The sequence below is a fragment of the Echiichthys vipera genome (assembly GCF_963691815.1).
Source record: "Echiichthys vipera genome assembly, chromosome: 14".
NCBI lineage: Eukaryota > Metazoa > Chordata > Actinopteri > Perciformes > Trachinidae > Echiichthys > Echiichthys vipera.
In genome coordinates, this window is record NC_139839.1 from 9,700,584 (window position 1) to 9,772,672 (window position 72,089).

The 72,089-nt window shown below is 38.5% G+C and overlaps 1 protein-coding gene across 1 annotated transcript; it reads left to right on the forward strand.

Annotated features, from left to right (window-relative positions):
- The first annotated feature begins 3,062 nt into the window (after nt 1–3,062).
- On the forward strand, nt 3,063–48,196 carry gabrg2 (gamma-aminobutyric acid type A receptor subunit gamma2). Its single transcript, XM_083926673.1, has 10 exons — nt 3,063–3,197; nt 12,260–12,399; nt 17,744–17,811; nt 20,943–21,163; nt 22,646–22,728; nt 24,644–24,781; nt 41,141–41,293; nt 43,320–43,525; nt 45,080–45,103; nt 47,699–48,196. The coding sequence occupies exons 1-10, from the start codon at nt 3,082–3,084 to the stop codon at nt 47,975–47,977; spliced, it is 1,428 nt and encodes a 475-aa protein (XP_083782799.1). The 5' UTR covers nt 3,063–3,081; the 3' UTR covers nt 47,978–48,196.
- The last annotated feature ends 23,893 nt before the right edge of the window (nt 48,197–72,089 follow it).

Here is a 72,089-nt window from a genome sequence, read left to right on the forward strand (position 1 = left end):
GGGCAGAGAGAGATATCTGGCCCTGGGGACCGAGTGATATAGGACATGTATTGTATGTGTGTGTGCGTGTGTGTGTGTGTGTGCGGGTGTGTGTGTGTGTGTGTGTGTGTGTGTGTGTGTGCCTCTACTTAGGCCAGTTTAATTTACAGCATATGACGAGCAAGCCCTGCATTTCCATTTACAAAGCTATAGATGTGTAGAATACCTATACAGGGATATAATGTTGTAAAATTGTTTAAGGGCAATGGACCTTACACTATACCTATAAATTATGGCTCTTCATAAACCTATGGATGACTTTATGGAAGTTATGTCCGTATTTTATGCAGTCTTTGAACTCAGCTCAACGTAGTAGTGTTTTAAATGCATCAAAATATTACCACAAATAGTTAAATGCAACTGTGCTTTGTGAGTATTATAGCCATATTTATTAAACATAAAAATAATGTCCCTGTTTGTCTTGTTAAACCTATATCTACAGTAAAATAACTTTTGAAGTACAGTATGGCCAGGGAATGTGCATCAAAAAGTGGTTATTAGAAAATAAATGGCGTATTATGAGACTTCCTCTCTTTATTTATACTGTATCAGGGAGCGGCTGCTGCTTTACTCTGCTTTGACGAGTACTACATGCCTGATGAAGCCTCTATCAATTTCCTTAAGATGATTAACCTACGCTGAGCCTCACTTGCCACAAATGAACACATGATGGTTTTTTCAAATCAGACACAGCTCATCTCCCATGCATGTCACACTTAGGAACAACAAGCAACAGCTACAATCAACTTTGATTGCCTCAGTCAAATTTTAATAACTAGTGTTTGAAAAACAAGAACCACACAATGGCTGGTTTGAGGCCACAGACATGGGTAAAAGACCAGTTTACCATGGCTTTCCCCTCATGGGACCATACAAGTGATAATGCAGCTTGTTTACTGCATGTATGCCTGTCGAATAAATGTTCAGAGGGGAATTTGGGCTAATGCACCGTGACAATACGACAACTTTGCAAGCACCTGCTTGTTTCCACTGCACCTGCCACTCTCCTTGGTGCTCATTTTTCCCCCTTCAGCATTCACACGTGTAGGTTTTTATTTAGAATGAGATCAATTGTTTGTATTTTCTTTTTGTCTGTTTAAACAAATAAATCTTTACTGGATAGGGAAATTACGCTATATATGTGGAAGTTACGTCCATATTATATATATAAAAAACATGTCCACAGTAAAAATACTGATGTCACCTACATGGTGTTTTAGTAAATGTACACTGTTTTAATCATATGTAAGATGATATGATATGGTTACATATATGAAGTCAATTGTTCTTCCCATCTTTCAGTGAAGATAACAATAAATGCTGCTCAGATAAAGCTAGCTTCAGCATATACTGTACACACTTGCAAATGGAAACTTGTCGGATATATCCCTGGGTCAGTAAAAACAGAAGACAGAACAATGCTGCTGAGCGCATGTGACCTACTTTGCTCTTGCCATTTACATCATACACAGTTCTGCCAAGCACCAATTTAAATCTATTCATTTTTGTGTTATTTCTTCATCTTGATTAATATACCTGCTCTCTTTAGAGGTGGCATTAAAATAAATTTTGTTACATGCCATTCAAGCAATGTCAGGGTCTAAATAGGTCGAGTGATAAAAAGGAGAGGGGAGAACAATCAGGAGATAATGCAAGCAGCAGTATCAAAGTTATTTGTCAGACAGTGTGGGATAGACAATCATTTTTTTATTTAACATTCCAAATACATATTGTTTTCTCAAACAATCCCCCAAAAGTCACTGGAAAGAAGTTACACCCAACTTAAGCAGGAGCATTAGCATACTTATATAAGGATAGTGAAATAGGTACTATAGAGTTCTTTACAAAGGACAATGCAAAGCTCAGGATTCTCTTTCTGGCTTTGTTTCAAAATATGTCAAAAGACGCAGAAAGCACATATATCATAGAAGAAGTGTGTATGCTGCCAAAATATAAATCCTCTGGCACAGGCTATTTAACCTCATTCAGTCAAACAATCAATTAGAGTACAAAATTATCAGCAAAGCTAACTAATCAGCTTTTTTGTATGTGTGTGTGTGTATATGTGTGTGTGTGTGTGTGGGGGGGGGGGTATTTACCTATTCTTAAATTAACTGGGCTGTGAGAGCCAATTTCTCTGATTTAAGCAGCAACAAACTGACGGGAGCTGTCCTTGGTGCTGATTGGTGGTTTGTTATGCAGATGAAACTAATAGAGCTGTCCAAGGTGCTCACAGCATGAGTGATTTTACTCAGGCCTGCAGCTTATTGAGTATTCTCAATGGATTGATTGTATTATCAATCCCCACAGTTGGTATAAAAAGTGCATATTTAACAAACCAACAACTTTCAGTCTCATTGCATTGGTCACTGCATAAGATTATGTATTGTAATTTGTGCTCCCCAATAGTCTATTAGGGACCCCAGGATACAGCTGGATCACAGCTCTCTCTGCCACATTAAATTATTTTAACTGCTGCATCTTAAAATACGATGATATATATATATATACGTATGAGTCATCACGTGGTATACACCAATTGTGTGCTGGCAGTGAAAAATAAAACCACCATTTTTCCTGTAGCACCAAGCTAAGGCTTTTTCCCCCTATTCAGTGCAGCCCTTCTTCCGCTTGGTGAAACCACGCATGTGTTGATCCGTGGTGCAGCAACGTGCATCAGTTCCTCTCTGACCCCAGCATTAATCTGCATTCAGACCGAGGCTCCACTGTTTTTTTTTCCAGCTGCTCGATGCTAGAGTAGCATATTACGGGGGGCTTCGCCGTCTGTGGTAGTTTTAGGGCCCTGTTAGGCTGACGATTCGGCAACAGACAGGCAAAAAAAAAAAAAAAAAAAAAAAGGCAAGCGACGCGAAATCAAGCTTTCGACTCGCATCGATTTTGTTTTGGCTGATTTCACTCCTCCGCACGTCCGCCTCGGGTCTAGATTTTCAGACCCGCTACTGCTAACGTGCGTAATGTATCGTAGAGAGGAAACACAGTAAATAGACGGACACGTCCATCTGCAATAAAGAGGAAACGAAGATGGTGATGATGGCTTCGCCAAATTTAGCCTCCAAATGCTCGACAGCAATGGCGAAGCCTTCCCTCCCCCTGAAGATGTTGATCTGGGTGTTCATCGCCGTTACTCTCCCTACAAGGTAAGATAACAATGCGTGAGAATTCATTTTACGATCATGATTCTATTTCGGGTAGCGCGTGTCTTGTTTTAATAAGACATTTTTTGTTGCGGTGTCTCCTGTCTAATGCCAACACTAGCCTGTTTTAGTGAGATCCTGGGCGATTAGGTTACTGAGGGGATCGAGTCTCATCAGAAATCCAAGCATGTAGGGAATATATATTGTATATCACACGTTGAATTGTGGTTTGACATGGGAGTGTGATGCTATTTTTTCAGATAGCCATAGCGACACATGCACCGCATCACTGAGATTTCGTGCATCAAAATGCTTTTTTTTTTCCTCCTCACCGAAAACCAAAGCGACAAACAACTACAGACTGCAAAAATATTCGGCTGTGGGAATGAAATGACTTAATACCGGGCGTTTTTGTAGACAAACATTTCAACGAAGAGACCAGTGTATCACACAATCTGTCCAGCGTTAGAAATAGCATAGTGGCAGGCTAATTTGCTTGAAGCTAAGGCTACATATAGTCTCTGCTAAGCTGCCTTTAAGGATCAAGTCTATTCTAAGAGCCAAAGCTTCATTATTAACTGCAGTTGTCAGATGTAGCCGAACTCCAGTAGCTATATGCAAACAGTCGTTCGCAATAAGGACAACTTGAGCATAAGGGGTACGTTTCACCCCATGTATTTCAAATTAAAAAAGCATTTCAAAATGGCAGACAATCACACAGATAATGTGTAAAGACACAATAAGGACAAGGATAACACATATGGATGCATCCTTGTCTTGTACGCACACACACACACACACACACACAAATGACCATTTAAGCTCTAACTGAGGTGCAGATTTGAGTTTGTTAAGAGAAGCTGTTTGGCTCCCTCGCCAAGACATTATTCTTGTGTACTAAGATCAGAGAAGTCTAGAGGAAGGATGGCTAGGCTCCTCGCTTCGCTTTCGCCTTGTGCTGCTGGAGGGTGAAAAATGGAGGCAGATAAATCAGGCAACGTTCAATCGGCTTCATGCTGATCACAAACTCGGGGATCCCTGCCCAGCCTTAATTGTCAGGCCTGTGTATTTCTAATTGTATGCACAAGTAGTGTTCACAGTAAGCTTGAGTAAACACTACACTTTGTCCCACTGAATTGCATCCAAGATTGAGATATATGTGCAGTTTATGGATTGTATAAGTTGTACATAAGTGATTGGAACATAATAAACTGAGATGTGACATTTGGGTGCTTCTTAAATATCAGAACAAAGCCAGGTGTATTTAAACACTTGTGCAAATGTAATACTTGTGGCACAAACCTAGTTATCCTCCAATGACAACGAGATATATATTTTTTTCAAATAGTTTATATGCAAGTTATAACAGCTATTGCTCCATAAGTTGCATCGGATGTCACTTGTGATTCATGTATGATATCTTACATAAGGCATCTCTCAAGGCCTTGGGCATGCTTTTGGTAATCTACGCTACTTTGTGACTCATTGGCAGCTACAATGTGTAGTGATGTCTGCTTGCATCCCCATACATTAACCACATTGTACAGTTTATTACTGTTTTTTTTAAGGTAGAAGTCAAATGTTGTAAAGGTTTTGGCATAAACTGTAGTTCCGTCGGTCACTACATAGGCTTTAGAATTACGTCCAGGGTCCGCTAGTAGAGTTTGTAAACCATGGTAATATGGCCATGACAGAAGGAAGTGATGTCAGAGTGAGGAAGTACTCTACTCAGGTTTTCTATTTTACCAAGAAATGGTAACTGTTCAGCAAATTACCATCAAGTATATAAGGTGGCAGATGAATTTAATTATTTAATCACAATTAGGGACCCACTACAAATTTTTATTTTATTTTCTGTTTTGACTTTTCCAACCACTAATGTATCAGATCACTTTTTAATACTGATTTATATAACTCACTGATTAAAAAGAGCATATATTGTTTGGGCACAAGGTATACAGTACGTACACAGGACATAACAGTAAATCAGATTTCAGGACGGTCTCAAAGTGTAAGTTTCCCTTGAGTTATGCCAGTTTTTATTTAAGTCACCAAAAACGGCTGCCAAATAATAAACATGCAGTTCTTATGATCTCATATGAAAATACAAAACTTTTAGTAGGTCTATCAGGATAGTACTGGTCTTTAACAATATATTTTGGTCATAGGCAGAAGTGAGTAATCCGCGGTATGCCATATTTTCTCTAAATCTTCCAGGGTTTTACGACATTACACCTAGATATTTTTTCTGATGTGACTCATCAACTAACATTTCAATGTAAAACATATAGTCCATGCCAAGTATCAATGTCACCAATGCAGGACTTAAATAAAATAACAACAGCAATGCAATGCTACATGTAGTCTTGGCTTAAGAGAAACATCCCACGACAACCTAACAAAACGTCCTCTTGCTAATCAAATAAACAAGTAACAAACAGCTTGCCAACAACATATACACCCACACAGATATCTGTTGGCACTTGAGTGGCTTAATCTTGTAGCAACAACATGCTATGGGCATAATACAATACATGACATGAATATGGTACATAACAATATTCAAAATCGATAAAAACAAGTACATATGTGTAGTATTATACTGAGCTAGGTGTGGATAAAGTGACGACAAATTTCAGATTCAATTTTATGAACTCAATCCTGAGTCCAGCATGCCACTTGTTGCATTCCAGTTACAACCAACCAAGACTGTTTATTAGTAAATGCAGTTTAAAAAAAATTATATGCATTTAAAAGGGAAACCTACGGTGAATTGGACTCAATCAAACCGTCATTCACTATCTGCCTCTTGTCATCACTAGGAAAGGGTTGGGATGTGAAGTTTTGACAAACTGTCAGTCTGTCATGTATCCCATAATGACTATCATATGTATTTGTCTAAAAATTCCTTCCTGTAGTTGATAGCACACATATGTCAATCATCTTTTTTTCCCTATGTCAGTTCAAGACAGTTTGACAGGACAGTGGAAGATGACAGTCAAAACTCATAGCTGCCTCTTTGCTTACAGTCTACAGATAGTCTGTCATATTCATCACTCAGGAGGTATTAAGGTCGGAGTAATTTCAGATTTCTGGGTCAGAGTGCCCTGAGTTAACAGTTGTGATTACTCCCATTAACTCAGGCCAATAAATAGGGTCATGGATATTGGCACATGACATGCCTTGCTATTTCACAGTGTTCTATCTAAAGTCCTTTCACTATGGCATTCACTAGTTCTGTCTTTATTCTAAGAGATCCTGTGGATAAATATAGATCTACTACCCTTAATCCAAATGGGTTTGTCCATTTCTGTTTTAGTGACACAGGTACACAGCAGGTGAATGATGATACTAGAGTAGAGAGACGATACTTACATAGTTACATAGTCCACTGATGTTTTATTTTTGTAATACAGTATATATATATATATATATATATATATATATATATATATATATATATATATATGGCCTGATTTTACATGGATGGAATAATTTAATACTAAACACTCAATGTTGGATTAAAAGAAAAATGATTAAGGCAGACTGAATAGGATTTCTCCGTTGCAGTGTGTATACAACATTTATACATTCATTTATTCAGACACCCAGAAACGCCCTGAATAAAAATAAAAGACAAAATACATGCAGGGTACAGATACAGACACCACCACACACACTTATAGGGGGTCATAGAGGGTTGAGAGGCATGCTGTCTGTATGAGTCTAGACTGTATATTGTTATGTTGTTTCGAAAAATCCTATCCATTGGGCCTTTTTTAAAAGTATTGTGATTTAAAATGCAAAATATGAAGCTCACACCACCCAGAACTGGACCCTGCTATCACTCTCTCAATGTTTGACAAGTTCTTTAATTTACCAATCTTGGGCAGCATCTAAATTACTTATTGATATTTTATGTTGCGGCTGCCAAGGGTTTGTTTATATCACCATGAAGACAAACCCCATATTTGAAAGGTACAATAAATTACTGAAAGGCCATTTTTCTGGATACACAACATTGGCAACATTTCAAATGGCCTAATCTGCTTTATTGTACTTGATCGCAGACAAGTCAACACTGCATGTTGATATCAGCTAATCTATCTGATCGGATTCAGACTGGACTGAGTGATGCCTGTAAATGCACTGGTTCACACTACCAAAGGTCAGTTAAGTAGAGCAGGCTGACAGTCCATGTGATTGGCTGTTAACAGTCCTGTATGTGAGTACCATAACTGCAGAAGCAAATTGGCAACCTGTTTGATGAAGCAAAACAATTTGCATACACCTTACATGACTACAGTTTGTTTATTAAATAGGGTTCAATCGTATTGCGTTATTTGTTTTAATGATGGTAGAGCTTGTGAGAGGAGGGTTGTAGTAACAATGTGACTAGCAAGAGGGGTTTGTTGTGTCGTTGGCATAGGTGCAGGAGCTATTTGATGCTGGTTGATAATAATCATCAGAGTTCATTAGATTTGGTCCCTTTCTTAGCTACAATTTAAAACATGCAAAGATGATAGCTCAAGGGAACTTAATGTGGATGCTAATGACTGTTTCCATAGCTGGCATTGCTATCATTACCCTACATAGACCATCTCATGAATGTGTAAAACTGCAGAGGATAGGGCAGTTCTCTGCTGCCTTACATGACATCTGAGGGGATATTTTAATTGATCTGTTTAGTAGTAGGAGCATGTTTGGACCACTGCATATCGAGCAGATGAGAGTGTTTCTTGATTATGGCGCTAAATGTGAAGGGGTAGAATGTATGAAAATATCAGATTGTCCTTGATGAGAGTAGATGTGAACACCGACACTTAACTCTAGTACTCTCCATCATTACATACACAGCAGTGAACATACATATGCATGGAAAACAAACTCTAATACACATAAACACACACAAACACGCACACACGCACACGCACACACACACACACACACACACACACACACACACGCACACACACACACACACACACACACACACACACACGCACACGCACACGCACACACACAGATGTAAATCTCTCTGTGGATCTTCAGGTACTGAATTAGTAGGCAAAACCTCAGATCTGCCTGCATTGAAGAACACATGGCTCTTCCTTTGATCTGCTTGGAGCATTTCCATATACAGATACTGTAGATAAATATACAGTAGATGATAAAACTGCAGCAATGTAACAGAGCAGCCTTGCTTAACCTATCCATCTATCTATCTATAGTATCCATCTTTGCATCTATACATCTATCTATTCATCCATCTCTAAATGTTAACATCTATCTATACGTCTAACTCTACATCTAAACAACTATCTCTTAGGGGTGGTAACTTGTACTTTTTTTTCTGACCCATACCTTATTAACCGATCATTGATTGTTAACAGACAAGCAGGAAACTGAGTCCCAGTTCACACGTCTGGGAGGCTTGGATATACTCATCGCATTCTGCCGACAGCTGCAGACTTGTAATGGACGTGCAAGCACAATGTTGCGTGTTCCTTATTTTTCTGCTAAGTTCATCGTTCTCATAACGGGCTGCTGGACAGCACTCACAGCAACCAGCTACGGAGCACCCGGGCAACATAGAGTACGACAGCAGACACAGAAACACAGCTAAAACACTGTTTGCAAGTGCATAAGCTTTCCGATATGCTACTCCTACAGTATAAAAGGCACATGTGGTTGCATGTGTTGCCCCCATGAGTTAAATTTACTTTTTTACACACACACACATATATATATATATATATATATATATATATATATATATATATATATATATACAGGTATACATACACACATACACAGTATAAATAAATATACATATATTTATATAGCCTCCTCCCATCTATATATATATATATATATATATATATATATATATATATAGTTCCTTTGATCTGAATTTCCATATACAAATACTGTAGATGATAAAACTGCAGCAACGTAAAAAACACTAGAGCAGCCTTGCTTTATCTATCTGTCTATCTATCTATCTATCTATCTATCTATCAACCAACGTATATATACCATATATGTTCTATAAATACACACACGTACACAGTATGTATGTTATATATATGGAGTCTGTTTGTGATAGAGGCATATCTAAAAGGGTCCACCTTAGTGAAATTATTAAGATTTAATGTTTTAGGCAGTAGTGTTGTGGTAGAGATGGATGGCACTTAATGGCACTTAATGCAGTCCAAGGAAGAGTGCTGGTCAAAACATTATTCCAGCCTAAGAACATGAGAAAGCTATCAGGACCTCCATGGTACGGTCTCTTTTTTCCCCTGATTATTACTGACTCTTTATTATTTCATTCAGAAGTCTCTTTTCTTCTCATTGCTCTAAAGCTTTGCTGAAAGCTCCCAACTGTTTCACTGTTGCTCTTTTTTATACTGTTGCACAATCTCTCTCTCTCTCTCTCTCTCTCTCTCTCTCTCTAATCTATAGTTGTATTTAGTTCCATGTAATTAGTAAAATAGGCCTAACTTGTAGATGCATATATGCATGCAAGTAAGATCGCAAAAATAGCAGTAGATATGAGGCGTAGTTGATTGCAGCTTCAATTGGCTATTACCCAGGTTTGCATGGGAAATTAGCTCCTTCCAAAGAATGTGTGCCTTTTTGCACTGGTGTATTACACGAGGAATAAAAACATTTTTTGAAAGAAAACTATAGAAAATAAAGAACAATACATTGTAATAATTGTGAATTTTCTAAAACTAAACAGGGGATTGTGGCTTTGTTATTAACAAAGTTGACATTCACTGAGTTGCTGCAGTACGATGATTCTGATTGCACTCCGGACAAGGCAAGGCAAGTTGAACTGCCTTATTGTAGAATGGTGCTCTTTAATCAAAGCTATTTATGTTAAAAAGCATTATTATAAAGATTACACTAAAAACACTGATCAAAAGGGTGCAATAAAATAGTGAAACAGATTAAAGAGCAAAATAAAAGTCACATTACTGTAACACTGAAGTAGATTTATATAAATAAGTAGGCCCAGATTTGTTTAAGCAAGATAGTTTTATAAAAGAAAATGTCTATCATCGTTCTATATTTCATCGTTTTTTTTTCAGCTTCCGAGAGAGTAGTGTGACTCTACTGCAGTACTTCTTAAAACCTCTTTAAGTTAATATCTTGAAGTCAAAGTATTTTTAGAATATTGCTACTACTTCATGTAAGATTATTTTGTGACTTTTTTTCATTCTCTTTCAGGGTTGCTAATCTCAGGAAAAATCAACCATTAAACAACACTATTGACAAACCCCTCATACACAAAACACGTCTAGAAGGCAGTCCCAAACACTGATAACATATTGAACTGCTGTCTTAGTAAATCATACACTAATTACACCCGGCCTTGCCTCTTTCTTGCAGACATTATTATATAGTACTAAGTCTCCTATAGGCTCTTTAATGGCAGCCTGTTGTTGTCAGAATATTAATCTGCCCTAATGCATTGTCATACAGATACTAAACCTCCATCCCAGACATATAATTTACCAAGATCCTTTTGCAGGAAAAACATTAACAGTTTTGTCCTCGTTTTATTTGTGGTCTTGGGCACTTGAGACATGATTATCTTTTCAGTTTAAAACGTCTGAGTTGAAGAAGTACACTCTGGAAAATTGGCTTGTTTTTTCAGCTCTTTTCTATTTATGATTTAACTATCAATTCAGCCATCAAGTCCCTCAACTTTGCTTTCTTGGAATTTGTTAATTGAGATGAAAATTAAAGCTTTGACTGTTATTGGAGGTGATTGTGGAGGTTATCATTCAAACTTTAGGCCTCAAAGTTATAGTATATGTAATTCTTACATTTATTTAAATTTATTTTGTAACATTTATGCAATGGAGGCCATTTTGAGAAGCAGCAGGAAGACTTAAACATGTCAGCAGATTTTGTGGGGCTTTTAAACAGCTAAACTCAAAATTGTACTCATAAACTTGAAAGAGGAAACAGAACTAAACATTAAGCTTCTGAAATAACCTATGAGGTTACTGTTCCTTGTGTATAAATGTGCACAGGGGAGCAGCAGCAGAGAGCTGCTTTTGTCCTATTAGAGAATTAAAATATAACAAATTTAGTATTTCCCTCACTAATAATGTATTTTGCCCATGCACTTTTAACCAGAATGTTTATTTTTATGATCGATCCGTGGATTAACCACGGAGCCACGGATATAACTGCAGTTCGTGAATACCTAATCTTTCAATGACTAATTCACCCTGTAAATAACAGGACAAAACTGCAACTATGGCTTGAGACCAGGTTCTTGTTGGTCAATGAAACAGTTGCTTTCTGCTTCCTCAAGATAATAATGTGCCAATTAAGCGCCTGACTACACCTCATTTCAAGACCATAGGTGCCAGATGGGTTCAAGTTCATTTGCTACCATCACAATGCGGGTGCTGGGTGTAAACATGACAACTGAGTTGGTCTGAAACTATCAATGACTGTTGAGCTTTGCTGTGTACCGTTTTGTCCTGGAAGATAGAGCCACTAGTCACTAAGAATGTGTGTGTTTGTAGATGCTGGGACAAAAGAGAGATGAGATTAACAGAAATTTTGACATTGATATTAGAAAAATCAACAGATTCAGTTTTTTAGCATAACTAAAACAAAATCCTGGTGTGCCCGTTCTTACAATATGAAACTGGTCGTTTTGTCAAAGACCAAATTCTATCAAGTAAAACTTAAAAATTGAAATTGCCTCACTTTAGAAGCTTTATCAGGGAGAGCTAGCCACTGGAACTGAAGCCAACAAAAAGCAGAACATCAGAGTGAAGATTCATCATATATTTTAGTTTGTAAAATATAGTAGCAATGTAGCAATAAAGTAGCGATGGTGTGGTGATGAAAAGCCCTGAAAATATCCCATCCCAAGTCCATCTCCTGACCTTGGATTGAGATATTCAAAAGACTTTGTGCCTTGTTGTATGTCTTTATAAAGAGAGCAGAGCATGCTATGAAAATCACTCTTGCTTTCCTTTCAAAAAAAAAATCATTGATTGCATGCGTTTATTTTTCTCTCCTCACCACAGCTCCTTCCAGACTGATGACGACGATGAGGTGGCCAACAAGACGTGGGTGCTGACTCCCAAAGTGTATGAGAGTGACGTCACACACATCCTAAACAGCCTACTAGACGGATATGACAACAAACTCAGACCTGACATTGGAGGTGGGTGCTGATTTTTCACAGATGATCGGTTTAGTCACAGAATAACATAGAAATACACCCACGTCTATAGCCAAATGTGTAATCTAAAGTGTATATGCACTCTGACAAACATGCTTGCACCCAATCACTTTACACATTAGCTGTAGAAAATAGGGTTGTAGCATGTCAACCACTGATTTCTAGAAGCAGTCTACCATAATGTCACTTGTTGAAGACAATCCATGATTCTGCAGCTTTGGTAAGCCTGAAACACAAGCAAACTAGCCCTAAAATACACCCCCTTTTCATCTTTAATATGATTCTAAAACTTGTCACTTAGAAATACCTTAAATTCAGGGAATAATTCAAAGCCTTTTCCCTTCTTTAGAGAATCAAGCAGCACTTAGAGGAATTGCATCTTAAGGCACTTGTGCAAACTGAGAGGAGACACTTAAGATACTTTAAAAAAAACCCATCCAGTGACATTTATACTTTATGTGCACATACTTACAGCCACCAGTTTTTTAAATATGAAAAACACATCTGCTTTTAAGGAGCTGAGAAAACAGGTCAATATTCAGGGACGTAACACAATAACAGCGCTTGGGTCAGGAAAAAAAAACACTTGCATTTTGACATTAACACTAGTGACACTTTACTTGGACTGTAGCTTGATGGCTTGGAATAGCTTGATATAATCCCAAAGCTCAAAGATTAAAAATCATGTTATACAGCGTAAATTTCTTTCCATCCTACAGTTTGGCAGACATCTCATTTTTAGCCCCCTCTGACTGTCTTTAGACGGTTTAAAAGGCTGTAGCTAAAGATGTAGAGCGGGTCATCCACTAATTGGAAGATCCGCTGTTCTTTCCCCGGCTCCTCCAGTCCACATGTCAAAGTGTCTTTGGGCAAGATACTGAACCCCAAATTGTTCCCAAAGCCATCAGTGCATGGATGATTATATTAGATAAGCAAGTTGGCACCTCGCCTCTGCCATCAGTATATGAATGTGTGTGTGAATGTGGCATGTAGTATAAAGTGCTTTGGGTAGTTGGAAGGCTAGAAAGGCACTATATAAATGCAAGTTCATTCATTCATTCATCTTCAACCGCTTGTCCCTGGAGCCGATCCTAGCTGACATCGGGCGTGAGGCGGGGTACACCCTGGACAGGACGCCAGTCTATCACAGGGCACATAGAGATGAACAGAGACAGACAACCATTCACACCTATGGGCAATTTTAGAGTCATCAATTAACCCAACACATGCATGCAAGTCCATTATCTAGTTAGCAATAATGCTGTTATTAATACTGCTTGCCAAAAAGCCAAAGTTAAGCAACATGGATTTGAAATTGGATTCAGATTTAATAAAATGCTACAGTGTTAAACACCAACCCTACTCACATGCCAAGGCAAACCTCATCAGCTTGCTCTTAAAGGTTATTAAGTTTATTTGAAATAAACACTGAAAGCATACATTATTTCTTTAAGTCTACTCTATGTTTTAAATTCTAAATGTCATTAATTTCGAAGGGACTGATTACTTGTTGAAGAGTCAACACAAAGTTTAGGACTTGGACTCAACTCAGGACTTCGTAGCCACGACTTCTTACCTACTTGTGACTTGCCTCACCTCTGGTGGTAGTGAGTAATAAACTTGGTTATGCCACTGGATACATATTTGAATATCTCTTCTGCAAACTTTGAAAATTATAAGGAATAACAACTTAATAATGACAGGGGATGAAAATGGTAGGCCAGCTGCACTTGGTGGGATATACACTCGCTGTAGTAATTGAACACGGAGTGTTTAATATGTACAGCATACAGTTCATTATTACCCCATGATGGGTAACACAAGGTATCCTTGTGTGTTTACTTGTGTCCATTTTATGTGTGTGTTTTGTGTGTTGACAGTCTGCCAGGCTGACTATAAGTAATGTGTTCCTGTATTTATGTACACACATATGTTATGGTCGGTATAGCAGTCTGTCAAGGTCCTGCAAGCCCTGTGTTGTTGATGTGAAGTAGACAAGTAGCTTACCCCCTTCAATTTGACAGACAGCTGGGCAGGGCTCCCTTGTCTGCACAAGTGCACATATATCCTAAAGCCTGTCACGTCCATCTGCAAGAGCAGAATAGGGAGATATTCGGTACCCTTGAATACTTGATTCATGGGTCAGTATTACTGGGAAAATTGGTTCAAGTCAGAAACCGTCACATACTTCTACAGAATGATAAAGATATACCACTCCATATGCTAGCAGCAAATTACTTCTCTGGCCACTGTAGAGGCACAGGGTAGTGCTGTATGAAAGCGAGAAATGTCAAGAATAGTTTGGAAAAATGGCCAAGTCTCATCAGTCTATGTCACAGAGTTACATCTGATACATTTCTTCACACATGCCACTGAGAGGTTCTTTATATCCCCCCAGATACCACCCCCTATCGTTGACGGTGCACTGGTCAATCAGTAGGCCTCTTGGGGCGGCTGTGGCTTGGTGGCAGAGTGGGTCGTCCTCTGAGAGATTGGTGGTTCGACCCCTATCTCCCCCCGGTCCACATGTCAAAGTGTCCTTGAGCAAGACACTGAACCCCAAATTGCTCCCCGTGCTGCGCATGGGTGTGTGAATGTGGTGTGAATGGTTAGATCAGATTAGATGGTATGTAGATGTCCACTGCCATCAGCGTGAATGTCTGTGTGAATGGGTGAATGTGACAAACACTGTGAAGCACCTTGAGTAGTCAGATGACTAGAAAGGCGCTATATAAGTACAAGTCCATTTACCATCCACTCTCTTGTGCAACAAAAAGTGTATAGTACCTCACTGCCTTTCCACATAAAATATAGCCAATTATTTTAGGTGGAAAAAAACATCTAAACCAGAGGTACCAGTGCCAAGAATTGACCTGATTTAGCTTCAAAGCATGACTATTGAATTGACTGAAATGATGGTACAAGGTGAAAACATCTGAGTAACACGCATGTAAGTAGTAAAGTATATTCTTTACACTGCTCCTGTGGTTTTCCCACATACTGTGCAATACTGTATGTGCAATGCTGCATACAATGTGTCACATTTCATGAAGTGCACCATCTTTATTCTTTAGACTTTAGAAGTGGGCTTGTGCTATAAATTGAAGAGCAGCTCCGATCTGCTTTGAGGTACAGCTTCAACCCAGAGAGCCGCTGCTTAGCTGGGCGGCTGGCTGCCACTGTCTTAACCATCATCTTCAAACGCACTATCATTTCGCTCATTGAGTGGTGGTATTCCAGCTGCTGCCAAGTTACACAGCTACAGAAGGGTTATAATTAGCCGTCTATACTGTCATCTGATCCACCAACCATCAACCGTCCAACCAAACCAAGGCAAAGCGAAGATTCTCCTCCACTTCTCAGAGCGCAGATTTAGATCCACCACTGATTGTGCCACAGCCTCCCTTTGAAGTCCATTGTGATGCTCATTTAATTTTAATGCCCCTGGATGAAAACTGATGCACTAGGACAGAGACAATGATAGAAAAAGAGAGACAGAGAGAGATAGAGGCTCAATTCTTAACATTTAATTCTTAAATTATAATACATTCATGACTTTGATCAAGTTTGTTGTCTTCTCGAATAATAAAAATATAGTTTCTTAGAATTCACAAATATGGAGAGCAACGACAAGGACATAAAGTTATTGTACAACAAGTTTAATTAATAATTCTAAATGACTGCTCATGCATGGTGCTGTATTTGTTCAGTCTATGAGCTAATTGGATGAGCCTTTTCCAGGACGCTTGTGGTGGGTGTGTTGGCATGTATTATGTCGTCTCATCATCAAGTTAGAAATCTTGATGAGCACAGCCACTTTATGTTCACTGGCATCTTGGAATAATGTTTCCTTGGCATCTGTTTGAAATACATCTTCTATCCAGTTGGCTGAATAAAATAAGACACATTTGTTATTTATTTATTAATATTCTATTTATGCCATGGGTATAACTTTATATATGATTTTACTAGGGTAACATATTTTCTGCATGACATACATAAATTATAATTATGCCAACGCAATATAACATGCACTAATATTTATAGCCACTCACTGATGTATTCGTCCAAAAGCAACGCTTAATTGTTGAGAATATAATGTGAGACTAAGTAGAGCAATTTGTATGTGTATATGAGGATGTTCATGTTTGTATGAGGGGTGGGGGCGCAATGCACTTTCATGTATGCCTGTGAGGGACATGAAAAATGGATGCAAAACCTGCACTCACTCCCGCTGTCTATCTCTCACACTCACCATAGCTTCCACATCAAGTTAACCTGACGCTCCTCTCAGACACAGCGTCCAGTCATCCATAAACATACGCATTACATAGCAAAGTGTAGTGATCCAGGCTGACTTAGATGAGCTGACAGGATGAGGCATCCATTTGACACCAAGCTTTCCCAGTAGCCTCAGCCATACTTTTTCTGCCGCCTGTCTGACATCTCATTTAGTGTAGGCAGCAAACACCAAGAGGTGTAATGCATGGCGGAGGGCAGATGGACACATGCAGGTTCACAGGCAGAGATATTTAATTTAAACATGAGAGGATGCACATGCAACATTTAATAGTTTCCAATGTAACTGGAGGAATGTAACTTCTAAAAGTGTGTTTCTGTGGGAATGCTGGGCATCAGCAGGTCGTTGAGGAAAGACAGTAACTGATTGGCTATAGAGAAGCTTGCAGGCCTAAAGCATAGAAAGGTAAAAAAAGGGATTGATGGAATGTTGCAGAGGGCACAAAAGTATTGAGGTAAATGGGACATGAGTTAGGCCGTAAATACAGACAAAGTGTGTGGTTCCCTTGACATTGGCAGGAAGCCTGTTTGAAGATGAAGTTGGCCCTGTAGGCTTTGATGTACTGTAGTCTCCTTGCAATGCACACAAGGGTTTCTATCAGCACAATCTGATGTATCTCAGACCTGGTAAAATCCTTATAATATAATACAGTGTCATAAAAGTAAATGGGATGATTTAAATTAAGTGAATTACTGTATATTCTCGAACAAACTGAATGTCATTGGTGTTTACACTGGACCCTAAAATGAATCAAGCCAGAAATTATAAAATATAGGAAATCTCAAACATCTTTTTTACAACCATTTGAAAAATCAAACAGTCAATCACCTGAGACAGTAACAACATCAATAATTGATTAAAAAAAAACAATTTACCTCAAAATGTCAAGATTGTTTTTTTACATTTGTCTTTATTAGAAGTGCATTGAAATATTGGCCTGATATGTTATGAAATATTAGACTATTTGCTTGGACGCATGGTAAATCAATAATCATCCCTAACATGGATTTTCCTTCTTCTTTGCAGTCAAACCGACAGTGATCCACACAGACATGTTTGTCAACAGCATCGGTCCAGTAAATGCCATCAATATGGTGAGTTATACTGGAATATGTTAATCTGTCATCCTGATCAACTAAATAACTTACAAAAGGAGAATATTTGTTTAGAAAATGTGTGTTCAACCTGCCTCTATCCTCAAGAAGCAGGACACTGAAGCCCAGCCACTTCCAGAGAAGAGAGCTACTCTGGAGCTGGCAGGCATTCAGGGTCCTGCTCAAGCACACTTCAGCAAGGCAGATGCTTGCTGTCATGGCGGATAGGCTGGTCCATCTAATCACTATGTTGCCCCACTGCCCTAGTAGTGTTGCAACACAATGCAGCTGTCAATCAGCTATTTAACTACTGCACTGGCCTTTGCACCACAGTGGAGATATGTGGCCCATTTATTGCATCTACGTTACATTGAACAACTCTTATTTCAAGTTATAAACACTGATTCATAGTTCACCAATTGTGTTGCTCAACACAGAGGCCAGATCTCAAAGCAGCATATTTGTAAATGGCTGGCAAATCCTAAGATGTTAGCGCTTTGCAGTTGCCAAGAACTGCTTCAGCGACAATATGAAGTATCACCTGTTCTAGCTCTTTGTGTGTTAAATAAATATAAATATATAATAATATATAATAATATAAATGAATATAGCAGTTTTCCATTTGATCTGGTTTGAAAACAAGGTGTTTTTTTAAGCTTTTGGCCACGTCTGTCTGTTGTTATGAGTGACATATTAAAATTGTGTTCTGGTTGCTGTAAATGGATTTGTGTTCACCAGTTATTTTTCAATTTTAAACATTTCTTAGATACGTATGTGCATTTAAAATGTGTTTGAACGCTATTAAAGTAATTTATATATGAATAATTGAATAACCTTTCACCCAGGTGATATAAAGGTTACCCCTTTCTGTGAACATGTTTGTATCAGTATTCTTCTTCTAGTGTCTGCATATAACTTTATTATATTATTAGCAGTAGCAATAGAATAAACCTAATAAAATCAGGTTATGTATTTACCACGTTATTATTTTAAGATGTAAGAAGCTTGTTAAGTCTGCAAAGCCAAGTCTGTGTAGCATTTGTTTTATTGTTCTTACAGCAATGCACATCCATTTCAGCCAATATGAGTGGGAGAAATGCTTATTTGTACTGTACCAGCCTCCAAAAAGACATCAGTGTATTCCTATTTATAAAAATAAAAAATTGATGAGTTGGGAGTGTTGAAAAACAGTTTCAAATAGGAAGACTCTCCTCCATGTTGGTTTTGCCTCTTGTAATGTTGTTACAGTGCACAGTAACTCACTCTACAGTATATTCAAAAAAATGAGGAATAGTAATACAATATATAGCTGCCATTCTGCAGTGACGGACAAAAGAGCAGTTCACCTGATGGTGGAGAGGAAAATTTTAATTTGAGAGAAAGAAGGATTGGAAAATGAGAGTCTCTTGCACATCCCACATCAGTGTTGTTTGATGTGTCATTGTTTTCTGTGGCATGTCCCCGCTGAGAACCCACTTCTATTGTAATTCTACAAAGCAGTCTGCTCTACATGGTGGTGGCGTTTCATTCCACTTAGTCTTAGCTAAAACACCCACTCTCAATAACTGCAGCCACAGTGAAGTTGGAAGAGAAGTATCATTTGGATCAGTTAGATAGATAAATATGTCTTTCTGCTCACATAAGGGACTGTGTGTGTGTGTGTGTGTGTGTGTGTGTGTGTGTGTGTGTGTGTGTGTGTGTGTGTGTGTGTGTGTGTGTGTGTGTGTGTGTGTGTGTGTGTGTGTGTGTGTGTGTGTGTGTGTGTGTGTGTGTGTGTGTGTGTGTGTGTGTGTGACGAGAGCATCACGCTGACATGAATCGATGACTGATTACTTCACATTAATATGTAATAAGTGTGGTTTGGCCAGTACATTAACACTATGATATGACAAATGTGGTGTGGTAGGTAGACTTTCTGAAGAGCAGTAAGCATGAACACAAGTTTTAATTATGCAGAAATCTCGGAAATATGGCAAAGTTGCAACTCATGTTGGAGTGGGGGAAGGGCTGGGCCAGACTAAGACAGAAAAAGCAGATTTTAAGATGAATAAAACCCACAAATTGAGCTGAACAGTTCTTAGCTATTCTTAGATGTGTGCAGAAGTTTGAATTGAAAGAAGTATGGTTCTGTGAACGATCCCAGAGTATATAAAGGTTAAAGCAAAAAGAAGAAAAAACATAGAACCCAAATTACGATCCTCAGGCATTCAATCTTTCTCTCATCATTGGATTTGAACTGTCGGCCTGCCCTTTGTTAAAAAAGAGGATGTTGAAAGGATGGGAATGTGGCCTGGTGTTCAGTGTTGTTTTTTCAAATCTCGTTTAGGACTCTTTGGTATGGATTTAGGCTTTATTGTTGGACTAAGCTTTGTCAGGAAGTTAATGCCCTCTTGCACATAAATCCCCAGATTTTTATTTTTTTTCTCTCCTGCTGTACTTCACTTTGAACCTCAGGGCTCAATCCTTCCACATAAAGTAAAGAAAGACAGATAGATCCCTTTCACTCCCTGTGTCTCCTTTCCCTCTAACATTAGACCACATCACAATTTTGCTCTTAGCTCTTCAACTCCGCCTAGGCCGCTTTTCATCCTGCATATAGATGTTCTAATACAGCTATCACAGGGCCTGAATAGGAGACATATGGTTTTGTCAGGCTCAGGACAAAGTACTTAGGTTATAAGGTCAGATAATACTTAAGCCAAATAAGGGGAACTATTAATTGCCCCGTTGAACTTTAATTTTAAGGTTGAGGGCGTCAAGATAGTCCTTTTCAACAGAACTCTTTAGTAGGAACAAAAGCACTTCTTGGCCTGAATAGAAACCATCTTGTCTGAGAAAAAAAGAGCCTCTAAATCTGTTCCAGCATTAAGTTTTCACTGGCATAGGAAAGTTCCCCTCAGCCAGGAGAAACAGAGGAGTGCTTTGGAGCACACATTTCGATATGATCCCATTACATCTCACAGTTCAAAGCCGCATATTGGTGACAGCACTGGTTGCAAACCATACTGTTAGCAAGGTTTTCCTGACAAATGGAAACTGTTATGTGTCATGTGATATATAAAGCATGTTGGGTTTTTAAACTGAAGGTAAACATAACCATTCTGGTAAAACCGTGCTCTGTCTGTCATCAGGAATACACCATCGACATCTTTTTTGCTCAGACCTGGTACGACAGGAGGTTAAAATTCAACAGCACAATGAAGGTTCTGCGTCTCAACAGCAACATGGTTGGGAAGATATGGATCCCAGACACTTTTTTCCGCAACTCCAAGAAGGCTGACGCCCATTGGATCACCACACCCAATCGCATGCTTCGAATCTGGAATGATGGTCGGATACTCTACACACTCAGGTGAAATGTCAGGGATGCCTGGGATGAGACATTAGTAATATAATTGATTTGGGTATGTCTCATTCATCAGACCCACAGATTGATTGTGTGAGTGGGTGGTAAAATTATTTGACTTAGTCGTTATCACCCACGTTTTATCACATTGAATGCTTAGAATTGTCAGTTATCATTATCGAAATATTTTGCATCCCGTTTTAATGCTATTGTGTCTAAACCAAAATTTAAAAAAAAAATGATCAATGTTTGAATCATAGCTAAGATAATGGTTAGTTCAAAATATATTAACATTCACAATTAATTCTACTGTTCTCAGCTGTATAAAGCAGAAAACAATAGATTGCAGTGTAAAGTCAAGGTAATTAGTCTCGACTAGTCTTGACTCAAAATTTCAAGCATTATACCTGGACTAAGAACTAATAGCTGTACAGCGTTTAATTTTTTATTCAGATTATTTTCAGTTCGTTGCCACACAGGTGCTTTCTGCTCTTCCTGGAATTCACCACAAGCAACATGTGTACTTTATTCTGAAGCACCTAACAATTTACAGCTCCTCTACATAAATGATTCATGACACTGATTATCCTGAACAGGCCTTGGGCAATTTTAAATTTCAGCATTTTAAATGGGACATTAATTAGCATGCAGGAAATCTGTCCCATTGAATGAGGCAGGAAGTCATTAGTGACAAGGGAGCACTGGAACTGCATGGCCTTAGACTAATATTTTTAGACAATTTTACATGTAGTATCTGGCAACATTTTTAATGTTCTTATTGTGTTTTTTCATTAGTTTGGGTTTCAGAAATCCTTGTGAAGATTTATTTTTTTTAAATAATATACATTTTATACTATTGGTAGATATTGCTATATTTTCTAATAGCCTTTTCTTGCCTGAAGAGCAAGGCAGATATTAATTGTGCTTATTATCATATTTTGCATACCGTCATGAATACAACAGACGCTCAAACTGACACCACAATATATCATAAGTGATAATAAGAGACAAAGTGAACTATTCTGGACTCAATCAAGCTGTGATGGATGCGCTGCTATGCAGAACACTACCTCTCCACTTCATTAATTTGTTAAGGAACTCAGAATTTCACCACTGGTTAATTAGAATGACCGCCGTGATTGGAGGGACTATGATACATGACAATAGCGAGTGCATGGATGGGTAAAGTCATTTAGGTCATTCTCTCATTAGGGGAAGTTTAATGACTTTGCCTTCAAACTCCCTCAAGTGTGAAAAAGAAAAGACGTGTGTTGCTGTGAAAAACATCAATTTCGTTTTGTGAAATTCTAATTCATTTTCCATTGTGTTAATACTGATAAGATGAGTTGTTTAATACTGACTTTTCCTACCCCCTCTTTGGTGTAAATTACTGTTTTGTGAGAGACTGGCATACCATTTAAAATCTATATTTACACATATACATTTTTCTATAGTAACTGCGCCGATCCTAATGCTATGTCCCTGCAGGTTGACCATTGATGCCGAGTGCCAGCTTAAACTGAACAACTTCCCAATGGATGAGCATTCTTGTCCCCTGGAGTTTTCAAGCTGTAAGTTTGGCCATACACTGATCCCCTACTGCTTAACCTCTTCCTCTGTTTTCATCACAATCACACACACGCTGTGGCCAGTAGTCTTTGGATTTCTTTCACACCACTCTTATCTCCAATCAGATCAGTCATATGCGTTTTAAGGCTTAACAAACATATGTGCAAATGAAAGTGTATATATGTACAGCATGTGCAGAATATCTTGCTCCCATTGCCAGATAAAATGTTCTCTTACTCTTCAAATAGCTCTGTAATAGATGAGGAAAATGTAACAATATGTAGTTAAGTGTTACAATGTGAGAAATTTGAACCAAAACATGTTAAACAATTAATACATTTATAGTATTAGCATTTTAATAATAGATATCTTATTGCCAACTCGACCAAAGGCAAAGTACTGATTAATTTCCCTGGCTCATGTCAATACTGTTCTAAAAGACATTTCAAAATGTGACAGGAGTCCAAATGAGTCAGTCCTCCTGTGTGAGGAGGGATGGGGGGTACGTTATGCTAATGAGGCTGCTATGGATCTACAGAGATGCACCATGGGATAGTCTCCAGAGAGAATGCTTCCTAAATAGCTCCAGAGCAACAAGAAAGAGAAAGCAGAGGGGTAGCAGGCCTAAAAATGGAACAGAAGCATTCATTTAAATTTGATGAAAGCCATGGATGTTTTCAGAACTTTGAAAATCGCTTGATGTACTGTACATGAGCTCAATCTCAGAGGCAGCAGGCGGAGCAGTGTGCAGCAACTTATCACGCGGCATATTTTTTTCAACACGTGCCAAAAAGCAACAAAGCGTCGTAGATTTTCCAGAGCAACCTCTTTTGCAGTAGTTTTTAGAGAATGCTTTACAGACACACACGATACACTATATTACTTTACTTTTCTCAACGTTGCATATTCATGTAATTGCAGCAACTACTTCGAAAACAACACAACTTGTTCCAATGTAGATTAACAACGTTGAGCTCCAGGAACATTGTTGTTGTAGCTTCCCAAAAGGACACTGAATCAATAATTTGTCCTGGATGTATTGCCAGCGAAGGAGCAGACCGCCTTCCTGCCTGGCTGTAATGTGGCAAATGGGCAGATGCTCCCATCCACTGCTCCTCTGAGGTCCAGCATTACTGGATGTCTGAGAGCACTTTAGTAATAAAGCCATTTAAAGTTTGAGCTGAGGAAGTTTTATGTGCATTATGACCATTCCCTCGTTGGCTGCACACAGCTCATCACTAGACTGAACACTAGACCATTCACAGGATAAGGAGCCCAATTCCAAATTCAACATATTATAAGTTTAAAAGAAGCTTAACTGTGCCTTTTTATTCCAAATCTGAATACTAGACATAAATCCAATACAAACAAATACAATTTGATTAGGATAATGCATCTGATCGCATAAAGTGAATCTGCATCAGACAAAGCAGATTGCTATTGTGAGTCTCACGACCAGAGAGTATCCTCTTGAGGTAGTGAAATTACTGCAATCCATCTCATAGACGGATGAGGGTCATTTTTTTTTTAATTGTTGATTTTTAGTCAGCTGAGTATTTCACAAAAAGAAGTTTTCGCTCCACAGATGGACTGCATATTTGAGTCTGTTATATAAGGGTTCTTTCATGAAACAGTTTATGTGCAAGCTAGCTGAGTTTGTGTGTATGGATTACTCTGAAATAAACCCGACTGTGCTCTATGCTTTTGTTTTTATTTTTAATGGTGTTCCAACACATTTTATATAGCGGAGCGCTTATCTAAAGAAACAAGTCTTAAGATATTTTCCAGAAGGGATGAAGGTTAGTTTTCGGAAAACAGTGTGTTGTGTTTGCAGCAATCTCTTTCCTTTCCTCTCCCCTCCTCTCCTCTCTTTTAATTTTGACAGAGCTCCATATAACTGTATTTTTTCCTGTTCAGATGGCTACCCCAGGGAGGAGATTGTGTACAAGTGGAAGAGGAGCTCAGTGGAGGTTGGGGACATTCGCTCCTGGAGGCTCTACCAGTTCTCCTTTGTGGGTCTGAGGAACACCTCTGAGATTGTCAGGACTGTCTCAGGTAAGAAAGCAATCTGTTCCCTTTTATAACACGCATCTTCTTCACACAAAAAAGACGCCTCAATCATTTAGTGAAGGCTGACTGAATATACACAGTCTTTGCTAGTGACACACTGCATGTGTCATCATTGGACAGTTGTGGTCGTGACAGAAGTGATTTCTTGAAACAAGCAGCAGCAGAACAGGGATTCCACGGGTGCTGCACAAAACAACATTCATGTTGGGTATGATATATTTAATCTGATGGAAGCAGGAGTGTGTAGGCAGCATCGCCTTAATGTGATGATGAAAATATGAAAATAAGGCTGGCATAATTACTATCAGCCTTAACCATGCATGCCACTGACTCTTTAAACGTTATAAAATAAAGTCAATTTCTTTTTCTGACTCTCTCAAAATTGCCATTCCTCTTCCAAGTCTGATTTGTAAGCTATCACTGCAGATCTGGTTGGTGTCTGTTGCTAGGGGTTACAGACAAAACTTGTAATGTCATAATCCGCTTTTTCATCACACTGCTTCAATTGAAATGTATTAGAGCTATGTACTATATAAATCACTTCTCATGTGGGATGGTCTAATGCCCGTACAACATGCACATTCGTTTTTTTTTCTATTGCTTTTCCTGACTACGTTTCCCCCATTTTCTTTTTAAGACTCTCAGTATAATTATATACTGGAATTCATGGTAATTGTGCTACTTTAGAAGACAATTTCCAGTGTGTGTGATGACTGTGAAATCTTAGTAGTTTCATAGCCACTTCTGTCATTAAGAATGTGTATTTAACACCATCTGAGCCAGAGGCCAACATTATCTACAGTACAGTTTCTGGCTGCTATTACAAAATCGTCCGATGCAGATGCTTTTGGAAAGTTAAGAAAGTCACACTGGAGTGATTTTAAAATATATATATTCAACAAAATGCCATTGACTAAAATTAAATTAACTGAATACGTTTTAGTGTCAATTTTGAAAGAAAATAAATTTGTTAAGTGTCAGTATTTGATATATGTGCAATGTAACTCCACACTGATACTCTACCTAAAATAATTAAAACAAAGATTAAACGTTGACTTGCAATTATGATTGTTATCAATATTATTATCTTCTAATACTAGAGCTAACACACAATCTATTTTGTTACATATTTTGTTCTACAGTACGTATGAAATAATTTGCCAAAACTCATTATCAATTATCATGTCATTATCATACCACTCATCATGTAAATGTAATACATTTCAGAAGCCTGGTAACTAGAAATACTGTTTGCCAGTAAAACTTTAAAATATTTATCTTCTCATTAAATACTCAATAGACTTCTTTCCCAATTGTCTACTATTGTAGTCAACAATCCTTCATAACAAGGGTGAATTTAAATAATGTGGTGCCTATTAAATATGGCATAGAAGGAGAATGTGCATCATTCATACATTATTTTAATCAGTATGTTTACAGTGTACTGGCTGGATTCCATTCACAATGATACAGGAATATGAATGTTTGCCTGAGGGAAAACAGCTGCTTTCCCCCTGACAGTGTTGATGTTTAAAGGGCCATTGTGTTTGCATTCATATGCTTGTTTGTTTTTGTTTAAATTCATGAGATGTCGGTAAGTAATGTATGTAATATTCTTCAATATATGGTATGTATTCTTTATGCGTCTGTGGTGTGACTCAAAGACAGCCTACCCGCAGAGATTAGCTTTGGCCATAGGAGAGTTCATTCTCATTAGATCAGCTGCATTATCCAGAGAAACTGACAATGACAATTTAAAATAAGGGTCTATTATAGTATGTACAAGTAATAATCCCCTCAAGAATCCTACTGTTAAATCACTTGGAAAGAAATACAGCCATTTCAGCATTTATTTGCTTAAACTTGTAATTTTAGAGATGATTAAAAATGAAAAGTTGGCATATGTTTCCTCATTAACACCAATGTAACATTATTTTTAGCTTCAAAGCAATCACTTTTTTATGAGACATTAAATTGTTCCAAGTCTATGTACAACGTGAGTATCGATCAGAGGGAAAAATGCTTTTATGGCGGTGCTATATATTTAGAATATACTATCGGCTGGAAGGCTACAAGAAAGTTAGACATGCGCTAGAATTGTCATTATTCTTTATATAATTTGCAACTCAGCAGTAGTAATGGGAAAGAACTAGTGAATACGGTTTTTGAACGTTTCTTATTTTTAAGGTTTTCTTTGTAGATATGTTTCTTGGTGAAGCAGGTGTAATTTATAGTGAGCATTTTAAAAGCTGAACTGTGTGCATACAGAAATACTCACCTTTGATGAATAGTTCAGTTGGAGGTAATATTGTGTTTGGAGTGTTTGCTGAAGGTGTAATTGCTGCCATCCCTGTTAGGTAGTAACCCATTACTCTGTAATGGTGTGAACAAAACAGGGACAAAACACCATGAACCATGAGCTTTTACAGAACACAAATGTTAGAAGTGTTAAAATTTTGTACAATTTTGATACATACATAAATATGCATGAGGATAATGCGTTGACCTCTACGTGTAGAGGGAAATGCTCACTTTTCAGTGGGGGCCAACAAACTAACCTCTATCAGGCATACACAGAAATATGCTTGAATGCACATGAAGTAGCCATGGGAATAACTGAATTCACCCAGTTGTTCTGCAATTTGCCACAGTTCACTGCAATGCAATGCTTACACAGACAGAGAGGCAAAGAGGCTGTGGTGTGTATAGCACATGTTCTTTGCAGGACCAAATGCTTGAACAGCAGTGGTGCAAGTTGATTAAAACACGTTATTTTAAAACAAGCTTGTACATTTGCTTTCTGTTCAAATCAAAACATTTTTCAAATGACAACATGAATCTGTGTAGGAGGATGAGCTGTAGCGGAGAATTTGCAGCATCCTCTGACTCTCTCTTTCTCTCTGATCTGGTTTGTTTTTTCCACAAACAGCCATCTGCTCTCTTGTCAGAGCAGAGAACCTTGGCTGTGGCTGAGAGACCTCTTGTCTCATTTTGCAGTCAGTTTGGGTATCTGACCTGCTTCAAGATTCATGAACACAACATCTGTCTCAAAAAGCAGTCAGTTAGGGCATTATAATTATCCCACTCACCTCAAGTACCCGCCATACAGTGTGTTTGTGCTGCCGAAACGTGTGCTGAAAATGTAGAAATATTCTTTAATGTGCTATGTCATTATCCGCTCCTTTTGTGCATGTTAAGTGTAAACAAACACTATAATAATACACTGGTTTAGATGTTTTCAAACTAAATGCTCTTTGACACTGTATTTTTCTGCAGCAAATTGAATCATTTTTCTTTGATTTATGTTTTTAATAGATTTATTTTAGTTAAATATGCTTTTAAATGTATATAAATATATTAAACTATCTACATATTTGGTAGAGTGATAACTTTGTTTCCTCATTTGAATCGATTAGGACTGCATCTTTGCATGAAAGGTAGCATGGAAATAGTATGAACAGTAGTTGTTTTTTATATGAAGCACAAACACTACAATAGTTTTTGTTGTTGTTGGTGTTACATTGAGCTTCAGAGGCGTTTCAACACTGCTTATGTGTCGACTGCTGTTGTAGAGTATAAAGTAGTCAATAGGGAGACTGTCCTTCAACGACATAACCCTGGGCTCAAACTCTCATTCCAGCATCTGCTGGTGTGTACAATAGACACTGAAATCCTGCCAGGGATATGGATCCATGCCTTTGTTCGGCCTAGAAGGTTATAGTTATTTACAATTATTCTTTAAAAAATGTACCTTTTCACTGTATTACAGTTCAACCACTCTGATACCGACACACAAAGCACTCTTAAGCATCTGTGTGCGACGCACCGGGCTTTGACCACGGCACTGTAAGATGACAAAAGAGTATAAAGAGTGACAAAGTCTATGCAGGGAGGAGGTCAGGGTGGACTGATGGGTCAAAAAAAAAAACACAGGACTTTCACCCAGGGGGCTGTTGTCCATTACTTATGTTTGGGAACTTGCTTGCATAGCGTACTTGAGAAACGTACGTAAGTCACATAACACACTGTTATGTACTTATACTTATATATACTTATTTTGACAAGTAGCTTTGTTGCCTTACCCTACCCTGCACATTGACAAATGACACCAAAGGTTCTAACCAATACGTTAAAAAATTGACACCAAAGGGCCCTGACCAAGTGTCCATATTAGAGATGAAACTGGGAAAAAAATAGGTTGCCTTATTTAAAGCGCAGTACTCAAACACTGATTTAATGATAATTCCAATTTGACTTCAATGACTTATCGTTAAACCAGTAACAGATTCATCCCTGGTCCGTATGTGAAGAGTTGGGAGGTGGAATGTGTTGGCTGAATCCCCATCAGTTAAACTGAGTTGAAACGGGTCAAGTGAGGCAACAAAGGGACACATACTCTAATAGTAAGCAAAGCAGACAAGCAGGCAGGTGAATTGGCTAAATCCAAACAATGAAGACTGGAGCAAATAGTCCGAGGAAGAGATTCCCTCTCATTCTATGAGACAGGCCAGTCTCTCCCAGGCTCAACTTGTCACAGGACTACTCTCCCACATTAATGTATCTGCACTCGTATTCTCAGAGTATCTTTTTTTAATAAAAAGAGTGATGCATGATTAAAGAACAATTGAGTGATATTGTAATTCAAGGGGGGCTGGGCCAGTGACATGCCATCTGCTGCACTCATCCAGTTGAGTTGTAGCTTTTTATAAAGGCTATGTCTGCTTTTATTTACTTCCTCTTTCTCCCTCAGCAAGTGTCCAAAGGCTTGGTCTCTCAACATGTCACTTCACATCAGAGCCGCCTGTACTGCCTGGAAGCCTATACCTGCATTTACAAACACAGACACACACACATTTGCATGCATACACACTCTCAGGCCAATTTAAAAACAAAAAGCATTCACGACTGCTTACAACAAGCAAGGACCCTTGAAAGGACGCCAGTGGACAGAATAGAGATCAGCTAAAAGAGATACAGAGGATTTTGAATATAGGACAGCCAAGGCACTCTTTAAACAACTAATGTCTCAAAGTTCACCCCTCAGTGAATGGATTATGCTTGATACCGGAAGCTCTGTTCCCACCCAGGCTGGAGTTCAGGGATAGTGCAGACAAAAAAAATATAAGGCAAGGGAAGAGGCGGAGAGAACAAATTATAGAATGGGAACAGAATGGAAAGGGATGGAAGTTGTATCATTTCTGTGGTCCTGTAAAATAAAATTACATAACAGAATCCATGTTGTCAGTGTGTCAGGGTATTGTGGGGATTTATTGCATCTAAGGCTATATTTTAGAGACTTATGTCCCGATATCTATGTAAGCAACATTGCCTAAACTTGTACTTCCCATTGGACATTGGTAGTTTTTTGCAAGCAAATTATCAGCAAATTTGGAAAATGGCCGCATCTCCTAGCCTTGACTCTGCACTGCAGTGTGTCTTGGACAGTAAAATATGCACCGTGTGATAAATGCAGTGACTTGCATTTAAAATTGGCAACCAATTTGCATCCAACAACAGCCGTGTGGTTGCATTAATACATCAGAGGTACACGTGTTTGATTAATAGAGAGATGGTAAAAAGAGATATTGTAAGGGGAGAACCAAGATGAATGAGTGATTTGTTCTATCAAGATAAAGGTGATTAGACAGTTTGTCTAAAGCCACTGATTAATGAAGCCAGTGTGGTGCATTTACATTAGCTATCAAATACTATCGCAGGGATCTCTCTGAGGCTGGTAACAATCTTCCAAGCACATTAGTGGAACAAATGAGGTTAGCAAAGCATTCATTTAGGTTCCCAAGAAGCCTTTCCTTTCGAGCATAAAGGGAATCAATGCCATTTGCTGTATTTCTTTCTTGTTTTGCTACTAGCCTGACTTCTCAGCATTGAATTGGGACATGGTTTGAGCAGGACATGAGGTGTTTAATTTACCGTCCTTTTAGCTGAGCACAGATGTATGCTATGTGCATCAGTCAGTGGTATTGACAGTATTCAGAGTGCTTTGGTCTGCGACCTATGTCCATGAATGAATGCATGTTCCTATGTGTCCATTTGCTTTGCATGCACATGTCAGTGTGCTCTCCACTGGATATGAATCTTTTTTAAATATTTAAAGCTATTCTTAGAGTGACCTTCCAAAAGCCATGCCGTGCAGCCCTGTTGTCTGTGTGCGCCCGCCTGTGTGATTCAGTTAGAGTGGAGAAAGCCCAGGGACACATCAGTGGCCCTCTCTCGATTATGGAGCTCCACAGTTTGCAGATGATTCTTTGATGGGGCGAATCTGGAGGCATTGTGGTTGAAAGGAAGTGGCCCAACGAGAGGAAAACAGCCAGCCAAACAAACACATGAACGCCCATGCACACTATATATAAATATATATATAAACACATTCATGCAAGCGCAGTTACTCTCTGACACGCCAAAGGATTCCCCTTATAGCATGGCAGAGTGCATCATTGCTCTATCTTTAGGTCCACTGTGCAGCAAATGGGGACCTAGACTATAATTTAATCCTTAGCTACACAAACACACTTCACACACAACTAAAATAGATACCGTTCTGCTGCAACATTTTCTCCATGCTTCTTTTTGATTTCACATTAGGGTCCATATATCTTGCAGAGCTGTCTTTATAGAAGAAAATCTTTGTCATTTGGTCTTTAGATAATATTTTAGCTTTGTGTCAGGACAATGTAATGATGAGTTGGGTTGAATCAAGGCCGTGTTATATTATCATTGCACTGCTAAACAAAAAAAAAAAAAGGAATCCACTTAAAAAAAATGAGACAGACATCTGACAATATTATCTTGGCGTCAAGAGGTTTGTGACATCCCCTAGCGGTGGTGTGGTAACACGCAGCCACATATGAGTTCAACAGCAGAAATCCAAAGCAAATTAAAGTGAAAATGTTATCAAATTCCTTAAAACAAAACGATGCTGCCGAGGCAAGGATGCTTGTCACCACCTGCCTGGTTTAATCAAGAAAAGATGGAGGGAGACAAAAAGCAATAAAAACCAAATGCCAATAGGTTTTTATTGTTACTGAGACATTGCATCCCTGATCAAATAAAACACCTGTGGAAACTCAAGAATATTGTGCTAAATTTTTCCACTCTCCAATGCATAAATTGTCTCGATGAGTGACTCTTTATTCTCTGAATAATTCCACGAAAATGTAAAAAGGAGATGAAATGTGAGATTGAGGGACATGCAGATGCATACAGCGCAGGGAAAATGCTCAATAATAATCGTATCATAGGTTTCCTGTCATGTTCATATCAGCTATTCCAGTGATGTTCTGTTGTGAATGATAATGTGAAATGCATGACATTCACATGCAGTGAGACTGCCAGTCTTACTGTTTCTTAAAAATCCCTTTTATAGTTTTTATATTTCTGCTTTAATACAGACATGATGGGAATACTGCACAACACATGAACAATAGGTTACCCATGACCTTATGCTGTATATGAAAACAGTAATTCAATCAGTAATAACACATTGCATATTTTTTTTATCAGACGATGATGACTCCATCTTCGCCGAAGGAAAAAGGTTAAGAAGTGCTGAAACAATCCATTAGCTGCGGTGCGACTCTGTTGCTATAATAGCTGCTCTCTCTAATATTTCCCTCCCTGCATCCGCCCCACCCCTTCTCTCTGTACAGTTTCCCTCTTGCTTCTGGGTGATAGTTGTGATGGGCAGGAGTAGGAGGAAAAATGCTCTGAGTCAGCCAGAATCCTCCTTTTGTGACGTTAAATACCAATCTACACTCCTCCTGATCCCTTCTCCCATCCTCCCCAGCACACATCCAAACCCATACAGTATTCACATTTACAAATGTCTGCTCTATACAAAACCCACAGCGTCTTCTTCGCTCAATCTCAAAATATATGATTTTTATTCTGTGCCCCCCCTGTATTCTTGTGTCCTACTTTTACAACCCTCCCCCACCCCCGATCCTCTGTCTCTCTCAAACATAAACACACACACACACACACACACGGACACACACAATTGACAGTCTAATAAGCTAGTAATTAAAACCTGAAAACAGAGAATGGTGGTGGCTATAGGAGAAGAGATTGCTTGGGGAAAATAAGGCTCTTGTTTTCCTCCCCATCAACCACCACCTGCATATAAAAGAGTGCTCGTGGTGCACAGCATAGCACTGATTTAAGGACATATATTTCACTTTTGTTTTAATGATATGTTAGATTGTCTGTGCTCTGTGTTCACTATAGATGTTTGTTCCTTTTTGGAGGAAGTACCATGAAGCACACAGCAATATGGATTGTGTGAGAGTGAAGGTCGCCAAATGACAAAGAACAATATTCAGTGTCAAATGCATCCTACTGCTCCACTCCTGCAACTTACTTCAGTCGTACACTCTTCCACCTTTATATGTGAATATAAATGTTGTTCTCTTTTCATCCTCTTCAATGACACCAAACGTTTCTACAACACAACTTAAGTTGTAACATGAGATTCAGAGCGATAAACTAGGACACTTGAATACATTGACTACAAATTTAAGGTTGTCTAATTTGCAAGGGAGAGAAAGAGGGCAAAAGCAAGTGGACGTAAACAAGCAAGGTTGTTGTTGGTTCCTGTTTTTGGTTGAGTTGCTGGCAGGCAAAGATGGAGGTCATGAGCCAGAGTGATGCAAGGATTTTTTTAAAAGGAAGCAAGGGAAAAAAAGAAGAAGCGGATTTTCAGCCAATACTAAAACAGGTCAAAGCTTTTAGAGCTGCCGTTTCTGGAGGTTTGTGTCCTTCTTGACTTCTGCTGTTGCAGCTGTTATTCTGAAACATCATTCTTACTATAACAGGGTGAAGCACTGAAAAAGGTTGATGCGTTTGGTCTTAGATTTTGGAGAGTGAGGGACTTTGGAAGCCTAAAGGTGCAGAAAGGGGGATAGTCACATGTGTACTGTAATTTATAATGAAAGTTTCTATTGGAGGCTTGGACCAATATTACTGCTCCCACTGGTGCTACAATTACCTTTACTGCTACAGTTATGGCTATTACCACTAGTTCTAACAATAACAAAAACAAACATCTCAGGTGTAGCATTGGTATGTGCATTCAACAGCCTTGCTCATCTTTATGCAAATATTTTTATTAGGATATGTTATTTAGGTACCTGCATAATAAATAGTGATAATTTACAATAGATATGAGTAGCTTGTTTGATTAGTATTTAAACCTTTTAGTTTTTGTGTTTTTGGTAAAGCAAGACAAGCAATGGGAATTGTCACATTAGGCTCTGGGAAATTGAGGAAAAATGTTTTCAGAGATTTTATAGATGAACCAATTCCTTGAGAAAATAACAGACAAATGAATTGATAATGTGAATATGTTTTAGTTGCTCGTACTGTGTACTAAAAAAAGATGAAGAAGTTGAAATACCACAATGTCAAATGTACACAATTACAAGTCCTGCATTAAACATTTCCCTTATGTACTGGAAGTTAAAGTACAGAAGTATTATAAGATAAGTGTACTATCATGTATTGCATGTTTTATTTTTACTTGTGGTTTAATGTATAAACAATATTAGTGTTTTAGTGGGTGGAGGTGGAGCTGATTCAACTATTTAACTCATACTCTTAAAATGTACAAAGTATCTCTGCTAACAGTGTAAATGTAAAGTTGAACAAGAGCGATTTTACAAATCTTACATTGCAACAGCTATTACTTGAGCCTGGAGTTAGTTTGCTGATGCTGGGGCGGTTGTGGTTAAGTGGTAGAGTGGGTTGTCCTCCATTCGAGAGATCGGTGGTTTGATCCCCAGCTCCCCCAGTCCGCATGTCAAAGTGTCTTGGGCACTTTGCTCCCCTGTGCTGCACATGTACACACATACCATATGGGTGAATGTGACATGTAGTGTGAAAGCGCCTTGAATAGTCAGAAGCGAGAAAGGCGCTATATAATTTTACCATTTGATGCCACTCTGTGGAGCAATTGTCCCTCATTGCTCAATAAAGTCTTATAAAGTTTGGTCCTAGATACTCTTCTCACTCATCTTATTGGCCTTTGGTAATATTCTGCAACCCAAGGTTTCAAAGTAATTAGCCATTAGAAAAAGAAGAGAGAGTTGGGGAACATCTTGTGTCTGGCTGGTTAATACGTGGCATAAGAGGATAAATCTCAGAACTGCAATAAACCATGGATCATAATGACACTCTGCAGCACATCACCAAACTGGAGGAAAGCACTTGATACAGATAAATTATATATTTTAATTTTATTATGATATTATTACTTTGCAGAATCAATATTTCTGTCATATGTGGCACATTATATTACCTTGCTAAGCTTTGAAAAGAGCATAGTATATCTGTGCATACTATGCAAATTCATGTCACAGATGCGAATGTATCAGAGGCTTGTTACCAGTAAGTCTGGCAACAGCTATAGTAAAATTGAATTTTAAGTCTAAGCTTGGACTTGGAAATGTGCTACCTTCAATGAAACTGTCCATTAATCTGTATGAAGGAATGAATTGTTAATGTAAATACTGGCTCATGTATGAAGTTAAGCACCAGGAGCACATTTGCTTTCAAGGCTTACCGCATTTTCTGCAATTCCTTTAAGTGTACATGTGTTTTTCTGAAAGTGCTGTTTTGGCAAAGCTTTGTGATTATTGAGGTAAGAAAATACTACTTAGTCTGAGTGTGCACAGGCATAAATCAGAATCAGTGCTGTATGGGCAACTCATTTACTGTGTTGGATATGATTAATTAGATTTCAAAGCTTAAAACCAGGGATCCAAAACTCTAATCTGTAATAGCACTAAGCCATTGGCAATGAAGTGGGGACTGATTGTCTTGGCTTATACACTGTTTGTCTGAGCTCATCCGTTGAATTTAGATTTAAATTTCATTGTTGCTATTGTAACGACCAGCACAATGTGTCATTAGGACTAAAAAAATTCTCCTGAAGATATCTTGTAATAGTGAGTTTTTCTTTTTCTTATCTGACAAAATGTATGATTCATTGAAGAAGCCATTAAAATGAGATGAGATATAGTCAATGTTAATGGTTTCCTCCTGGTATATGGTGAACAAAACTTGTATTTATCGGACTCAATCTAAGCAAAATAAAACAGTAATGCAAAATTACTTTAATCTTCAAAGCTCTATGAGTAAATTGTAATATGAGACCATATCTTAAGTGGACATGTGGTAGATACTTGTAGAGTTGTTATAAACATCTTTGATGATAAACTGTTGCTGGTGTTGTGTTATTGCACAACATCATTACTCAGTCGAAACACAAAAAAAAATATGAACAGCCCTGTGATATGCTTGCCCTTCCATTTTATGTTTTAGGCTGCGCCGCTTGTGGTTATTACAGCTGAAGCTTACTACTTATTGCTTCTTCAATTTATTGCAAACAAAGTACTGTTCTGGCTATAACGCTCCTTTTTTGCTGAGGGCTTTTTCTCTGGTCAATATCCTGCACAGGATGTGTAGAGCAGAACGATGAAAGCCGAGATGTAAAATGGGTGCAGTTGAATCATCACTGAACAACATATGCATACAGTGCAAGATATCTCATCTCATTATTACTCATCTGTCCTTTTAAAAAAAAAAAACAAGAGGGAGAAATGAGTGCAGCCATGAGTGTTGTGAGTTCACTGAGGATAAGTCCTGTCCCCAACCAAAATAGTTTACAAAAATGTGACCAAAAAACAAAAAGAAGTAATATACTAAACATGAGGAGAAAGGAGAAAACTTGGCGCTTATGTAATGGGTGTGAATCGCATCTCTCCTCAGTGTGTGAATATGAAATAATGAAGCCATTTTTAGACGAGGTAAGCTGCAACACGGTTAACAGACTGAGAGAGAGAAGTGAGAGAAGTAGCTTGTAAATGTGTTGGCCTTGTTTTTAATTATATGACGTAATGAAAATAAACTCACTAATGGAGTTGTCTTGAACTTTCTGTATTAAAGTGAAACAGTTCAGGACAAGAGTTTAGGACAAGACATAAACAAAATGTGTGTGGCCCAAAATAAGCTGCAACAAGGGTAGAGGAGAGGTGGGGGAGCTGCCCTATGGTCTGTATGTTGCATTGTGTTGATTGAAAAATTTGACAACAATACGCACCACTAAATCACAACTAAAACTGGGCCATAAGGCAGCACCTATTATGTATTAATAGCTTCTTGGGGCCGTATCTTATACAGCTTACCTGAGTGGGTAGTATTCTGTATGTATAGAAGAATATTTATATTTATGGTATATTTTTACAACTATTAACCGAAAGAACCACAAAGCTGTTCAAGCCTGACCACTTTCTACTAAATCTTCAAATAACGGTAAGGAAAACCAATTCTGGCAGTGTCCTACTACCTGCCATAAATCCTATAAACAGCTTTCTCAATAATTTGAGAGCTATTAGTATGTCTGAGGGAGTGATAATCATCTGTCTCTGGCACATTCAACACAATGTTAACAACAAGGCAATCAAACTCTGCAGACTCCTGTCTGGTGTTTAATCACGCTGCTGTGTTCCCGCAGTTACTCACCATGACAATACTGTGCCTTGGTTCTGTGACATCATCTTGCCACTTGCTGTCAGGCAGGAAAAGCTGTTGTAGCCTGTGGAGGCAAAATGCAAAGCCACAGTTAATAGCCTAGTTAATCTGTGGTGTATGGCCGCTAGTGATGTCACAGGAAGTGGTGGGTTAACATTATCTGTAAGTACTGTTGACCCTGGTAACCAGCCATGGCATAACCCTGGTCATTAGCAAAGCTCCTGTCTTTCTCACCAATACACATGAGTGCACAATTCATGGTCACCTCTGATATAGATGACCTTTGACAGGAGAGGAGCTCGGTAAGACAGCCTGTCAGCGGCTCTGCAATGTGTCTGGCTCGTCTTCCTTCATTGGATGGCCAGCATGTGCCTCAGGTCTCTCCTGCCCATCCATATCCACACCAATTTACAGCCTGGCTGCCAGCACAATGATATTCTCATGTGACATTTTTTTTTTCGGTCAGCAATCCTGAATTACAATTCATTCCCATAACCCCCCCTGTGGCTATTCAGCAATAATTTACAGCCACATTGTTATCAGCATGCCTTCTCGCAAGTTCAATACGCAGCCATCAAATACAGAATTTTGTATTTCCACCAGGGTAGAAGGCTCATACCCTCCGTCCGCTGTGTGTGTGTGTGTGTGTGTGTGTGTGTGTGTGTGTGTCTAAATTATGTTGAGTGTGACGTCTCTGCGGCTTTTAACAACAAAGCAACACTGTTTTCTGATGAATGATCATCCCGACAACTTTTTATTGCTTTCTTGTAGATTACATCAGCTTGTAGTAAATCGCTTTTGGAGGGGAAATGTGTGATCCAAATAAAAATACACTTCAAACCATATCTTAATGCAAACAGTAGTTTTGAACTGTTGTGTGCCTAGTTGATTTTTCACACGGCTGCCATCAGCATTCTTCATTCATGAATTACAAACAGAACAGAGCGGATTTAATTAAAAGCTATGTAATTATAGGGATAAGATGATAAAACCGGATACATTTGAACTTTTAGGAATTTTGATAATAAAGAAGCAAATAATGGGAGGCCTTGATAGAGATCTGAACTCTTCTCTTCAGTTTTGTTACTGGAGAAATTAGCACATGACTTATGAAAGAGTAAAGGCTGAAGCTGCCTGTAGGATTACAGGGAATGTGGGCGTGGTTGGATACATGCAAAATGCTGTGAAATCATAGCATCATGTATGGCAGATATACTTTATATTTGTTGTTGATCCACAGAAGGTGAATTTTGATCTTTCTGAAGATAGTGTGTGAACATCTCTCATCTGCTGGTGTTGACAGATGGGAAGTTTTAGCTAGGGTTAATTTGCAGGCTCCCATTAGGAGGAACACAGGCACGAAGGCGTGGATGCTTTGATATCCCAGCTGCAGTCTTATGAGAAGTAAACAGGGAACTGTCATCCCACACACACATGCATGTGTGAACCACCTTTCCTACACAGCACATTAAAGTGTACAATAGTGAACCCAGACCAAATGATTCCTCCCAACTTGTAGAAATGTACAAATGTTTGAAATTAAACAAAGAAGAATAATTTGTTTGCTTGTGTGTTCAGAGGTTTTAAGCTTACTGCACGGCAGCAAGGCATTCTGTGGGGCGAAGGGAAACACTATTGCCTATAATGGTGGATAAAGTTGATGTGATCCAGAAAGATGACAGAGGGGCAGCTCCATAAACTGCTTTCATTGGAGAAATTTTGCTTAAGAAGCAGATAATACTTGACAACCTAAAAAATAAAATTCACTCGAACAGTCAATCAAATATAAATAAACATGCAGCACATGTAACGTGTTCACACAGTCCATTAAATGTGATGGGACTGTTTATCTGCAGCACTAAACTATTTGCTCCCTATACAGTAATGTTGTGAAATCCCATCCAGACACTTAAACCAGTGAGGGGAATGAATACCATTTTGTTTTTGAGTGGAATCAGGAAGTCATTAACAAACTGATGCATTACTACAGAGTTATAATGGCAATCAGGCTGATACAGATACATCAGCCTGCCAGAATGGAAGACATTGGTCGATAATACCTTCACAAAGTGTCTTCCTGGCAAGTGCTCTGGCCTATAATGAAACTGGCAAACAGATGGAGAGAGGTATACGGCAGGGGGGTCTTACACCAGCCGACCTCACCCCTGTGGTGGAAATCCCATTATCATTAAGAGTCTGAGAAAATGTGAAGGAGGCTTTGTGCTGCTGACCGAGCTGGAAGAAGTGTATTAACCGGCAGTTTCTCAGCTGTCAGGGGTCTCGGTTTTGGGCTCCTGCTAATGTAATGTTAATAAAAAAACAAAAAAGTGGGCTGTGGGACCCCTGAGAACAGCCTTCATGTGTCTTCCGTACTCCTACAAACTGAGGCGGCGTGCTGTAATATGCTGTGCACCTGCCTGTGTCAGCAGAAAACACACATGGTGATATGAACAGTTATGGTTGTACTGCTTGGATTATTGCACTTGGTGTATTTAATGATGCTATCAATGGCCGGGTGAACAAAGGTGCATGGTGGGTTGAATCACAAAGTCTTGGTCCCTGTCCAGACACTACAAGGAATCACACACAGAGTGCACATGTTCACAGACAAAACAAAACACTGACAGTCTCATCTCTTTCTCTCTCTGTCTCTCATTACCACACAAATACACAGATGCTTGCTGTTTTTCAATAAACTGCAGTATGTGTTGTGTGCATGAAGAAAATTATTAGCCAGCTGTTCAATCCCCAGCTGCAGAGACAACTCCATGTGCTGTGGGTGCACACACGCACACACACACACACACACACACACACACACACACACACACACACACACACACACACACACACACACACACACACACTATAGATACATGGCTGAGAGAGAGTAGGTCTGTGCCCTGAGGGTTACAAGCCACGGCGAGAGGCCATAGAAGGTTTTCGACACCGTCAACAGTCTGATGTTAATCAATTAGCAGACAACTGACTGAGCTGGAGGCCAGCATTGAACTGCTATTAACCCCAGGGAAACAGACAGACAGGTACATGGGTAGACAACTCAGGCGGACAGTAGCTATTGGCAAGCATTGCTGTATTGCGAAACTGTCAGGAATGCTACTGGAATGTGTTGTAAGTTTTTTTTTTTCCGTTTGGTCCTGGTTCAATTCACTTTTCTTACAAGGGTGCATCTGTGCTCTGCATGCATTTTTAAACAGTCCAGCCAAATGAACCATATTGTCAGGGTCGGTGCTATCTGGGCTCAGCTAACCTTAACCTCTAAACATCAAACATCTGCTGGGGTCAGACAGCCAGCACAGGGATGGCTCATCATCAGCTGAATGCTAGTGTTCATGGTCAAGCTAACTACTGGCAGGAGACAAGAGTTTTTTTTTGTGTGTGAATCCAAGCGAGACCAACTCTAGCTCTTTGAAACAATCTGTTTCATTTTAGATCCCCAGTTGCCCTCGGCAAACATGCTGTGAAGATTTTGGTTACACAACATTAAGAATGGATCAGCCCATGACTTTACCCAACCGTTTGTTTAATCCGCACTTGGTGTTCCTTTTTTGACAGCCTTCTTTGATCAAACTAAAATAATGTTCTATTATATATTTAAACTTGCTCAATGCATTACGTGTTAGATTATCTTATCCCTGTGTCAAGTATGGAGTTTGAACATCAATACTCAAAATAAAGTCAATTCCTATCCTGCACATAAACTTTCTACCCCACCTGTTTTGTTTGACATTTTGAATGCCCTCACCCTCTTTTCTACTTTTATTTTTCTCTCTCCAGGAGACTATGTGGTGCTGACCGTCTTCTTTGACCTGAGCAGGAGAATGGGCTACTTCACCATTCAGACCTACATCCCCTGCACCCTCATTGTTGTCCTCTCCTGGGTCTCATTCTGGATCAACAAGGATGCAGTACCTGCCAGGACATCATTAGGTAAGAAGAAAAATATTTTTTTTTCTGCCGCAAGACTTTGACTATATGTTGCATAGTTAGCATAAATCATTTGAAAAATAAAAATATTTTACATGCATTTTCTTTGACACCATAGCCCTCTCTTCACAAACTGCTCATGAAGCCTTGACAGAGCGTTTGCTCTCGTTGCTTTTCATAATCATTTGAAATCCCAAACACACATATGCTGCAGTTACACCAGTGAGGTTCATTAGGCACCCTGACCTTAATTACTCTATGCTGTGAAACATATCAAGAAGCCTGTGGTGGTCACGCACCACCTAAAACTGAAAAGCAGTCGGCTTAATATTCCTCCTTCCTGCCGTTCTCTTTTTTCTTTTGTCTTCCCCTTCACTATCCTTCCTCCTCCTCTTTTCCCCTCTGAGACAGGGCAGCTGCTTGGGAATCTAGTCCATCTTGATTAGAAGAGCCTATCCTGGCTGGCACATATGTTTTCATGCATGCCTTAATGAGGCATTAATTATGCAATACAGCGGGGAAGTTGCAGAGATGCAACCTCAGCACAATAATAATGCAGGTGGCCTCTTCACTGAATGCAAAAAAAGGACATGAAATGAAAAAAGAAGGCGAAAGTGAGGTTTTCAAGGAAATTTGTCAGCTTTTGAACTTGCCCTTGGCGTCCAGTGGACATCCTCAGAAGTTTACCCGTGATGCAGTCACGCACATATTCCTTAGTCAGCATTCCTCTCAGCCCCTTAAGGCTCTAAATCCTGACCTCAAGTCAATGTGATGTGATCATTAGTGAGCATAACTGAATGTGTAAGAATCCTTGCAGGCAGAAACGCTCATTCTACCTCTACTAGCATCGTTATTTTGTCCATCATTAATCTCTCTACTCTATGAATAGGCTGTTATGTTTCCCTCCTGTTTATGCAGCTCCAGACATGATTTGCAGTCAAAATAATAACACTATTTATACCCTGCTAAATTTACACCAAGAGTCAAATATCTTAATTTCCTTTAAAAGATGATGCAGAAGGTACAGGAAGCCAGGTGGTTAGAGAGCGGATTAATGCAGATGACATAATTCTTAATCCTTTAATGCCATCCAAAAATATATCAATTCACGAGCAATAGTGCAATGTTAATCTTGACACAGACTGATGTCTTTCAGGCCATGTTAAATTTAGACATAAATCATCTCCCCCATATAAGATCCTCTTACCAGTGTGGTCCATTTAAAGGAAGGAGGTGCTTTTGTTAGTTGTTTGTTGGCGTTTGGGGGTTGTGATGCTTCTGTCGGTAATCTGTTGTATCAGTGTACTTATAAACGCATTTCCTTGCCATGTGCCATCAACCCGTCTCCATCTACATCATTATCAGAGGCAGACAGAGTGAGTAAAAGGATAGAGGGTTACCAGATGGTGGATAAAGACATGTTGTATGTCAGTGTGGTGGTCAATGGCAGCTTAACCGTAAACCAGTAAGGAGACAGTAAAACAGCTGCTCACTCAACTCTAAGAGCTTGCAATTAAAAAGCCAATATTAATCCTCTTTTATATATAACACAGTCACACAACTGAAAATTTCTACACTACACTGTGATCCAATTTCAATTGATTTCTAACCTCTACCATGAAGTTTATGAAATCTGTCTCACCTATCCAAATTGTGATCGCAAGTGCTCACTAAATCGAAAACAACACAACCCTATCAGGCTAATTAAGACTTGCAAGCATATTCATATCGCCATGTAAGCCAATTATCATCCAACTACTGTAAGAAATTCCTACGTAAACCATAGCCTTTTATATTATAGTGTACAGTATAGAAAGAAAAGACACAATAAAAGAAAGGCAGCAAAATATTATGATATGAGGAATATTGTACAGCATTTATTAACCTTTAAGAGGGAATTGGAGTGCAGAATATGACAATGACACATACCATTGAGCTTTATATGGCAGTGGAATAAAGTATACTGTAAATGTACTCACACATTTCTGTTTTCTCGTTATTCTCTCTGTTCTTTCCAATCTCACACCAGGCATCACCACTGTGCTGACCATGACCACGCTGAGTACTATTGCCAGGAAATCCCTTCCTAAAGTTTCCTATGTGACTGCCATGGACCTGTTTGTGTCCGTCTGCTTCATCTTCGTCTTCGCCGCACTTATAGAGTATGGCACGCTGCACTACTTTGTCAGCAACAGGAAGCCGAGCGCCAAAAAGGACAAGAAGAAGAAAAACCCGGTGAGCATCTCTCTGAAACAAACTGACGGTTTTTGTTTATTACATTTTTTTCGAGGTATTAAGTGTCTTGACCAAGAAAGGTTGCTCAATTTCACAATGTAGCTTTAAATAACCTTATTTGATTTATGTACTATATCTTAATGTAATATCTGTGTGTAATATCTTTACAGTGTTTACAGCATCATTTATTTAGGTTAAATGTCAAGTTCTCCCTGCATACTCTCTGTCCCTCCCCCACTGTATTACAGTGCAGGGATTAAGCCTTGGAAAAAAGCTATACACTGCTTCCCTAAGGGAGCATCTTCCCAGGGACCACCACACAATTTACTCAATGAGCGAGGCGAGCAGCTCGAACATTTTCCTAATCCGCCACATATCTGTTACAGTTGTAATTTAGACCCATGTCATATGAGAGGAGAGTTAGAGTCATGAGAGCCTTAAATCCCTCAAGAGATTGTGGCAGCTTGGTTGAAGAGCCCTGATCTCTCAGGATATATATAGGTTTATGGAGCCAAGAACAAGACTACCCCCTAATCAGCTAGAGTTAGCTTATGGTTCTAGAATGGCGATTTTGCATAAAAAGATCTACTACTTTAAGTCTGTTAATGGAAAAAGGTTTTTTTTTGTTTTTGTTTTTTAACCAAGTTGCAATACTTTTTTAAGGGTTGTACATGTAGGTTACGGAAATCCATCTTTGAAGTCATGTCTTTTTTTTGGGAATTGGACTTGAAAGATATTAAATCTTAAACCTCTAAGTATACTTTGCTTGGGTGAACAGGAGTAACTGGATCTTGGGGAAAGTGAGGTGCACTAGTTTCAGCCTCTGTGACTAAGGTTTCGCACTTGGTCTTACTGTCTCGTGGACGAATGAATGACTAATGAAGTGGAAGGTCTAATGCCAGTTTGCCAGCTCAGAGGGGCTTTTCTAGGTTCTCTGCATCACTTGCCAAGATGTGGGAAGGAGGAGGTATGCAAGAAAAAGAGGAGGTCTTTCAATGGAATTTTTTGGATGCTCATTTATTTAGGAAATTAGGGAAATCTAAATAATGTTTCTTGTACTAATTGTAAGCAGTTTTGGTTCCATGTGATTGTCTTCTTAAAATGCAGAGGGATTTCGGCTTATCAGATGTCCTCCTGTCAGTTGATTTTGTTTCTTTAAAATCGGAGAACTTGTTCGAGGATGTGCTGTGAAATACTTCCAAATAAATGTGAAAACGTATATGATGTCACACTCACAGGAAGTATTTGAACTCTGCGTTATGAATAGTGTTTACATAATCTCTCCAGTTTTGCCTCTGTAATATTTTTCCTAAGGTGATGCTGGCGTAAGAATCATGTGACACCATGCATTTCCCCCTGTCTGTTTGTAACATGTTTGTCTCTCCACAGTATATCTCTTCTCTTTCCATTTTAGTGATTGTAAATTTCATGCATTATCTTGTGTTTTCTTTTTCTTTTTATTGATGTTTTTTTGTTCTCTGTTTACATGTATTCTTTGTTTTTTGTTATTCTCTTTCAATTCCACATATTCTTTGTTTCCTGTCTGGACAAAAGCTCCTCCGGCTCTTTTCCTCAAAGGTATATTGCCTGTGTCTGACTGCATGTGTCTGCTGCATTTTGGCTCTTTGAGCCCCCAGCACCTCACTGCTTTCCTGTCTGTTCTACAGCAGATATGCCTCTCTCTGTTCCCTCTTTATCTACCTGCATTTTTAGTATACTCCTGATCAGCTACTAAATAGGTATCAGAGATAACATTAAAAAGGGGGCGCTCCGCAGTGCACAGTGCGGAGGCAGCCAGCCAGACGTATTAATGCAGTTTTTTCAAATTAAAATAAGCATCCCACACATCCTGTGTCCAGAGGAATATAATAGTCCAGCCCCAGTGTGGACTCATTCTGGCTCCCTCTGTCCTGTTTCACTCTTTGTTGTTGTTGTAACCACAGTGAACTAGTAGCTGCTGCAATAGCTTCCTGTTCTTTCCCTTCTCCTGCCAGTGAATCTATACCTGTGTGTGTGTTGGTCTTCTTAACCTGACGCTTCCTACAGAGTCAGCAGAGCCTTAACAGACTGAAACAGACAACCCCTGCACGTCTTAAATCTAATTATAGTTGGAGGTCCATTCAGAGGATTAACACTATGCTAGTCTTTAAACACCCAAATAGAATTCATGGTGGGTGGGAGCTAGCAAAGATCTAAATTTAACCTAACACACAAGTCAAGACAAGATAATCTGCTTTTCCACATCAATATATCATTGGGAGAATATTTTTGAGGTTGGCTCAGTTAGATTTTTAGCCTGGACATAAATGTACTGCTACATGAAATAAAATCTAACTTTTTTTTAACACTACCATCAAATATTAAACTAGATAACCAAGGGATCCTCCAGTAATGATCCTGATGTTGTCTGCCTTTTTTCTCCTCTGAGAGGTTGTCTACTTTCAGCCAGTTAAAGTTGCCAATGCCACTGTGTTGTTTTTTTTTTTGCCGTTTTTTTAATTTATTTTTTGCTAACACTGACACAGCACAGCCCTTGACAAGGCCATGCGGCAGGAGGCTGTTAATGCTCCTTCTGCTTGAGCTTCCACTGCGCTTTCTCCAGTGCAACCAATCCCCTTTGAGAACCGAGTCATAACCTGCTCTGCTAATCCCCTCATTACCTCAAGATACTGTCCGTTAATAAGGACAAAAATTGTTTTGTTTGTGGTTATGTATCGTTTTCAAAGGGACCACAGGTTTGTGCACTAGTGTTGGGCAAGATGAGAAGTTGTAGGGAATGAACAGTTCAATCAAGTTTAAGCATTTTAAGCTTGTTTGAGGATGCATGCTTCAGCATATAACATTATGTTCAAACTTATACTGCAATGATCCTTTTTTCGCAGCAAGCATATCTATTGTAGATACATAAAAATGAGACAAAAACATCCATGACATTTTTTTTTTAGTAATATGTATTCTGTGAGGTTTGTTGCAATTAATAAAATGACAAATAACAACACAGCGCATAGATACATACTGTAAAACACATTGGGAGTGCTGTCACAGTCATTGTTCCTATGTTATAAGACAATGAACAATCTAAATTACAGCTACTGGCACTTTTTGGAGGTTAAGTGATGATGTGAAATTCTTAGAAGTTGAACTTTGGGAGTATGCTCGATTCACTGTCTTATTTTTTCAGTTTTAATGATGAGCTTGACACCCTAGTTTATCAGCAAGGTCAATGCACCTCTGCCAAAGGGAGGGGAGCATTTAATCTCCCAAACAACCCGAATTCCAATTTGTGCAAAGGTGGCATGGAATTTCAAGATAAAAGCTAATGAAAACAGTCCGTTTGAATACTAATTGTCTCCCTTTAGAATGACAGGGCCACAGACTCACTGATGTCACTGTCCTATTTATAGGAATCAAATAAAAGGAATGTGCCCTCCAGTGGTGAGCACAGTTTGAAAAGGAGATTTATTTTAACCCATTTAGTGAAGGAAAGAGTGGGCTGGATGGAGAAATATTGAGCTGTGTGCGGCTCATCTGCCAACACATGCTCCTCCCTAAGCTTGGCTTTATGATTCATCATAAGCCAGTTACAACACATCTTATTCTTGCATTTCAGAAGAATTGCTTACAACATCCATATGGGTCCAAATTGTAACATTGTGTTGAGTCACTGGGCATTTAAAGGAAAACTGCTTAGAACAAATGACACACAGTGGCACAGTGGTCTCACTGCATTTTAAAACATTGTGCAGCAGCAGAAGAATAATCAGAATAATAATGGAGGGGCACTGTCCAGCACTAGCTTTATGTACTGATGCTGCTAAATAAAGCCATATGGACTACTGTACAAAAAGTATTATGACTACCCTGGCTGCAAGCTAGTCCCCAGCCCAAAGGTATCATTTACATCATGGGTTCCCACAAGGACTGACCCTTTGTTACTCTAAGCCTCACTAATTACAACCGTAGTTAACAGTCAATTAGTATTTTCTTGACATTGAAAGCATCCATTAGCAGGTTTAAGGTGCAAATTATATTTTGTTGACTAATGACAGAAATTGTAGTGGGACACAGGAAATGGCAGCTCAAATTAGGTCCCCTGTTATGTTAGTGAGGTCTTTATCATAGCACCCTGGCGCTCTGATGGCTAACTGTGTAATTTTGTCCTGTTAAAAGCAGACACCCACGGTAGACATCCGTCCACGCTCAGCCACAGCCATTCAGATGAACAACGCCACACACATGCAGGAGCGAGACGAAGAGTATGGTTATGAGTGTCTGGATGGAAAGGACTGCACCAGCTTCTTCTGCTGTTTCGAAGACTGCCGTTCTGGAGCCTGGCGGCACGGCAGGTTGCACATCCGCGTCGCCAAGATAGACTCGTATGCACGCATCGGTTTCCCCACTGCATTTGGTCTCTTCAACCTGGTCTACTGGGTCTCCTATCTCTATCTCTAGGCCTGGGTGTGTATCCAGCCTTATCATACAGTTCATTACATTCTACATATGTTCTGTGCCAGCAGGGGACATTTTGAAGGAGGAGACTCACTGAAATACCCGCTGATTTGATTTAAAGCATTTTCTTTAATCCTTTAGTTTTAATCACTTTGGATTTTAGTCATTTTATTTGAGAACTTTGACAGACATTGCAAATGTTGTAGCATTACATGTAACCGGTATGGGGAGGTTTATAGATGTGTTGTGAAGACATTGATTGTGTGAGCAGTTAAGATGAATTTAAGTTTTGTTTTCATCCTTTGATGTTGGACTTTTTATTTAGAACGTCTTCTCAGTAGGATTTTTACTAATTGATACATTCCTTACATTGAAAGCAGTTTAAATAAATAGCAATTCAGTTCACAGCAAACACCTATCAGAAAAATCACAATTACATTAGTTGTGTCTTATCATTTCTTGTCACTTGTATTTTTCACTTAAACACAATCTGAAGCACTTTAATAGAGCTATGTTAGACAGTGATGCTGATTTATTTCCCATTTATTTAGCTGAAGTGTTGGCACAATTACACATTGCATTTTTCACGAGTGGTCAAAGAGAGATGATGCTGTTTATGGACAATGCTCAACTGTACAGACACTGTATATATTTTACTATTACATAGTGGTTTACATTTATTGCATGCACCTTTCAGGCCAAAAATCAACATCTTTTATGGTCTTCTATTGTTGGCTATGGAAAAATAAAAAAATGAGCACTGTTGATTATCATTCAAGATTTAATTATACTATTTTCTAGAAAAAATTGGAAAATTAAATGATAAAAATGTGCCCGGTTTATCCTTTTTAAGTTGAGGAATGATCTTTGCATACAGGTGGGAGGATCAGTCAAGAATTTCAGGCCAGACAACTGGTTTAATTATTTTACTCACAGCTATTAGCTTACAGTATAGACAACACTGACCTCTCATTCTCGCATCCTCTCCTCCATTTGCCGTTAAAAGCTGCATTTACATAATGACACACTGCTGTTGTATTTTGGTTATGCAAGCTTTTGCAAGGGAAACTACTAAAACCAGTTTAATTTTCTTTTTTTTTCTTTTTTTACATTGGCAGAGTGATAACTGCAGCTGCATAACCAGCAGGTGCGTTTCAAATAGAGGAATTCAAACTAAGCTATACTTTAAAGTGAATGTCAGTACAGACAGCTATTGTGTATTTTGAAATCCCTGCAGCAGGCTAGGTTTCATTCTACGTGTCAGTCTTCTACGATGAGCAACAAATAAAAAAAGAAAGACAATATTAGTTGACATTTAATACACTTGAAAAACCACCAAAACATTCAAGTAACAAAAAAAGCATCTGCTTGTGTCAAGAAGACATGTGAAAGCCTTATTATTAAGCATCTTACTTCCCGTCTCTTTGAGAAGAAACACATTGAGAATGTAAATTATTACACAGTGAGGAAATTTATTCACTGGCTGGGCAGAATTTTATTATTTTTTATTTGTTTTGTTTTTCATTTGCCCCCCATTTAAATCTAGCTTTGAATGCCGTGATGTTGTGTGAAGAGAGTAGAGAACACAGCAAAATAATCAGAATTGTAAATGACATGTATGATAATATGTAACACCCATGAATTACAACCCCTTACAGATTACAATTTTGATAGACACCAGTGTGCAACAAATGGAGACTGGAGTGCTTCAGTGTGATTTGTAAACTCACAAAGAATGGGTGTGAATCACATTGTCTCTGTACATAAATTATAGACGAAAGAAAACACTCGTCAAGCCCTTGAGATTTTGTAAAAGGGTATATATTTTGTAATTTCAGCATTGTTACAGTGTATCACCATACAGTATATTAGACTTATTGTATTATGCTGGACGGACCATGTATACTTTGGGTTAATGGGGTATTTATTTATTTATTCATTAATGGTATTTATTTATTTATTTGATTGAGAAAAAAAATATTTTATGTTCATATAGCCCCTAAAAAAGAAACAGAATGCACAGAATGCTGTCATTTAAATCAAATATACATTTTCGTTTGATGTGTCAATGGAGCTTGAGCTTATTTATCTTGTGTTTTCTATGTTGTGATCGATGTACACTACTCTCACAAAGGCCTGTCAAACTGTTATATCTGTCAAATTAGTGAGTCGCAACATTACCTGTTGTGCAGCTTCTGAGTAGTAGACTTGAATATTTTCAGGGAAGAGAAAAAAACACAAAAAACAATTCCCAAGCCACCAGAAGAAGATCACCTGTCAGCTTGTCTAAGTGACTATTGATTATTTCTCCATTTTTTTCCATCTCCACGGGGTTTTCATTGATCTTGCTATTTGCCATCTTTAATAAAGCATCAGTAATGATACTAACATTATACATTTACCAGATTATCTCATAATTCCTGAAGTTCTCTCCCTTTTGTATTAAATGGTGGTCCTGTTGTGTTCCGAAGCTGCCACTTAGTAGTCTGTCTTCAGTGTGCACATACTTTATCTCTCACATGTTTAGGGACGATAGCATTGTAGACTGGTCATCGCCAGTATTCTGTAGTTTAAAGAAGTATAAAAGAGTGATTACATCTTAAAAAGTGCCAAACTGACACACATGCAATAGAGAATATCAAACTATAATATCATTTGTGAATCCACTTTTACTGCCTTGAAGAAAATCATATGCTAAGTGAGTGTTTTCTTGAAGGAAATGTTATACAACAAAAGTTGGACAGACCGTTGTTCCCTCAGACATTGTCATTGTTTTTTTTTAATATTGCAATTTTTTTTCCTTGTTTGTTTTTGTATATGGTACAGAAGCAAATGCATAACGGAAGTTGTTCAAATGTAGACCAGGCCAATAAAAACTAATTATTGTATCAGGGTGAACAGGAAGACATCTAATTCAGACTGTATCTCACTTCATCAGTATGCTGGGTGTAAGTAACCGAGCATATCTTGTGTTTGAACAGTGGTTCAAAAAGCAAACGTATTTATGGTATTTTATTTTTTCCATGATGGGAAAAGCTTGTGTATTATTTGTTTATTATATATTTTTTTGCACTCTACTGTAAATGCAGACATATAAGGTGAATGGGAGATACTGTTCATATTCAGTTGTGTGCATGTTGGATATGTTTTCAGAATTGGGACTAAATCAAGCATTGTTTTATCTGGTCTCAGTCATTTGCCTGTGTTGAAATGGACCTTTATAACACTGTATTTTTGACAAAGTGATTTTATTTATTTTGGGACCCACAAATGAGACATATGCGAACAGCACATGTAGATATTTTCTATTGTCATGTATTTTGTCAAACTGCATAAAACAAAATAACATGCACTAGAACTACAGAGCTCAAGGTATTCAAGAAAAGAAAAATAAATTTCATATGATCCTCATACATACATTACGTTAGTTGTTCGCCATCTATGTATATTTGCGTATTATATAAAAGGGGCACAGACAAATTCTGTTAGGGTCTGCATAATATACTATACATGTACTGGAAAAAATCCTTTTCATAAGGGAATTGCACATAGCTGTGGAATTTTACAATAAAATTGTTGCATTTATCAGCGTGCATAAGTTCATCATTATTTATTATGTGGAATTCAGTGGAATTCTTTATAATGACTGATATGTGACGTTATTTACAGGCAAGTACAACGGACTTGGGGGGAAAATATAGAGGTATTATTAACAAGATATCCTTAAGAATCAGTGATATTTTATCATATATGACAATATAAGTTTGTTACTCATGCATCAATGTGTACAATGTATAAGCAGCATTGCACTGTTGTTATACTGGTCGACATGCAATTCAGCTGATGGGAAAAAAATTAGGCAGGCAGTCTTAGAGTCAACAAAGTAACCATTTGCATTTGTAAATTGATTTGAACGGCAATTCAAGCTACAAATTGATGTTGATCATATCAAACTGCCAAGCGCTGCAGTGTGTGAGCATGATGAGACGAAGAGTTTATGTTAAAGAGGAATTTCGCTATTTTTTAACCTGGACCCTGTTTCTCCATGCATCTCTGTGTATGTGACTAATGGCAACATTTCTTTTTTTTTTTTTAATTGGTCCATTATTGAGCGCCAGCACTGCAGCCTGGCCGCTGTTGACGAGGTTATTATGTAATCAAATGGGGCACCTGCGCACCGACAATATACCGCAGCTAAAATTATTTTTTTCTGCCACTGACAGGCTCAGATAGTTATAAGTGTCTGGATACTAAGATTCACACAAATAGCAGAATAGAGAGTTTACACCCAAATCAGTTACATTGCTCCTTACAGAATTCATATTTGAACAAATTTTCAGGCAAAGAGCCATAAATGAAGTAGACTATGATAAACATATTAATCTAATGTCATGGTAATTTGATAAACTGCCAATGGCTCACTTTATTTGCATGTTACAAATCTGCAAATTGTCCAAAAACAATTGATGGAAATCTTTCTTATTTTTCACTTGTGGAGGCAAAACACATTTAATAGACCCATCCTTCTCTGCGTCAGTTGGTCAGATGCACAGTTCAGCATTTGTCACTCATCTTGATGAGCTGTCAACATTGAAACTGCATCTCCAGTGACACTCAGGTAATTAGCATCTAAACAGCCAACGTTGAAGTGCCAAAAACTGAAGTTTATAGATGTTAAAATGCCCAACTTTACAGCAGAAATAAATATGCTTACACCATGCTACAAAAAACGGATTTTGTCTCTAAAACTAATTCCCCTGGTCTCGTAAAACTTACCCTTTTTTAATAATATCAAGACTTAAAGTAACGCGTAATCAAGGTCATGGCCGTTTTGAGTGACAGATGGGTTCCATTACAGGTGGCTGGCATAAAAACTGTAGGCTCACCTCACTTCCATCATTCTGCGGTGTCAAACACTGCCGAGATGGTGACAACTTGAGCCTCAAATCAGCTCTTCAGAAACCTATGGGTAATGTCTGAGACACTACATCCATATTTTATACAGCCTAGACTTTAGAAACACAATTGCAAGTCATATGTCACTGAGCAATTTGATATACAAATAAACAAAGATCATTTTAACACTAACCTGGGAAAATAGTTAAGGACATTAGTTTAGGCATGATTTAACTCGTACCAGAAGTGTGTTTTCATTTAATAGGACAGTTATTATGTTGGAATAGCACAGCCTGTTCTAGTTCACCACTGACTCTCTTCCTTCCAGGAAAGTGCACTTGAAACAGAGCAGCAGTTGGCTGATGGACCCCTGTGCTGGCACCTCTCCCTCCACAGGGCAGTGTGGCAGCTGCAAAAGACAGCCATGTGAATCCCTCTGATTATTACACAACCGTCTGCAATGTACCGCAGCACCGTGCCGTCACAGCTAGCCCTTTCATCAGCTGTGGTACAGGCTCTTCAGCGAGTACAGAGCTGGGAGTGCAGGGAGTCCTGCATGAATAATGCAGTCTGCCTGGCTCACTTTTTAGAACTCCAACCTCATGTTTTCATCAGTGTGCAATGAGATATCCAGAATATTGATATACTGACTCCTATTTCATATTTTCTTTTAATATATATTAACAGTCAACTGTAAATCATGTATTTATAGATTTTTGACAATTATCTGTCACAATGTTAATTTACAAAGCAGTAAACTATCAAATGCTTTCTGAAATTACTCAACAGTGAGCAGAGTTATTTTTTTTTCAATATTCTATAGCCTATTTCTATTATCTTTAAAAGATTACATGAAAACCATTACCAAAACCAATGATGAACTGATCCTTTTGCTAACTAGTGTCTGTGTACCAAAGCCTAATGAAGATCATTCTTCTGTGACATACTGTAGAGCTCCACTGTTGACCAACGGCACATCAATTAGCCAAACAGTTGTACTGGGTAACATGTTCTTCCATTACCATGAACATAACATGAGTTTGCTTTGAGTCAATCCAACATACACCATCTTGCTGCCATAAATCCTCACTAGCGTTTCAAAAAGTGAATACATTTGTTTTCATTTATTTGACCTTTATTTAAACAAATAAGTCAATTGAGAATCAATTTGCATTTACAATGACGACTGGCCCAGAGGCAGTGACAAGACACAAGTCGATAGAAAATACAGATACAACTGGTGCAGTTAAACAATGTTAGATAAAATGTAGAAATCACAGTATATACAGTATGTAACAGAGATCTAAAGAAGCAAATTCAAAAACCGGTACTAACTTTTAATGAGTTATTAAAGGAAGAGTAAATTAATTATGTAGAGTCTAAGCATAGTTTGCAACATATTGCATTTGTCACATACAGTACATAGAGCTGCTGCCCTCACGACCCGAGATGAGCAGTTGATTATGAGTGAGTGATGAGTGATAAATAACTTGCATACTGTATTTTAAGGATTTCTATCTTGTATCTCCAGCTTCCAGAAGCAGCTTTAACCCAGCAAGCAACCGTGTGGTCTTGCTAATTGCTGTAGGCATGTAACTGCTGTTTTTGACAGCATGTGTATATAAAGAGTTATCTCACATTCTCTCACACATTATTACAAACAGATTATAGCAAAGTAAGTAAAGGGAAAAAATAGCACATTCGTGACAAGTAAGGGTGACATGTTATTAACCTGCAGTGGATTCAGTTGGCTTTGTAGGGAGATCATAGAGGCATCTCACTGAATATGACAAAACATGGATAAACGGAAAACTGACCCATAAAGCACATGGGAAATTAACAGAGGAGTTCAAGTGAAGGAACAAATATAGCTCAGCTGGCAATTAACATGGTTTGGTTTAGCTGTATACTGTACACTTTTGCATTTAAAAATATTGAGCCCCTTAAACACTTTAAAGTGCATTCTTCAAAATCCCATCAGTTATCACCATGGATTCCTTCACATATATCAAATAAACAGTAGCCACAAAGAAATGTGATTCCTGCGACTTAATTAGACATGACATTTAATGACTTTTGAACTTTTCAATCGATGATGCACGTTGTAAAATGTCTGCCATAAAATAATTTGACCTTTCACATTCATTTAGACTTTGCTCCCTGTGTTAACAGTGAGGGTTGAGTGGAGTGTATGTAATTCCAGGTTGTTTGATGTTTCTGCCTATGTGTGTCTGTGACATGTGTTTAACTGCACCCCTTATTAACAGCTCAAATGTTATATGCTGAGGTTTCAATAACAGTGTGAGCAGGGTAACAGAGGTATGGTTGCATAACTTCTTCCTTATGCAAAGACAGTTGTATAAACAGGGATTAATTACTAAGGTTTACTGTCAACATACTCCAACCCACAATCATCTCAGGCAGATTAAGAATATGATCCCTAATGCACCAGAACAGCTACTACTACTATACACCATATGCACGCGCGCATGCATGCACGCACGCACGCACGCACGCACGCACGCACGCACGCACGCACGCACGCACGCACGTACGCACTATGGGGTCCCATCCGTGTCTGCATGTGTGCGCTGTTACATGTGTGCAGACAGGAAGCTACGTACTACACTTAGAGCGTGTGCGAGTCTGTCTATTACTGTTAGATGTTTTCTTTCTTCTCATGTTTTGATTGTTCGCAACCGGAAGTAGATCTGGACTTTGCGCACAATTATGGGTACATGAACATGTAATGTAGTTTCTCTGCGTTCAAATTTTATCCAGTAGATGACGCCACCGATGATTAATACACCAAACAGACTTCATCCATTGTTTTTTATTTGACCAGAAAGATGATTGAAAAATCATTAAACTACAGTTGACCAGGGGAAACATATTTCCCTGGAAACATTCATATGTTTGAACACTTGTAAAGGACTAATGTAATCACAACTGTGTTTAAATGAATGAATTAAAAAATAAATAAAGCATCCGTTCAAATGAGGCTATTGATTTTCTGTTTAAAAAGGGGTCTGACTTGTTTATTATTTATGAAAATAGAAATCTTGAAATGAAAGCTAAATTTTGAACGATTTTGATCCATATTCTCCTGCTCCTCTGACATTGCTACACTGAATGATGTATGATGTATTTTGTCACAGAGTGGAGTTATATTTCACTGGTTAGGGTGCTCAGCTTAGAGTTAAAACACTAGGAGATGAAATCCCACTGTTGCCATGTATTTTGTGTATATATTAGATCAAACTGCAAAAGAAGAACACAGCGTCTGAAGCCTAAATTTGTATATTCATAAATCTCAGCCCATTTTTTTAACAAAATATTTGACTGAAATAAATGATGGTTAAGCTCACAAGGCAAGTTTCTTTGTATAGCACATTTCAACAACAAGACAATTCAAAGTGCTTTACATAAAATATACAGCAGCATGCAAACATTTTAAGCAACATATAAATATCTAAATCACATTCATGTTACATAATTAAGTTAGTATTAAAACCTAGATAATAATAATAATAATAATAATAATAATAATAATAATAATAATAATAATAATAATAATAATAATAATAATAATAATACAAATAAAAATCTCATCTTCAACCTCTTATGAGATGAGATTTTCCGGGTCATGAGTGCATAATAATGTGAATGTTTTAAGAATTATCAAAGGCACTTCACTTTCTTTCGTAATTTACTGAACACAAATCTGACCAACATAAAATGTCTTATCTGTTCTTCTTTTCAAAGAGCTAAGATTTAACACAGTATGGCATCTTGAAGAACGTCTTTTTGTAGACAAGGTACATCTACCAGGAAGTGAAAGCACCATAAAGCAGAGGCTTTATGGGCAACTTAAGTTCAATGACCCTTGATGTTTGGAGCTACACGCGCTAGGCTTCCCATAGTCGTTACCCCTTGGTTTCATTTTGACCTTCCTGAAGCTTTGGAAATGTGTTTGAGGTCTGCGTTTGACAGTTTAATGTAAATTTAGATAAAAGACAAAATAATACTTTATAAAGTGCCATTGTGAAGTCCAGGGCTAAACTGTAAAATAGAAATAATATTAATAAATATAAGTATATGTATAATATGTGTCATGTATCATATTATAATCATGATAAATATAAATGTGTGTATAGCAGGCAGTTAATCCAAATTAAATGTATTATCCTTTCTTGTTTCTTTTTACAAAGTTGTTGGTGAATATTTCATGTGGAGAATTTTCTTATTACATTTTTCTAAACAAACACATTTTTGAACCACTTGAAATGCAGGAACATTTAAACACCCAAAAATAAAATGTTACTGGTGTGTCTTCTTCTATTAAACTATTATAAATATATATGCTATATTTGTACATATATAAATAGGTACAATCTAAAAAATAATGTTATTATACAAAACGTTGACATCCAGAAAGCAAAGTCATATGTTCAGGTTTAGGAATGACATTGGCAAATGTCTAACTTTAAAGCAGAACATTTACACTCCAGGCACTAGTGAAAAATACCCAGCAGCTGAAAAGCAAGGTCACCTACAGCTGAGATGATACAACTCAGCCGATACACCACTAGCAAAAAGCCAAATGCAAGCAGTCCTCTCTTAGCAAATTTGACAGGCTCAGCAGAAGTTACATTTGTTTACAAAATATTTTTTAGCGTCTTAAATAGATGCACACAGAGAGGCTGAGATGAATATGTAGTGACCTTAATGCCCTTTGTCTCACCTATACAACAGGACAAATCAGAAAAAAGCATGTGATGAACCAGTGTATTGTGCATTAATGAGAAGATGATGCACTGCACCACACGAGCAAAGACGGCGATCAAATGAGAATCGATCATCTCTGCGGCAATACAATATCTTTGCTCAACATAAAGTCATTTTTAGGCGATTATTTAACAATTTTTATTGTATTCCTTGGAAAAAACACAGAGGTTCAGACCTCGGTGACCTCAGTGGTGGGTACGGCCACGCTAGGGAGCAAAAGTGGTGGAAAACTCTGGTTCTGTCGGGCTGAGCTTGGCACCCTGCAGGCAGAAACGGAGGTGGGAACAAGGACTGAACTGCATCTTGAGCATGAAATCTACCCCACTCTCACATCCTCTAAAGTTATCACCTCCATTGCTGTTCTCATCCCTCCAAGGTGCAACTTTCAGCATCACACTTTTGCCAGTTGTCATAAGACTGCGGCACCTCTTCCCAAACGGCTGTATCAAAGTTGAAATGCGAGCAATGCACAGCTTCTTCCGCATTTTCCATTCAGCACAAAGTAGGCACATTTTGTATATACAGTACTAGTGCTGTTTTCCAAATTTAAACTTTTTAGGAAGTGAGATCAAAAAGCCTTCCCTACAGCAGACATCTTCCCATGTATCATCTCTCGATCCATTTTTACTCTACTTTTCTTTGCTGTGCTGATGCAGTTGAGCTAGTTTCCCCTCAGGGATCATTAAACATTTATCATATCTAAAGTATGAGGTGGAGGTGAAGTTGTTAAGTTGTTACTTTTGCTGAAGTCTTCACCACCCCACAGACCTTATGAAATAAGGTCGTTTAAGGTCTCAGCTCTGTCAAGGAAGCCTCAGGTGCTGTCTCGACACAGCCGAACACTCGGGAGCGGGAGGAAGGGACATATTTATTTCAGATTATATTATAAAGAAGGTTAGCTGGCTTTGACCAACTTCAAATAGGATTTCACGCTATTCATACATGTTTATTTAAATCACAACGATAGCAGCAACTCAGTGATAGGTGCAGGTTGGTTTGGATTTCTACAAAGTCAATTTTCTTTCTTCAAAATAGGAGGCAGATTTCTTTTGATGTGTTTTTACCAAAATGTAGTTACTTGAGTGCATTGCCACGAGAAGTATAACATGGTAACCTCAGCAATACCACATCTGAAACAGTTTACAATTGTAATTGTGATTATTGTCTGGAAGTTAAGAGATACAATAATGCAGATGCTTGTTGTTTTTGTCCTGAGAATTGTTTTTTCATTTCAATGTTTAAGTAAACTTGACCTGTTTTATTGGATAAAATTACTTATGTAGCTAACATTTAGTAACGTGGCAATACTTATAGTGAAAACATAACTTTTCTGTTTCAACATATTATCATTATGAAGTAAATGTTGATTGCACAATGGTATAGCTATAGAATAATGACACTTTAACTAGGCAATTCTGTGTGCCACCGCCCAATGAGACAACTCGTTTTACAGCACGAAAGAGGAGCAGCAGCACTGCATTACAGCCTACAATGTTATCTTGCCTTTCAAGCTTCAAACATATACCATAGTACATAGTTTGGGACATTTACACTATAAGATACAGCAGGTAAAGATAGCCACGAATGGCATAATTTCAACTCCTATCACGCTGCAAGGAAGCAGCAGAAAGGGATGCCAACTTTCAGTCAGGCTTTTTGTATTAGCATTAGAACCACTGGCACAAGCAGTGAGAGCCAGACATTAAAGGTGTCCAGGTTGGTCAACAAACTCAAAAGATTAGTCTATTTGCTGATGATTTTATTATTATGATTTATTTCTCACGGACCCGAATCAATCTCTTATCAAGCTACAAGCTCTCCTGAACAGTCATTGCTCAATATCAGGTTATAAGGTAAACTATGGAAAAAGTGAAATATTCCCTCTAACTAAAGTCGACCAGAGTGAAATATATCAAACAAGCTCCTTTAAATGGGCTCCAAATGGGATTACATACTTGGGTATCCAGGTTGATCAAAACTTGAAAACTTTGTTTAAACTAAACTTCCCTGCACTGATACAAATAATAGTAAGAGACCTCAACAGGTGGACAGACCTACCCCTGACCCTTTATGGCAGAGTCAGCTGTATAAAGATGAATATTTTGCCTAAGATACTGTATTTTTTTCAGTCGCTCCATAGCCCACTCCCCAATAACATCTTTTAAACCCTTAATAAAAGCATGAGTGAATTCATCTGGAATCATAAAGTACCTAGACAGAGTATAGACAAACTATCATGAGACTACAAGATGGGTGGCCTTCGACTCCCCAACTTCAAATTTTATTATTGGGCAGCACAAATGAGATTTCTCTTACCCCTATTTGAACTAGACTGGACCTCCTCTTGGACACAAATTGAAATGTATGACCTTGGTGAGGAGGTGAAAAGTGATTTTATTCATAAATGGAATCCCAAAAGTATTATGAGTAAAAAAAAAAAAAAAACCTTATTATCCACCTGATCAGATCATGGTATGAAGTCCATGAAATTATTAGAGTGAAGGCTGATTTATCACCCAAAACACCTTTATGGAAAAATAAACTCATGCCAATGTTTTCTGATAACATTTTAAAGCTCTGGCAGGATACAGAAATAATGCATTTTGAGCAATACTATAATAATGGGACGCTTATGTCCTTTGAACAACTAAAAGCTAAATATGACTTGTCCAACAAACACTTATTTTGTTATTTACAACTGAGAACATTCCTGAGGCAAAGCTGGGGGGAACAAATGACATTGCCTAACATGACAAAGATGGAGGAAAGTCCCAAAGCATTTTATTAGCCAGGTTTAATCAATAATAACGGAAGAGTATCCATAACAAATCATGTACCAATCAAGAGAGAGGTGGGCATTAAAATACATGAGGACCTGTGTTCTGGCTCGTGTCAGAATAGTTTATTCAACTATAAATGACGGATTCAAACTGGTCATCTACAATTCTCTTCATCAACTTTACCTCACCCCTCAAAAATGAAACCGGTACAATCCCTCAATTTCAAATATCTGTTTCAGATGTGGTATTGCTGAGGTTACCATGTTATACGTGGCAATGCACTCAAGTAAATACATTTTGGTATGATATATGTGAGACGCTAACTAAAATCATGGAAATGCTGATTCCATTAGATCCAGGAGAAACCTGAAATAAACCCAGAGTTCCAGGAAATGTATTGACATAGATTTTACTGTTTCCAGAAAATGCATCACACTGACCTGGAAATCAGACTCAAATCAGAAATGATGGCATGTTTACCTCTAGAGAAGATCACATATGTCATAAGAAATGGTTCAACACCTTTTTGAGGATATGGCAACCTTTTATTGAACATATCGAAACTTTACCCTTAACAGCTGTAGACTCACTGTAAACCTTGAACGATCAATAATGATGTCCAGGTACAATGTTTAAGGTGTCCTTGGCACCTTATCATTCTTTTCCTTTGTTTTAAATTCAATTTAAATTTAATTTAATTTATTTTTTTATTAATTAAGTTTATATCTCTTATCTGTTACCCTACATTATTGTATTATCGTATTATTATTAATGTGTCTGTCTTATTCTCTATACTATTTTGTCTGTGGGAATGAGTTGTATTGTTCTGCATTACTGAAAACTTCAAAATAAAGTATTATAAAAAAAGATACAGCTGACTATGTATCCCTCCAACAGCTGTCAGCACAGCCCGCAGAATTCTTCCACATTTTGCTGGTGAGTTGCCCGAGTAACATTGTGGCTCTTACGATTCAAATGCACTCTTTCTAATTGCAATTTCCATCTTGTAAGTATTAGTTTCGTCAGAATCAGTTAGCATTTGAGGCAGAATTTACTTTCTAGTGAGAGGGTTCTGTGTTGAGGGGCATCACATAAAAAGTTTATGGACAGTAACAACTGTAATATTAGCAAGTCGACTTGTATTTCATGTCAATAAAATCTAGTTTTTTTGTTAAAACAGACAAATCAGAGCAACTGGCAAGATTTGTTATAATACATTTCAAAACTAAAATAATAATTAATTTGCCAATATTAATGGCATTATGACATGTCTGAAGTAATTTAAGCCTTTACTCACATTCAGAAGATTAGTAGCCATGTTCTGGGAAACTACAAGTAACTTATTTTTTGTAGAGAATAATCCCACTTTCCCCTCACAGCAATGTGGACCTTGTGCATCTACTCTGTTCCTTCTTAGCATGCTGGCCCTGCAGGGAGAGAAAGCTGCAGGTGAAGAGATGCTTAAATCTCTAATCTCTCACAGTGACTGACTTCTTCACTGTGACTAAATCTGTAGAATTAGAACACTCTGTTGCTTTGGGTTACTCTGCAGATAAGAGTACACTCTGGCTGATGTTGATTAAAACAGCCTAGAAAAGTTTAGAGACATTCCTTATTTAGAAACTACTTTGCATTCCCTTTATTAAAAAAAGTTTTATGGATATAAAATATTTGAGAGTTTTTCCTGTGACTTAAAATTATGTATGCTTTATTTGTTGCAGCACAGACACAGTAGCTCCCAGTCTCCCTGTGGGGTAGCCACCTGTTCTGGTGCTTTATTTCACCTACTGTAGACTCTCTAGTCCTGTAGTTGTCCTCACATTTTGTTTTCCTGTGTCGCTGCATCATACTTTTTTGTTGTCACAATTTATGTCTTGTTGATATTTATGAGTAATAAAATAAGCCTCTTGCATCATTGTTTGCTCAGTATCAAGCGACTATCCAACATAATCAAAGCCTGATAAGTCAAGCCAATACCATTACCGGGCCTGTTTCACAGTATACTTTGGAGATGAACTGTGGCAATGAGCTTTGACAGGATTGATGGAGCGTGCAGACAGGAATGACATAATGCTATACACACACACAGACACACACACACACACAGACACACACACACACACACACACACACACACACACACACACACACACACACACACACACACACACACACACACACACACACACACACACACACACACACACACACACGCAACAAAAATGCATCATTTGTACTAAGAAAAAAAATTGTTGAAGAAATTTAAACGTGCTGTGACTGAAACATGTGTTAACGTGTTGTTAACAGATGCGATCAGCAGCATGGTGTACTGACCCTTTTCATATCATTGGATGTGCAGCTTAAAAGCAAGTTTACAGAAAAATTAATGCCTGGATGACTTGTCTGTGAATGTTGCAAATTCTTAAAAAAACATCTCAACTAATATCCACTTTTAACCATCTGGATCACCTAACAGGATTGAAATCCAGATAACTGTATTGGACGGTACTGTATCTCACAATTAGCATCCAGTACCAACAATTCCAATGTGGGAACCTCAGTCTTTCCCTAACATGAGTCCAGGGTTTTTATCGGATCGTCCAATATTGATGTTCTTGTCAGGCTATGTGATTGTTTGTTAGTCTTTGTTGTATAGTGATCACAGACTGGCTGACATGGTTTCCCACAGAAATTTAAAAAAGATTGAGGTAACACATATTCAACAAACTACTTGATGACCCCTCTAAAGCTTTGCAGGAGCAGTGGATCATCAGGGCAGTGGCAATCACACACAATCTAGCCCTTAAGGGTTACATTTCATGTGACCAGTTTTCAGCAATCTTGACAAGTCTCATTTTTCTTTTTTTTTTGTCCAGTCTCTGCCATCCAGTGGCAAACATACGGTTTTAATTCAGACTGAGTCAGATTAATACTGCACATACTCAAAGCATCTGCAAATGCAGTGACAACATCATATGGAGACCTTCAAAAACACATAAATGCAAAAAAAGCCTTTGAGCATATGTGAATAATACACTGGCATTTTGGAGAATGAAACATGATGTGACAAGAGCGGCATGAAAGATATGTTGATATACCACCACATACACATCAAACACATAAACACAAACAGCACTGCTTGTTTTACACCACCTTGGGCAGCTGTCTTTTATAATCTATCAACTGAGTAGACAATCTGATCTAGCTCAGGCAATGGTCACACAGATTGGCCTGTCATTTTCTTTGTAAAGTTTTTTTGAAGCACAGTCACAATACTTTACATTTTTATGTGTTTATAGTTTCGCTTCAAACATTTTTTTTTTAATTTTGGGCAATTTATCTTGGAAACCGCTTGATAATATTGTTGAGCCTCCAAACATATGAAGCAATGACCCTCCAAACATATGAAGCAATGAGCACTACCTTAGCTGTAAGCCAGAGGTAGGTTAGACTTCATAGAAGAGTGATGACCATACATAACCATAAAACTAGTGCAGGGGCTACAACCGACAAAGGAGTGTGTGTGCGCATGCATCAGACGGCCGGTGGAGCATACTTCTCGATCACACTGCCCTTGACACTACCTCTCTTGTACCTCTCACGTTGCCGTCCCTGTCTGGACTCCCTGAGGAGATGTCGCTCCAGCTTCAGACCTGTCTTGTTGAGAAAACTGGATCTCCCTCTCCCCACAGGGCTGAATGCCCATGGTTGCGTGCCTTGGATACAGTATCTCCTCCACTGGCTGTCCACTCCCCCCGGGTCCCAGTGACTCACCCAAGCATACAGCTGAGTCACCCCCACAGACACAAACATACTGCAAAAGTACATTATATATATTTTTTTTTAGATTAATTTACCTACGCCAAGGGAATTATGTTGGTTGGTTTGCTTACTTGTTTGTCAGCAGGATTACAGAAGAGCCACTGCTCCTTTGCGTTGAAAGGAGCCAGTTGAGGTGGTTCGGGCATCTAGTAAGGATGCCCCCTGGGCGCCTCCCTAGGGAGGTGTTTCAGGCACGTCCAGCTGGGAGGAGGCCTCGGGTAAGACCATGGATTAGTTGGAGAGATTATATCTCCACACTGGCCTGGGAACGCCTCGGGATCCCCCAGTTAGAGCTGCTTAATGTGGCCCGGGAAAGGGAAGTTTGGGTCCCCTGCTTAAGCTGCTACCCCGCAACCCGACCCCGGATAAGCGGTTGAAGATGAGATGAGATGAGACTACAGGCCCTATTTCATGAAATTTGGTAAAAAGGTATGGATCAATGAAGAACCCATTAAATCTTGAAGCGGATCTGATTCATTGGGTGACTAACTAAATTATTTATTATTTTTTTGTGAGATAGGGCGTGCCTTGGTGGAGGTTTGCGCAATCTTAGTACCTATCTAGTTAAAAATACATTTTGAATATAGGGCTGAGTATAGGTGACATCCATTTTTAGATAATGTTTTTGAGAGGTGGAAATAATAAATGTTCTTGTTCATGCAAGACAATGCGCCCTGTCAAACTGCAAAACATGTCACGCAGTTCCTTGAAGCTAAAAATATTGAAACACTGAAATGGCTAGTCCAGAGTCCAGATCTAAACTCCATAGAGAATCTCTGTAAATCCTTGATGACAAACTAATGGCTGAATAACCCACTACGGTTACCGAACTGTACAGAACAGAATAAATCAAGTATTAATAATTTGATCTCTAATGTTTGGTCTCCAGTGTGTGTGTGTGTATTATATATATAAAATGTACTGTCAACAGGACACAAACTGTTTGGGAAACTGGGTAAGGGTCAGACTGGTAAGCATCATAAGTGGGTCTGCCCCTCAGGGTTTTGTCTCAGTTGGATGTTCTGTGACTACCTCCACAGGCATCCTGATTGGATGCCTGAACCACCTCAGTTGACCCCTTTCAATCCATTGGAGCAGCAGTTGTACCCCAAGGTCCTTACTTATGTCTGAGCTTCTCACCCATATGGAGGAAACTAATTTCAACCCTTTGGGTGCTTTTCATTATGCTACCATGTCTCCCTGCTTCTCTCATTTGCAACTGTAAGAGATAGAATCAAGAAAGAGATGTAAGGATGAAGGAGCCGAAGCTGCGAAATCCTTGGTTCCACAGTCTAAAAATAAAAAATAAAAATAAATAAAAAAACAACTCAATTTCCTTGCGGGAGTTATCCCATAGGGATCAATAAAGAGAAGTCTAAGTCTACTAATGACGTGTTGAAGAGTCATTTATCCAGTGACATATTTCTCACATAAGTTAAAAAGTGACAGAGGTGTAAAAGTGTAATTGTTGAACTGAAATACAAGATAAAGTGCAGCCCCTATCCTTTTCCAAATGGAAAATTACAACTACATGCACTTCTGGCAATCATGCACATCTGGATATATGGTCAATTCATACAGTACTTAGCTTAGACAAACATGCACACATATGACAATATGTGGATTTCATGTGTATCAAAGAGTGAATGACCACCCTTTTAGCTTTGCTGCTCTATTAGATATATCATATATGCCTGTACACTAGATCAACCATGGATTAATCACAACCATACAGTATAGTATTCGAATACAAGCATAGATGCATACCTAGAAATATCATCCATGTGATGTTAAATATAGACTGGCATCTTCCAGGAATTCTCTGTCCTGCAATTTGGCCTGGCAGGGAGAGAGATGAGGGGGAAGGCATATGGAACACTGGCTCCTTATATAACAGCTGCATAGTCTGCTTTGTTTTCTAAGTGTGATTATTTGATTCTGAACTATGTGACATCCTATTTTTTGGGTTGAAGCCAGTTGATTATAACTTGCCTAACCTGACTTTAAAAGGTTACCACCACCCAGAGAGGTGTGGATCCTCTCCGGGTGTACGTTTTTGTTTTATCTGGCTGCTCTAGTTTCTTCTCCCATTCCTAAAACATGCAGTGTGTGTATTGGAAACTCAACTGTAGGTGTGAATATGAGTGTGAATGTGTCCATCAATACAAGGCATCCCGGAATAGGCTCCAGCAGCATCATAACCCTTAGACAAGAGAGGCAGTTAAGAAAATGGATAGATAGATTGGATAGAACATAACCAAGGCCAATGAGTCATTTGTAACGTTCCCCTCTTTCAAATAGCATTATCTTAAAGCCACTGGTCACAGTCATAAGTGAAAAAAGGTGTCAGCTGTCTGATACAATCATTTATAAATATAAATTTCCCAGTGGATGTTGGGATGAGCACAACTACTGAATTCAAATAACTGTCTGTGTCAAGTAATAGGATAAATCACAGGCATTGACAAAAGGTCAGGGATTTGAGGAGCTTGTCATTTAATTATTTAACCCTGACCAAAAATAAATCCACAGTCCTTTTGCATTGGATGTCCTTTAGGTGTATGCTCAGGAAAGCGGCATTGATTGATGAGATTCCTCTAGATGCATATGTGAATTTATTCAGATTAGCTTTGATTCTTTTTTTTTATGGTTCAAATTATAGGAAGACCTGAGATGCTTTGCACCTGATGAACCTTTGAAAATAAGTCTGTAGAGTGCCTGACAGATGGAAATGCCAACTGTTATACTGACGCTATTCAAACAGTGTAACACAACAAGCATTACACAACTCTAAAAACAATCAGCTATGATTCAAGCATGACTGGGTTTAATTCAATGAAATCAGTGCTCTACAGTTTGCCCGTATGCTGTTTGTTTCTGATGTAATATAGAGTCGAGACTGAAAAAGCCACAGATGCATGCAAAAAGGGCTTGAGTTTTGAACATTGAACTTTTTAGAACAGCTGTTCCCTCCTAAATAAGATTAGTTTGACTTTATTGTCCACCCCAGTGGAAATGAGGTGGACAATAAAGTCACATAAACAATAAACGAAAACAGAAAATTACAAACATTTAACCCATCTCTATCAGGCATATTCTGTGAAAAGGAGTACAGACTAAAAAGCCACAGAAGCGTTTACAAAGGGCTTGGGTTATGAACTTTGATCTTTTCAGAACAGCTGTTCCCCTCTAAATTAGATTAGACTGACTTTATTGTCAACCTCAGTGGAAATGTGGCTTTCCAGATTTCCACTGAGTTGGACAATAAATGGAAAAACCCAACAACAGACATTTAACCCATCTACATCAGGCATATTCCCCTCCAGCAATCCAACAGGATAACAAAACAAATTCTGAGTGATGACAAATTATAGCCTGAGTAAAAAAGAAGACAACCAAACCAAAAAAAAGTTTGATGAAAATCGAATGAGCCAGCTGCTAAAGCGTGTTTTGTCATGCACAACCAACAAGCATTAAACTTCAGCTCATATTTGCATTGCTTGAATCAACTGAAATGAATACAACAGGCAACATTATATAAGAGAGGGTAACATAGTTCTGCTGAAAGTCATACAAAGTTGACTGAGCGTGCTTGCTATTCCACTAACTCTGTTTACATTCATCTAAGTCCACATCCACACCTGGAAGCTGCCAGTACAGCCAGAGTTTTTTTTTTATTTTGTTTTTTTTCCACTGTTGATGAAAAGCTCAGCTTGAGTAATCAGGTGTTTTGTGCTCGACTGAAAGCCAAACCAAAGAGAGGAGAATGTTTTAATTTAGCAACCGGTATTTTTTCCAGGCAATCCATTACTTTCGCAATGGGAATTTAACATCTACAATCTCAATTCTCTGTCTTCATGTGAAACACTGACTTAACAAAACAACTTGTAATAAGCTAGATACTCCTAGCAAATAGTATAACCAAATAGTATACTGTCCAGCAGCAGCCATAAAGACTGGTAACAAAGGAAATTACTTCAAACTCATTTTTTTGTTTGTTGTCTAATATCTGTTCCATGAGGGAGAAGACATACAACTGGATGTTTGCCTAACTTTTAAAGCCATAACGCTTAGTATTTATATTGCAATTTTTTATTTTTTACCGGCACCTGCGATGTACAACCACCAAGTGTTTACTTTTGCACCTCTACCTCCGCCTACCATTCCGGTTAAATCCCTTTCTCAAAGGCACACCTATTTAAGATTAAATGCATGTATATATATTTTTGTTGGAAAACAGAGATGGATCAGCCTCAGAGTAAATGTCCCATAGGGATTGTCTGGCTGACACACACAATTGAAATGTGCTTGTGCGGCAGTTTCCATTTTTGCCAACTTACGGTACCAACTGTGTCACTAGGTTTCCTGAATTTAAAACCCCTTTAACAAAGTAATAAAAAAAAAAAAAGAAACCTACAGGAGCAACAAATCAGGGCACTTTTTGGCTGGACATTAGCCCCCAATTAAACTCAGCGAATCTGCGGTCGACCTAGTGGCAATAGCTGGGGTTCAGCTGCGTTCATTGAGTGGACAAATTCAATTTACTGCACAGCTGAATGCTAAAATAGGGGAATATGCAAAATATTCACTGCATGTACACTAAGTCACAACCTAATCATCTGACTGCAAGCTTCAACAAGTGAACATCACATTAACATTTACATGGTACAGTATGTACATTACACCTGATGTCAAACATCAAGAACTTGGGTTGTTGCATTGATTCCTTATCACAACCAATATAAGTTGTTTGCCTTCCCCAGAGCAAAAGGAATTATGCAAGACGTATTGCAATGTTACTACCCCCCCTCCCACAGAGAGACTTAATGTGCACTATAGCCCCTTAGGTACAGGCTGACAGACACTACAATTTAATCTTCCCTGCATTGTATTTGTCTTTTGTCACATCTGCTTAACCTTTCTTGGGGAGTCTGAAGATAGATGGATTTTCTGGGGGATCTTTTCCCACTGATGTTGGCCTGATCCCCTCTGGCCCTTTGGCCTTCTACCAAAACAGCTTCTGTCCAGAAAATACTGCAGACTTACTCTGTTTTACCCATGACCTCTGGGCCGCTTTTACCATTTCAATAATTTTGTTCATAATAGCTTTTATATACAGTAGATGTGAGAAATATTAGATATTGTGTACACCAGTGTGAAAACCACAGTAAAGAAGCAACACTGCAACTGACGTGTTGCACAAAAGCTGTGCCATGCTTGTTAGCTGCAAAGAAGACCATTTGGGTTAGAGAGGCTGCCATTTAATTACCTTTAACGCTTTTCTATCCTAGTGTGTATAGTCCGTTGCTGTTTGTTGTCCAGATGGCTGTCAAAGCTCCACTTTACTCCTCTCTATTTGCCTGATTCATCTCTGGTGTTGAGGAGGAGGACATTGAAGTGGGGGAGATGAAGGCGGTGGACTTTTATTTCTCACACAAAAATTATGCTGACTCTCCCAATGGAGGGAGTGTGATTGATGTTTTTTTTAAAAGCCAGTGATTAAATCTAATCCATTTATCCTCACAGCACCCCTCGCTGTGTGTTTCTTCTGTAACTCTACAAACACTTTCCACATATGCATTTACAGACACTGTAGTTAGAAAGGATAAAACTAAAATCTGTCTTCCCCCTCTGTGGGAAAAAGAATCATTACTAATGACTCGGTTAGTTTGTTTACAACTGGGTTTTTTCTCTCCCTACACCGACTAGCTGTAAATGATTAGACATTGCTTTGTTGCTGCTGTTAACCATAAAAGCTAGGTGTTCATCTCTCGTCAGCCGTGTCTCTAAATCTGGAATATAAGCTCTCATATATAAACTAGCACTTGTTATCACCAATATTTTATAACAACCATCCACTTATAAGAATCAGCCAGACAACTCTCTCATCTTGACTAAACTGAACGTCATTAAAGAGGACATATTATGCTTTCTGTCTTTTCTGACCTATACATGTTTCATAATGTTGTATAGTATGTTTTAAAAGACACCAAAGTATTAAACAATGATGAACATGCATTTAGATGTGAGCCCTGTCCATCGTCTGGGTCAGCTGTGCTCAGCTCTGAATGTTAGGATTTGGTTGCTATTAACGATTTCTTCGAATTGCGTGAATTTATCTACGTAGATGATGCTGGACTTCCCTACATGGTCATGCTGCTACACCTCAGGTCTGTCCCTGTCGTGCCCTCACCTTCAGTGCTCTGTGCTCTGCAGTTGGCCACCGGCAGTTGGCTCTTTTCACTTCAGTTAGGACGTCGGTAGAAATGTCTCTGAAAAAATAGTTGTTTGGATGTGAGGGAAAGCCGTTTTTCTCAATCTCTCCTAAAGACCAAGCAAAAGTGGTTAGACGGGCTGATTCCCAGTGAACAAGAGGATCCAAATATATGGGTTTGTTTATGACACTTCACACCTGAGTGTTAAAAAATATTGCGTTACTGCACCACACAGGTGGGGCCATGGAAGCGAGCATTAACCAGCAGAGGAGCAGTTAGAGCTCAACTGCCCTTCAAAGGTCTTCAAGAAGGTAACCAATGACAACAGAGTGGGCTCAGCGGAACAACGGCAAGGGGGAGGAGTCACCTGAACAGAGTGTTTGCAAGAGACTGCGGAAAGTGCACAGAGGACAGGAAAAGTTTCCCCAAAATCGACATAGTTTATTGGGCGGTGAATTGTGTCAGACTGCTCTATAGGAGAAAAGTAGTATAATAGGTGATCTTTAATTCCAAGGGTTTCTACTTTTCTTTAACTGTGTATGATTTGAAAACCTACAAACTCAACACTAAAACATGGCTAAACATGGTATCCTACATGTCTACTCCCCTCTTGAACCTCATTTATTTCCTTGTCACATGTTGTTTTTCTAGCTAGGTTCAATTTCATCCAACTCTCTGTGGGTTCCTACAAAATTTAAGTAATCACACACAGAGCAATATTCCTTATACCCCCTAAATATATAGCTTTTCACTGAATCCCCTAGAAAGCCACCAAGCTGTATGTTATCATTGGTTCATGCATTTGCTGGCAGCTAATTAAGGCTGGAGATGTGAAGTATCAGAGTTTCATGCATTTGTTGGCAGTTAAGGCTAGATATGTGAAGGTGCATTTGCCTCCAGTATTCACAGCTACCCCTCTGGGAACAACATTCAGCACATCCAGAAGGCAGACAATGACTCGTATCTGAATACCAATGCACCTCTTAGATCCCTGTTGCTACCTTGGCTCTTTAGCCACCTTTGCTACAGCTGCTGGCAGGTAGCTGAGTCAATCATATCACTGCCTGTGTTCTGGCTGAAGGCAAAGGCATTTGGAAAAGAAATTATTATTACTCCACGTCAGCAATTGTCTTAAAGTTGTCCTTACAATGCCCTGCTCCCATGAAGTCTGAAAAAATTAAACAATCAATGGCCTTTAATACCTCCAATACCTCCTCAATCAGCATAGATGCTCGTAGAGAATCTCTGGAAAGTCTTTGGCAAAAAGTAATGTCTAAAACACACTTCAGTTACCCAAATGTGGATAGACAAGAAGAATGGACCAAGATCAAACCAGAGCAGTGTGAGAAACAAGTGATGTATAAATAATAACAATATTTCAGAATAAATCAAGTATTAATAATTTGTTCTCTAATTTTAAACTCCAGTGTAGACCCATTCAAACACCACCTGTCTTGGCCTAAAGCTAGAGTCAACTAGCACGGGGTTACTGCCTGTTCAGCTCCATCCTTTCACAGAGATCAAAGTCGAGCTCCCGGCGCAAACGATGTGATGTGAGCAGCTGGCTGGATGCCACTGCTGCTACTGACCTGGCTAAAAGTTTTAAATTTGGAC

What these genes read in the sequence shown, in the direction of transcription:
- gabrg2 (XM_083926673.1), top strand. Translation starts at nt 3,082, where the DNA reads ATGGTGATGATGGCTTCGCCAAATTTAGCCTCCAAATGCTCGACAGCA. An exon ending in GCCGTTACTCTCCCTACAAG is followed by an intron (nt 3,198 to 12,259) that starts GTAAGATAACAA and finishes TCCTCACCACAG; the next exon opens with CTCCTTCCAGACTGATGACG. An exon ending in CAGTAAATGCCATCAATATG is followed by an intron (nt 17,812 to 20,942) that starts GTGAGTTATACT and finishes GTCTGTCATCAG; the next exon opens with GAATACACCATCGACATCTT.